Here is a 60,948-nt window from a genome sequence, read left to right as displayed (position 1 = left end):
TCTAACTTTTGCATCATCATGCCTCCAAACGAAGAGTACAGAGTTTGGACCTGGTGCACAAGGCTGATGACAGCCACTATCCACACCCTTTACCATTTTCCTTTTAATGATTTACTATTTAGAAGATCATTAGCTGGAAAGAAAAAATGTTTCCATAAGCATACAAGACATCCAGGCTCATATCCCTAATTACTATTCTTTGGAAAGATGACAGCACATTTCACTGTAATTATTGCTCAGCTGGATGTGTGCTTATGAAAAAGAACTCATTTCAGATTATTGTATAGGATGTTAGAACGTGTGGTGTTCAAAACCAGCGAAGAATAGACCTGATATTCTTATTGATTTCTATTCTTATTGATTTCTATTCTATTATTGATTTCTATTCTATTATTGATACTCTTATTGATTTCTAAGCATAGCAAAATTATTTGCAATAGACCTTGTGAATATTCAGTTTCTTTGCACAGAAGCTCTGTAAAGATGTTGAAAACAGCTTTTAAAACATAATTGAAGGCCAGATTAGGAAAAGACATTACAGAAGACAGGTGTCTTCTGCATAAAATGCAGCAAACTCAGGTTATGGCTACTGTGACTCCAGCATGTAGAGAATCCATGCTGATATGTTATAAACTAGCCCAAAGCATTTTAGTATGTCCTTAAAATATAGTCCTATTTAAAAGTTGACTAGAAAAACTGGAAGGTGCTGCTTGAAATATGTGATACCTGGGTGTGTAGATGTCTCCATACTTATTTTCGTGATGCAATGAAGTTGTCATTCCACTTTACTGGGTTAATGAAGTTTTTTTTTTGATGTTCTGATAGTGAAGCGTCAAGCAGAAAGGTGTGAGCTGAATTTTCTTTCTGTGTATCAGCTGAAATTTGGAAGGTTTGTGAACTTAGAAATGTATTAAAGCAACTAAAAAAGTAACTGAAAACAGAACTTTGCTCTGGATTTTCTACTGAAAATAATTCAGTACCTGAAAAATTTAGCAAGTGAAATTTTGTTCAAATGTGTTAGATGAAGAAGTTGCCTGTGTATAAAGGGGAACAGTACTTAGCCAGTCATATCTGAATTACTGGTCATCTTGGTATAAAAGGATGCGTAATCAGTCCTATTCTGTTTTGTTGGTTGTTTATTTCTATAATGTGTGAAGTAATTTCATTGAGAGTTGGGAAAACAAGTTGTCCATGCCAATTTTCAGGACAAAACAAAGCATACCTAGATGAAACTAGCCCCTTACACTTAACTTAGATCATTAACTAACTCAAAATTCGGTCCAGTGAGCATAAGGACAGCATATACTGCATCCGCCTAAAATAAAAAATCTCAACCAACCAAACTAGCTATCTTCTTTTGAACTCTCAAATAACTTTTAATAGTATAAATGGATGCTGATTCAAGAACTGCACAATGTTTTGCCAAACATTTGCACTGTTGTACTACAGCTTTTCTATGTCTGATATTTATGGAATAAAAGCTGTATTGAATCTAAGTTAAGCTAAATTAGTTCCTTTCATTATGGTATCTTTTCATTTTGAAGATGGGAGCACCTATATAGCCTGTATAGAATATGCTAATGGGTAAGATCAGTAAGGCTTAATAAGTATAAATTGAAGTGTGTATCAGAAACTGTTGTAGAAAACATAAAATATTATGGAATGGTCTTGTTAAAAATCTGATCATGGCCACTATATATTAAGTTGCTAAATGACACATCAAGGATCATCTTGCCAAAAGGCAGAGATCTGAAAGCAAGACAAGTATATTCACTGAAGTAAAAAAAGCCTACTGACTCAGGAACTTCTAGTAAAGGGAGACAAGGGCCTTCAAATAAAGGTGTTGGCACTTATACCTGTGTTTGTACAGCTACATTTGTAAAAGACTTGGAACAATTTGCTGCATCATTCTAAGATTATGTTTGTATGCCATGCTTGTGCAGGAGCTGGAAGTATTTACTCCTTCATACTGAAAGACATCCGTCTTCATGCTTATGTTTTGACATTTTGTACAATGCCATATATATTTGAGTTCAGCTGCCTATGTCTTATGACAGTAATGCATTAGAGGTAAAAATCTGTTGAAGGAGCAGAGTTTGAGTTGAATGAGAATTCAGGAGTAGAATGGAGTCTATTGCACATCTAAAACTAATCTACAAAGATACTTCCAACTTGAGAGAACAGTAGCTATCCCTTTGACTTGTGCTGCTGCCTGCCTCCATCTAAACCAGCACTTCCAGCTCCCCATCTCTCTTTGAGACTATGCCTTGTGCTGTATTTACACTACTGAAAACAGAGATTCATTTTTCACTAAAATCAATTGCTAATCCCCTATTTTTGGGAAGGCTGTAAAAGCTGAGGCAAGTAGCATCAGAGGAATGTCATTGCCCAGCAAATGTGTTAGTTTGTCTGCCCAAACCTGCTGTGTAATGGTTCCTTAATAAACAAATAAACCATCAGCTGACACTGGACATAGTCCTTTAAAAAACATAAATTTAAAGTTTGCAAAGGAGTTGAAATGTATTACCCTCCCCCCCCCCCCCAATGTAATATTAGAGCCTAGAAGTGAGTTACTATACTATTTCTCATTGAAGAAAGTATGTGTCTGTGCATATGTTTAAAAAAGGATAAAAATTGGCATTTGCTTTTCTGAGATATGTGGTCTTCCTTACTCTTTATACACAATACTATATTCTTGATATACCATGCTTGTGTATGTATAAGATATTCACTACAGAGATCTGAAATGGCCAAGAATTTTAAGAGTTTGTCCCTGTTAATTTTAGCTTCTGAGTCTTATACTCCCAACTGCTTAAAATAAAACCAGAACTGCATATTTTTAACTCTAAAATAAGCAATACATGAGAAATTTTAGAAATCTTGAAAAAGTTACATCAGGCAGGTATTGAGCGTACTTTGCCAGAAAATATTTACAAAAATAAATATTCACAAAATATTTCCTCATCACCTTTTTTAATGTTAGATAGTTCCCAGGTAAAAGTAAGGGCTCTTTACAGTGTAAATGTCAGTCCTCAAGACTCTTACTTTTTTGCTGGGTTGGAGATCTGTACCTTAGACGAAGATGTTTTAAATGAATATCTGTGAACAGGCATTAGAAGAAAACATGGATTTTTTTTTCCCCTTTAAACAACTGGCAGGCTTCATTAAAAGTTTAACCTTTAAATTAAAGAACAGTATAGGAGCCAACTTGCTAGACTCTTCTCCCAGAGATCCCCAAACCTCCTGTGATCCAGCCCAGGAAATGTCCCTCCTTGTTTTATTCTTTCAAGTCGTACTACTCAGACTGAATCTCTTGCAATTAGCATTGCCTGTCCAGATAAGAATCTGTGGTATCTACCCCATTGCTTGTGCAGTTAGACTGGTGGGTTACGCTCACAGGCCTGCTTGGTGATTTATAGGTTTCTCTGCGGGGGAAAGTTACTGCTCAGTGAGCTGAGGTTTGAATGTACAGTACTGCTAGTTTATTCCACTTCCGTTTTTAAATAAAGTTGTGAACAAGCTCATTTGAAAGTGAACTTACTGTACTTGAAGTAGGCTACCTGGCAAATTACTCAGCTCTAACTTCTAGCTTCATTTTGTGAAAAAGGGTGGTTGGTTGGGGTTTTTTGATAGACAATTTTTCTTTTTATTGAACCTTATTAATTGTTATTTATGGAATGTTTATACTTTTATTCTATTAAGTTAACCCGGTCACCATTGCTACTGTTATTAAGTTACATTAAAAAAGAGACAATTAAAAAAAAATTACTATGGAAGTGCTACAGGGCAAAGGTGAAGTACAGAAGTAAGGCCTACAGTATGACCCAGGCTAGCATTTTACCTAGGTTCTGTTTTAAATGTGATGACTATCTGCCTTAAGCATAAATGGTATTGCTTGCTCTTATGGGGTACACATCCTTTAATTGTCTGACTTTTCAGCATTCTGCATGTACTGCAACATTTATAGATGTGTGTCTTTCTCATCAGCACTGTGGATGTTGGGGTAAAAATCATCTGAGTAAATGAAACAAGAAAATGGCTTACATAGTTGATGGAAACCCCGGAAAAGGCTGGGAGACAAGTAACTCAGCCAGAATGCAAAACAAGTCTTATGGACCAGGCTGGATAGGAGCTGCCTTGAAGGAGTTTTTGGTTTCTTTTATGAAAGCTGGTGGTTTTGTAGTGTCAGAAACCACCTATAGTTATTTAATGCTACTAATTTCCTTCAGCTTCTAGAAAGACAGAGCTTCTCATTTAAGATTTCATTTGAAGCATTTCTTTGTCCTAATTCATCTGTAAATAGGGTGTTGTAATAGTTGCTTATGCTGAACAGAGTAGCTGCCAGTGCTTTCAGGTTCTTTAATGAAAGGCACACTCATTGCAAATTGATTTATGAATTTTAAGAAACTTCTGGGTGTGCTCTGAAACAGCATTGATGTTAGTCTGCCAGCCTATTGCCCTTGTAATATGAAGTTTCTAAATGTCAGATGTGTATTCCCAACAAATGTGCTTATTTTAGAGTTAACCTATGACATCCATTTTTTTCTTCACTGTCTCCTTGTTAGACATGAATATTCCTTGTGAGGAATGGGAGTCTGCTCACTCTCTTGTGAGGAGATAGCAATGTCATTTAATGACTTCAAATATCCCAGCTTGACAGGTAACTTTTTACTCCATCACTCATTACTATTGCTACAAAATTTTAGGCTTTTTTAATAAGGTGAATTTCAGGTCCAGCAATCAAGGGAATACAATTATATGACCAAGTGCAAAAAGTGAACTTGGGCTGCCTATTGGCACATGCTTGAGTAGTCATTTTAAGCACTGTAGTTACACCAGCTTTTCGGTAGATGGCACTTTCACCAAGACACTTGGATTCACATATTTTGTGATTTGTACCTTTACCCCTTGTTGAGCTTCATTTTATGCTTTTTCTTGAAGGGATTCCCTGGATCCTTGATTACTGCATTTTCTCTATTGCTCCCAGAGATATTAGTGATACTGCAGAACGGCATCAGTGCTGTTCACAGGTATTCTGTGATTGCAATGACCTGTTCTTCAATCCTTGCCATTTCCTACTGGCATAAGGTTAATTGAAAGCTATGAAAATTTCAGAGCCTTAGCAAGCTCGTCTTATGTCAGTCTATTGTAATACAAGTAATATTTAAAAAACAAACTGAAACAAAACAAAAAACAACAAACAAAACTGTTGTAATAACTAAATGTAGTCTGTAATATTATAAGTACCAATTACTCCAGGAATTAAAAAGTCCTCTCTAAACTATTATCAAGCAGATACTTCTGCAATAAGGGCCAAAGTCAAAGTCTTTAAAGAAGCTTAATAACCTAAATGGCTTAAATTCTGGAAGTGTCTAAACCCTCATAAACGTGCTATCCTGCAGAAATTTGAGGCCTGCATCAGGGGTATCAGCTTCTTTTTACATTTAGGGAATACTGGATGTATAAGATACTGTAGTAATGTGGAAAGGACAGCTTGGGTGAATGATGAGTGAAGTGTTAGGGGAAAAGGTTGAGGCAGAAGCACCTCCAGCAGGGACCAAGGGACTATTAACCTTAGCTTGGCATACCTTGCTGTCAGGCAGGGTGGGGAACTGTTTCAGCCTAGGAGGAGACTACAGGGAAGCAACCTCTGTTGGAGGTCAGCAATCTGGATGCATCAGTTGTTCAGTCATGCTGTAAGCTCAGAGGTAGAACCTTTCTTTGAACCATATCTCTGTTTCCTGTTTGCACTCAGTCTCCCGTGCCTCCTTCTTTAGGGTGGGGGCCCTGCTGCATGGACTACCAGTGTCCGTCTCATACAATGCAGGGCATGGAAGGCAAGAGAGGTAAGAATAGAGTGAGTGCACCTAAAGAGTGTGCTATGATTTTTCTACCTTGTTCAAGAGTCTTACTTCAGGCACTTGGGACTTGGGCTTGAATGAGGACCAACCAGTCTGATAGCTGTGAGCTGGCAGCAACAACTGTATGGCTTTGCAAACACTGAAAGGCAGGAACTTGGGTATATGGCAGGCTTTGCTTTGGGGCTGGGTATCTGTATAGTGATCCTGCAGAGACAGATAGGCACCAAAGCAGCTTCAAGGACCTAAGCAAGCATGCTTACTAAAGTTAGTGATTCATATCCATACAGAAAGTGTTCCATTCCTGAATCAGGCCTTTATTATTTTAAACTCTTAATTAAGTCTCTTTGAACCCAGAGGTGCAGCTACTCACTGATGCTTATTTGTTTTCTTTTATTTGTCACAGGCTTTCATTTACCAAAATATTTCAGTCAGATTGAACTAGAAGTATTTCAGGGGATTTTAATCTATCCTTGGAAACTGTGACCAATTTGGATACTTTCCTGTGCTATTCTCTGGCTATTAATATGGGCATACATTTGTAGGCGGGTCTTCAATGGGTTACTGGACCACTACCATTCTTATTTTACAGGTTGATTTAAGGTTCATTATGTGTTTATTGCTTCTAAGTTATTTCTTATGGAATAGTACTGGTTTTCTTTTTTTAATGAGTTGATGTTTAATAGTCAAATGACAAATATTAAGAAAAAGAAAGTTTTCAGATATATGAGAAATTAATTAAATATTTAAAATTCACGTATTTTTCATGTCTGCCTACTGACTAGACATCAAATATTTACAAATTTCAGAATTGAACACATTTAATATTGTGTTCACTTTCATATGCATCAGTCATATAAATATTTTAGCTACTCTCTTCCAAACCCACTGCTGATGTGCTGATTTTTTTCTTTGCTCTAATTTCCATGAAGTTATTTCACAATACCTGAGCTGTTAAGTTATGCCTACTAAGTTATTTCACTGTTAGTTAAGCTCTTTCATTTTATGATTTCTTAAAGCACTGTCTAGAATCCAGGTAGTTATGCAAATTGCTGAACGTCATTCACTGTGTTCTTCCTGTATCAATGAATGTTGGGTTTTGTTTTTTTTTGTGGGGGGGAGGTTGTTATTAGTTGTTTTATTTTTGTTTGTTGTTGATTTTTTCATATTATTTTTGGGGAAGGAAAGCGGTGGGTTTTAATCCAAAGTAGAATAACTTCAAGGGATTCAAAGGATATCTCATGGAGTAAAACTTGATATAGAGGCATAAGAAAGATAAGAGATAGCATAGAAAATGTTCATTCTGGCTTTGTGAGAGGAAATTTCAGTCTCTCTTTGCTGGCTAATGCGCTTATCTGAGTGTGCAGAGAGAACATTTTTGTAGTTCTTTTATTAAATATGCTTGGAACCTAATTAATATAATACATTTTTGTGTATACTTAAATGTTTTCTGTTCACACAAATTATTGGAAAAATCTTGTGGTTTTCATGATTTCAGGGGAAGGGAGATGGAGTGAGCTAAGAAGGTACAAAACTGATTTTGTGCTAGAATACAAATACACACAAAGTATAAATAAATTCTGGCATGTTTAGATTAAATTTTACTGTCAACTTCAAAACCATTTCATGCATGTCTTCTGTTTATTTTACAGTATAGCTAGAAAAATTTCTAGCTGTTTCATTTTACTCTGACCTCCCCTTGGAGGGAGTGCTATGCAGACTTTCTGAAAGCTGGGATTTCTGCTTATATTTTAATACAAATGTCCACTGGTGATCATATTCAATGAGTCTAAATCCAGCTTAAGTCTGGTGTTCTTTATTGTTTTCAGATAGGTGACTGAAGATGTCTAGCCAGAAGGGAACAGTAGGTGCTGGGATTTATGGGAAATTTAAATGGTAAAAAACGGCTTGCACTGAAATGTGTTTTGATTCATCCTGGTCTGAAAATATTTTTGAGACATAGTAAGTTGTGGGACATTGGAAGTACTATGTTATACATGAGGTACCAAGATCTCTCCCTCCCTTCAGCCTCAGGACTCTCCCTAATAATGCTGGAAGTTAAAATGAATCATTTATGAGCATCAGTAGACATATGGGTGGTGCCTCTTTGTAAACTGGTATTTTGTTGATGCAATATGTGTGACAGCCTTTTAGTTCTGAATATAAATGTTACTGAGAGGAAATCAGGTTGGTTCACAGAAGAGATCAGCCAGACCTTGCAGTACATCTTGTTGAGGAGCAGATATCTCCACCAGTACTGTTCTTGAGAAACTAGTACATGTAGAAGAAAAAATGGAAGGTGAGTGTTTTGAAACTTTACTATCACTTGACTCAGTGCTGAAAGTGGAAATACATAGGTCAGGTGTAAGGACAAAAAAAAGAAACTGTTTTGCTGTGTGGAATCAAGTCTAGAAATTCCTTCTATGGTTTAGATTTTGTTTGTGGACCTAGTGAGAAAGAAAAAAACAACTTTGGAAGAAAAGCTTTCCTTTTGTAATGGAAAACGAGAGCTGTTTTAAAAGAATTGGTGAAACAACAAATTCTGAGAATTATAGCATGGAAAAGAATACATTTCATTTCCAGCATAAATGATAAAGTACTAGTTTTCAGTATTCTCATGCTAGAAGCTTGTATTTCACAATGGATACCTGAAGTATTCTCTCTGGAATGAAGGTAAAATGTGAGTTAATAGAGAAAACCCAGTGACTGGTACTGAGCATAGGGTTTCTACCAGAGAGAGAAAGCCAATAAAAGATATGAAATTGATTATCCTTTAGTATTTTCTCCAAGATGTCTTTGCTTAAGAAGGCAATTGTTAGCACCTTTGTGATCCAATTGTGATAATTAGCTCTGATAAGCAAACTGTGGGCTGACTTTAAAGAAATTCCCTGGGAAACATGTAATATATCAACTCCCTGATGTTCTGGTTTAGCTGGATTAATGAGTGGATGAGGTGTAGTTGTCTTGGTTTGTAAACGCCTCCAGAGAATGGGTGAGGACTTGCCAGGTTCTTTCAGTGTTCTTGACCACAGGAATTTATCATGTGTGCTATAACCACTTCTAATACTTTTTGTTGAACCAGAACATTTTGTGTTATGGTTGAAAAAATCTCATTAAGGTATGAGATTTTCAGTTCAGTTCTGTTACTCTTTCTTGTCAGCAGGTATGATGCATTCATGAGTAATAATGATGTAATGCATTGCTATATTTTTTGGTTGTTGTTGATGGCGTGCATGTTTTTAACATGGGTAATGCCCAGAACTGCATTTATCTGCTGATCTTTGCTGAAGAGCTGAATGATCAATTCGTTTAAATGGTGAGATGAAAACTGAGATTATTTTTGTTCAAGGAAAGAAACCAGAAAACGCTGGGGGGTGGGGGAGTTTGTGGTTGTTTTTTGCTGGGTTTTATTTGTTTTCTTGGTTGGTTTTGTTGTTGGTTGGTTTCTTTTCTCCTATCCATCCTCCCCTCCCAATTCATTTCAATTATGTTTTACTTCAGGAAGTGATCCTGGGAAACTCTACTAGATTGTCTTGGAAGTGTCCTGGTCCCATGGGCTTAGCTATGACTTTCCTTTTATGTGGATACACCCTTGTTTCTTGTTAGGAAAAATTAGTTTCCACTAAATACCAACTGTATATTCAACATAGTGCCAGTATAGTTAGAGAGGTTGCATTGCTTGATTTTTCTGTAGTCTTAGCAAGACCAAACTTAACCCTTTAGAATTAAAATAGTATACAAGACTTTGTAGTCCAGTAAAGCAAACTTCCAGAACTCCTGAGAATCTGTGGCTCCCATTATCTTCAATTAGAGTGAAACACTTTTGAAAGTAAAACGTTGTATTTAAATAGGTAAAAATGAGTGTTGCCACCCATCCTTCTGGCACCAGGATCATAATTACCCTGATGAAATGACTGATACCCAGGCAGGATGCCTAAGGGCAATCAGCTAAAATTTTTGTTAAACTAATCATAGCACTTGGGATAGATTTGTCAACATTTTTTTTTTATTTTTTAGTATTTCTGTCTCCATAAAGTTCTTCAAAGATGTTTGCAAACCTTTATGACTTAAGGACATGCAGATTGAGACATTTCATGCATATCTAACAGTACTTACAATTTTGGGGGAGATATTTATTTGTTCCTATTTTTTAATAACTCATTTAAGCTTTCAAACACCTATTTTTAAATAAAATCTTTTATTAAATTTACTTTATTATCTTATTGCTTGTATAAAAAACTCTCAACTGAAAGTATGTGCAAAACATCTGCTGTCTAGCTGTGGTTGAAAAGTAACTGTAGACAGTGTGCTTTAATGTGGAAAGAATATTACAGTGCAAAATCAATTTTTCATGTAGAGATACTAATATCATCCCTCAGCATCAGGTATTTATTAAGCAAGAAGGTACTATATAAAAGATGTGAAACTTGTGCCACAGCTTTATAAGGCATTATAACGAGTTTCCACCTGCAAGCTAGGGAAGTGGTGAGCTCGTAAGGATAATTTTATGGATGTATATGTCAACCTCAGCGTTGCTGAATTTTGAGCAAACTCCTGAATTAATTTTTTAAACAGTTATCGCTGTCTTTCATCTTTATCTTCTCTTTCATGTAATCTTGACCTCAGCCAGTTATGGGAACTCAACTATCTGGTTTTAACTTTGTGTTCCTTTCTCCATCCTGCAGTCATCGAGCTGGGAGAAGTTGACCTGAACTGCCCTTCAAACTGCCAAATTCATAATACACAATTCTTTGGAACTGACAGACAGATAATAAGGAGAGGACAAGCCTTCAACTTTTATGCTCGCTTTCAAAACCGGGAATGGGATGACTCTGTGGACAAGGCCATTTTCACCGTGGAGACAGGTAGTTACTCCCAAACTCAGTGTAGTCTTTCCCAGTCCTTTTCTGTTATGTAATATTCTCTGTAGTCTTCTGTGACAAATAGTATCTGCTCACACATCTTCTGTGCAAAGAGACTACCTTCCCCTAGCTCAAGCAATTCTGCTAACTTTTAAAGTTTTCTCACTCTGCTGCAGAGGTGACAAGTGAGAAAGAAATCCACCCTTTGCTTTGCATTGCAAATGATGCCTAAACAAATTACTCACTTTTTACATGTGCTTTGTTTAGTCTGATGAAAGTTGTATTTATTTTCCTGAAAAGGCCTCAGACCCTGTGAATCAAATGAGACAAAATGTAGCTTCCCAATGGGCAGATGTCTAGATCAAACCTGCTGGAGTTCTTCCTACAAATTTTATCAGCCAAAATGCATCAATATCAGCATGTTTCCTCCTTCCAATGCCTGCATCGGCCGTTACATTCTCAACATGCAAATCACATCTTGTGGTCATACTTATCAGCGATGTCTTGGAGATTTTTATGTCCTTTTTAACCCTTGGTGTGCAGGTAAGAACTCTAGTGATGAGATTATTTTAAGAAAAATTCTAGTGATGAGAAAAAATGTTGGACATATGTATTACTTAGCTCATAAGTAAGGGATGGAGTCACAGAAACAGGGATGGATTTTTTTTTTTGTTTTCTTGTTTGGTTTTTGGTTTGTTTTTTTTTTTCTCTCCAAGTTCAAGACTGTCTCCAGCCAGTGTTTTGATTTGGTTTCTTCATGGTAGTAGGGATGTAATATATTCCCTCCCCCCAATCCCTTTTATAATGACTTGACAGGGCAAGAAGCAATTAGCACACACTGAATACAGGAGGTTTCCTCTGAACAACAGGAAACACTTTTTTTAAGGTGAGGGTGACTGAGCACTGGCACAGGTTGCCCAGAGAGGTTGTGGAGTCTCCATCCTTGGAGATGTTCTACATCCACATGAACATGATCTTGGGTAACCAGCACAGCGTGAATCTGCTTGAGCAGGGAGCTGGACCAGATGACCTCCAGAAGTCTCTTCACACCTCAAACATACTGTAGTTCTGTGAATTCTGTGGTATCATTATAGAATCATCAAATCATAGAATAGTAAGGGTTGGAAAGGACCTTAAGATCATCTAGTTCCAATATAGTATACAAATACAAAATAAATTCCGTAGATCTGTTTCTGATAACAAGTAGATCTGGATTTTGTAGGACCTTGCCAAATCATTACATATTTACATTGTGCTTTTGATTTGATAAAAATCAGATACTGAATTCTAAGAGCCCAGTGATTGACTTCTAGAGCAGCTTAGTGTGAAGATAAATTGCAATTTCTATAATTCAGTGTAATATAGCAAGGAGAGACCTAATAAAGATAATACATAGCTGTAAGTAGAAATGAATTGTCTCTGAATGTTTAAAGAGCCTGAATCCTTGAACATGTTTAAAAATATAAATCGAAAATAGGTAGGAAAAGAAAGAGGGATCCAGTCAAGTAGAAGATACAGAAGTGCTAGAAATGTACATTTGGCTGACTGATAGTTCTATATCTTTTCCAGATGACCCTGTATATATGGACAATCAGGCCCATAGAGAAGAGTATGTTCTGAATGAACATGGTATACTGTATGAAGGAGTTCACAAGCATATTACCTCTCGACCATGGCACTTTGGACAGGTATGTTTTAAAGGCTTCTTAGAAATCATAAGTGAAGTGTTATCCATACATTTTAAGAAATGCATGGTTATATTATGGGACTTGAAAAGTTCTAAGTACCAGTCCAGATTATACATGCACAATACAAATTGTCTGAGAATTTCACTGTAGACCAAATAATTGAAAGGATTTTTTCTATAGTAAAATTAAGGAAACTGCAGAACCATTGATGCCTGTTTTAACTTCTCTTTCATCAGTTTGAAGATGGAATTCTGGATATCTGCTTGAAGATCCTAGACATTGGTGCAAGTTATCATCATGGCTCTGATCGTGACCGTTGTTGGCGCAATGATCCTGTGCATGTCAGCATGGTGGTAAATCACATGGTAAGACCTCTAGATGTGTGTGACCTCTGAACAGGTCAGAACACACTGAATTATATTACAGAAGGACATGTTGAACTGTAACATAGTATGAGTAACAGCGGAAATCCTTTCTGTGCTCAGATTCACAGAAAAAGCTAACTTGTGACACTAATATCTAATGATTTTATTATATACTTAGGATTAAAGATATGGTCAGCTATTTGAGAAGGTGATTTTTATTTTCTCTTTCTAGATAAGCAGCCATATCACTAGCAGTATAATGAAGATTCCAGAAAACAATGATTACCTGAAGGGAACAAAACCATTTTCCTGGAATGGAAGTGTCCCCATTCTTCAGCAGTGGTACAATGGCAGATGCAGACCAGTCAGATATGGGTACTGTGGGTCTCTTGCTTCAGTAATGTGCACAGGTATGATATTTCAGTCTACCCTTACTCAGCTATCTGAAAAGAAAGAGAGAAAACCAGGATCAAAAATCTCTCACCCTAAAAACTAGTGGAAGGATATTGAGCATTTAATTAAAAAAAAAAAAAACAAAGAAAGTATTTTTCTCTTGCTATAATATGGTATGGCTCCTAACATAGTGTTTGTTATCAACCTGTTGCTTTCCTATATATCATGAAGAGCAAGAAGAAAAGCAGTACTGTCTTTTCTGTGACCTTTATATCATTCAGCTATCAAATCTATGACTTTATTATAAACACAGAGCAGTTGCAGCATTGTGGAGCCAAAATATCCTTTGGGTGAAGTTTAAAGGCTGAGAAAAAACACTGAGATATGAACAGGAAAACTTGTAGCAGTGTACCCTCCAAAACATGAAAGCAGCAGGCTTCTATGTTATTATACTGCAAAGAATAAGATAATAGTGAACTATACAGACAAAAAAAAAGTTTGAACTTTTTACCATTTATTTACTGAACCTGCTTCTACACATTAAATTTAATTGAATAGATATTGAATTGCAATTGAATTGATATTGCAAAGGTGAATCTATGTGTACTACACTGTTTACAACAAAATGACTGTGCTTTATTAATCCCAGATCAGGTTCATTATTCTGGTCTGGGGATTTTGGGGTTTTTCTAGTATAAGCTGGAAGAATACCAAGCCATTTCTTTCTGCTAGGCTCTTTTCAGACTGCTTTCAACCACATAAAAGAAGTTTTGAAGACAGAATCAGGGCATCCCAAATATTGCTTTCTATCCATTGTATTTATATGATTGCAAGGTAGAATATAGGAGACTGATTTATAAAACAAGTGAAGGATTTGCTTGATTAATTACCATTTGTAATGACTCATTAATATTTATTTTTTTTCCCTACAGTGATGCGCTGTTTGGGAATTCCAAGCTGTGTTGTCACAAGCTTCTGTTTTCCAAGCTCAAATGAGAATCCACTTGGTATCAATGAGATTTTTGACTGTACTGGAAAAAACCTATGTGGCAAAGACAAGCTCTGGTAAATAAGAAATACACAAGTTCTTTTGTTTTTGATTTTGGTTTTGTTTTGTTTTTTGATTAAATGATAGAAAGACTAGTGTAAATCTAGCACATCAGTGTGTATCTTTCTTTGTTGTGACAAAGCATTTTAGTTTCCTAAAAATACATTTCCAAACATGTAGTTACTGACACAGGCAGTCTGCTCAATCTACATTTTCAGAAAAGAAAAAAAAAAACACTTGTGAGAAGTTATGCTACCTACTTACCCTTCTCAGTTAAAAGAATAAGGCCATCTTGTTTGATAATTTTGTTGTCTTCCTGAGATTTTTTATCATAGATTGCTTTATTCTTGTAAACTTTTCAATTCATTTTCATATAACTATGACATTATCACTTATCCCAGCAGAATTTCATGTTGTCACCCTTGGTCTGTGTGTTCATAGTTTCACTGCACCAGAATTTTGTTTTTGTCTCATCTGTGAGAGCTCTTAATGAATTTTCTGCCCTTTCATGTGTCAAAAAAATAAGGTCAAACTGAAAAACAGGGGAAGGAGTATCTTATTTTAGCACAGATTATTAAAAAATTTATTCTTTGTTAAGCCATTTAAAATGAAGACTAAGACAGTATGTGATTTTCCTGTAAAGAACCAGGAAGAAGATAGTAGGAAAATAAACTACTTAAAGGAAAGAACTGTGCTGACACATTATCAAGTGAAAAAAAAAAGGGCTGTAATAAGTGTTTTGCAGTCAAGTCTGCAGGACAAATTTCCAGTCTGAGTGATATGAAGTAAACCTAAAAAATCCTGTCCCCAAACATCATTAAAAGTTTTAAGACACAGAGAGTCTTCAGTTGATTAAAATGTTATCTCTGACATGATTTTCCTCCATTGTATGGCATTGAACTTGGTGATCCAAGAGATGTCTTTAATCCATATATCTGCATTCTACAGGCGATATCACTGCTGGAATGAATCTTGGATGGCTCGCAGAGACCTAAAACAGTGCTGTGGTGATTGGCAGTGTTTGGATCCAACACCTTTGGAAACAGGCAGAGGTAAATGTTTACTATAACTACAATTGTTTTCTTCTTATGTTGTTGAGTTTTCCTACTATTCAGGTTACAACCTACTATAACATTGCTATCTGGCTTAGGTACAGCTTGTAGCGGTCCTACCTGGGTTCGAAGCATCAGAGAAGGGGAACTGGACTTGGACTATGATGGTCATCATCTGTTTTGTCGAGTAAATTCAAACTATGCTGGCTGGCTTTCCCAAAACAATGCCAAAAGAACCAAATTTTTCTGCGATCCTTGGCCATGTGGACAACGTCTAATCACCAAGCGTGTTGGCAGTGAGCAATTTGAAGACATCACTGGGGCTTACAAGTATGAACTAGGTATGATGAAAAGCCATTAAATAAGTTAGAGGAAATTTTCAGTGCTAATTATATAAAATTATTAGTGTAATCTGTCCTTTGTTAAAACTAATAGAACAATCTGAAGTTGTATTTTTTGAGAAAGAGGAAGATGCATTTCTGTTCAAAGATCTTGATTCTTAAACTTCTAAACACATTTAGATGATTAAAATGAAAGAGATAGCAATTCCATTAATATAGGATAGGATATTTCAGTCAGAAGGGACCTACCATTTTCCTCTAGCGTAACTGCCTGTAGCACCCTTCTGCTTCAAAGATGTGTTTAACTGAAAGTTACAGCATATTATTAAGAGCATTGTTCAAATACCTCATTCTAAGGCATTGACAGGCTTGGGATATCAAACACCTCTCTTGGAAGTCTGTTCCAGTGGTTGACCACCCTCCTGGTAAAGAAATGCTTCTTCATGTCAAGTCTGAATATCTTCTGAGGCAGCACTGATCCATTCCCCCACATCCTGTCAGTAGGTCCCAGGGAGAAGAGCTCAGCGCCTCTCTCCACTTCTTCTCCTTGGGAAGCTGTAGGGAGAAATGAGGTTGCTCCTCAGGCTCCTTTTCCCCCAGTTGGAGAAGCCCAGAGTCCTTAGCCACTCTTCACAGGACATGCCTTTGAGCCGTTTTAATACCACTATTTCTATGTACAGGTTTTGGTGTCACCTGTACAGTGGTTTAAAATATTAGCAAACTTTGGATAATCTGAAAAAAAAAAAAAAGCAATCCTAAATTCTTTTAAGCCCAAGATTAACTTCTTTCTTGTTACTTTATGTACCAGATCTGTCAGAAAGTATGCCTGCTTACTGAATTCATGTATTAGGATATTCTGCTGTTCTTACTTTGGACTACTGTTTTTTTACTGATTACTGCCTTTCATCTTCCAGTAGCAGGGCGGAGTTCAACAAGAAAAATTGCATACAAGAATAATGAGTGGTTCACAGCTGATTGTAAAATTAAATTTTTTTTTGTAAATAGTTTACATGTAAATTTTTACAAAATACTATTATATTTTTCCTTTCTTTTTCTTTTTTTTTTCCTTCTTTTTTTTTTCAACAGAAACAAAAGAGAAAACAATAGCTTCTTTGTTTGAATGGTTTATTTTGGCTCTGAGAGTCCTGGTAGCATTTCATATTCACCCTAACCCCCTTATAATGAGTTGTATTTTGATTTTTGCACTAACTATACACTTTGAGATTTACATGACTATTTTTAGATTTCACTAATAAAATATTTTTTCTTAATATTGTTGATGTATTTATTTTCTTCTATGCATTCAGACAACCATACCTTGTGTTTCATCATCTGGTGGATTTGTTCTACAGCAAACCACTACACTAGGTTTCAGGAAGAAGGAAGAAGACATTTAATTTCCTATCTTTATTATGTGGGTAGATGTGTCTTCTTGTGCCTCCAGTGGATTACTTATCATGTATCTTCTTCAACAGGTTCTGTGAAAAACAAAGAAGCCTATTACCGGGCTTACAGAAGAATTTATCCAGGGTACTGCAATGCTTCCAACTGTCATATTGATAGAGAGTTATCGTCTCTGAAAAACCCATTTTTGAGTGACTCTGGTATTAACATGAGGTTAAAGATGGCTAATTGCCCAATGTATGGTGAAGATGTCCAACTGCACTGGCTGCTTGAAAATTTGCGCAATGAAAACAAAACCCTGAAGTTTAATTTGTGTGCACAAATAATAACCTATAGTGGCTGCCCATTGGATCAGTTTTGGAAAGACAGTGTGACTATCCCATTGGGTCCAAGGGAAGGTAAGAAGCTGAATTTGTCTTAACACCTCTTTGTCTACTGTTCTTTTCAAGTGATAGTTGATTTTTAGGACTAGTGGAGACTTCCTAATAGAGGTGGGAACTGAAATGAATACAGTGTTAAATATTGACAGCTGAATTCACTGTAGGGTGATGATGCAAAAATCAACACAGTGTGAATACTACATATATAGTGACAGGTAAATTGTAGTCTTTAATTTCCCCAAGACTTAGAGGTTCTTAGAATAATTTAAAAACTGATTTTAAAATAAGATAAAGCTGAAGCTGTTTTTCTCTTTGTCCAGAAGATACTAGCCTGTGTAAAACACTTGTGTTGAGCACTAAAGTAATAATTTCTAGATATACCATATACTGGGAAGTGCAAAGGCATATCAGAACATGAACACTTGTTTACAGGGTTAATATCTTTTTCTGGAAGAAAAATGTTGCCTTTAATTAAAACACATCATTATAAGATTAAATTTAATACCTGATATTAACATTCTGTTTTATCACACTTTAATTTTCCTGCTTTTTAAATTATTGCTTTAAGAATTACACTGGAATGAAATTTTCCAAACTTTGTGTAATAATAATGATAATAATAATAATAATGATGGTGATGATAATGTTTATTATAAACCAACTTGTAAATGCCCTGATAGTTACATTAACTGAAAAATATGAATCTGTTTGTTGCAAGTAACAGTGTATCTAACTAGGTAAGCTAAGAAAAATCATGTCTGTTTTTAAAAATGCTGTGATAAATTAATATTGTAGCCATTGTAAATGCCAGTTAAACTTCAGGAGAAAGAGGAAATATTAGCCAAAAATCAGAAAAAATAATTAAAATATTTTTATTTACAGTGAAAACAATTCCAGTGTGTGTATCATATAATCAGTATGGACCTTATCTCTGTGATCACAACATTATTAAAGTAGTTGCTGTCTCAGACCCAGAGTGTGGAGAAGTTCTGATGGTGAGCAGGGATATCGTGATCAACAGACCACCTGTTATTGTAAAGGTAAAGAATTTTAATTATGGGATTGGTGATATAAGAAACAGGAGGACTCTTACTGGCCACTTTCTAGGTACTATGCCAATAAACTTGAAATACTTATTTATTTTTTTTTCTTTCTTATCTTGGCAAGATCAGTGTGAATTTAAGTGTATAACATTTGACTCTAGAGTGATGTGTTTGTTTATTTTCTGACTAGTTACTGAACCAGCCAAGGCTGAAAGTACCATGTACTGCAGAGATCTCCTTCTGCAATCCTCTCCAGGAAGATATGAAGAACTGTGTAATGACGTTAGAAGGCTGTGGTTTGTTCAAAGAGCCAATGACCATTGAGTAAGATCATCAATTATTTAAATGGGGAAAATATTATTGACTAAGGTGTGCTAGATCAGAGCATGTTTCGAGGAAGACTAATATTTTTGGTGTTTAGGACCTGAACAGGACTTTTTGGCTCTTACTGCTTTGAGACTCCATTAAAAGCCTTAGTCCTCTTGAAACTGATGATCATTTACAGCTGGCAAGATATGATGCTGCTTCATTTTTTCTCAAGTTTTACATTAACTGTGTGTTTGAAATTTCTCTGTGAAAGGAAACACACAGTTTTCTTCACAAACAAAAATCTAGCTATGTTCTCCATCCCTTATAATCTTATTGAGTTTGTAATACAATTTCTCTAATTATTAATGAACTGACATCACACACGTGATCAATTAGAAAACTACAGTGAGAAACAGAAATATGCATTATGTTCTCATAACATGTTAATCACAGAAAGTGGAGATATCAAGGATGCTATAACATCCTAGGAAAAATAGTTGTTCATTAATATGCATTGATGTTCTTCATGACAAGGAGAACTGACAAAAGTATGACTAGTTTTGAGGGGAAGCAATTAGGAATTGTTCTTGCTGAATAGTAATGAACTCTATTCCACAAAACTGTGTGATACAAAGTAGGCTACTGGAAATGGAAAGCAGGGAGTACAGTTTTGAAGCAGAAGGGTGCTACATTTTTGAAGCATTCAAGGCAGTATCATGAATAAGCTTTTGGTTCCAATTGCAGAACCAACTATGGGAGTTTTCCAAATCTTGGGACAGAAGTTGTTCCTATCCTTTTCATATGGTGGGTTTATTATTTTTGGAGGAAGGCAAGAAAGACAAAGTTGTTATAACAGCATTTTTCTGAAAACATGTTGTAACAAATCAAGCCTAATTACACACTCTCACATTGTAGCTCTTCATGTCTCTGAGCAGGTCCGGATCATAACTCTTTTCCTTATCTCAATACAGTTTGGGAACACTGGCATCCAACCAGCAGGCACGGACCATTGTGGAGTTCACTCCTTATAGGCTTGGCAACCACCGGCTCCTGGCTAATCTTGGATGCCACAAGTTTGCCTACTGCAAGGGATGCGCCAAGGCTGAAGTGTGTTGCCTCACAGGCCAGAACAGTACCCTGCCTGTTGCTCAGAACGGTGCCCTGCCTGTCAGCCAGAATGGATCGCACCCGGTGTGTGAGAATGGCTCCGTCCACATGAATGGCTCTGGGCCTGTCCCAGTGGCAGACCCTGCTTTCAACTCCATGTGTGAATATGTATGTATCCCAATGTGCAACCCAAATTGCAGTGCAGGGGGCCAGCCTGTGTATGACTTTGTGTACCTCCCTGCGGGCCATCCGTTATGCAACTCCATCTGCAACCAAGGCTTCAATCCAAACATCAGTTCTGGTTTTGATGTGGGAGGTGATCCTGGCTTCCGTGTCGTATGTGAGACTGTGCCTTCTGCTGCATGTGCCCCGATGCCTCCATCCATGTATGGCTCTATGCCTGCCCCAGCTTCCAACCCTGTGTGCCCCCCTATGCCTCAAGTGGTGTTTGAGACAGGTACTGCTCCTGTGCACCAGCCTGGAGGTGGTGGGGGGCCGGTGTCCTACTCAGTTGCTGTCCCCACAGATAATGCGGTGAGTGCCCTGCTAACTCACTTCATGGCTGGCTCTGGCCCCACAGTGGCAACCCAGGCAGTTCCTACCCATGTATCTGCTCCACCATCCCACCCGATGTACTCTCCAGTAGCCCACACTGTCACCATGCCACCAACAGCTGGTGCCTCTGTCTCGCATGTTGTCTGCGGCTCTGCACCCTCTCCCACAGCCCAGCCTCCATGTGGCCCAATGCCCACCTTGACCTCCCAACCCATGAGCACCCCAGTAGGCCATGGTGTGTGCTCCCCAGCCTCCTGCTCAGTGGCTTCCCCTGCACCCCACTCTGCTGCCCGTAGTGCCACCCCAGCAGGGCTGCAGATGGGGAGTGCTCCCACAGCACGCACGCTGTGCTCCCCAGCCCCACGCCCTGTGGGACCCCCGGCAGCCCACTCACTGTACTCTCCATCCCCACGCCCAGTGGGGGCCCCTCCAGCCCACTCGCTGTGCTCAGCCACTTCTGTGTCTCTGGGGGCTGCAGGTGCCCGCACCACTGGCTCACCCCCCACTCACCCTGAGGACTCATCCAGAGCCTGCTCCCCAGCCCCAGACCCCCTGGCATCTGCCTCGGCCCGCTCCGTCTATGCACCCACCTCTTACTCGGTCTCCCGGGCTGTGGGCACCCTAGGGTCTCGCTCAGTATGCAGCCCTCAGTGGGGCCCCTCCTGTGACACCACCACTCGCCTGGGCTCCAACCTCACATGGGCTCCCGCCTCCCGCTCAGCATGGGGACGCTCAGGCTACTCCCCCTTGTCCCGCACTGCCTACAGCACGCTCACACGCCCTTTGTACAGCTCCTTGTCACGCTCCTACAACACCTTGACCCGCTCTGCCTACAACACTCTTCCCCACTCCACCTCTCCCTCTGCCTATGCTACACTGCCTCGCTCTGGCTCCTGCCCCCCTAGCAGCACCTTACCTCAGGTAGGGTCCCGCACACCCTGGAGCCCCAGGAGGAGCACTTATAACTACTTCAAACGCAAATACCTGTAATGGAGTGTAGCCTGGAGAAAAGCCAAAGCCAGTGAATTAAAGGCAGGGTGCAGACACATTGAAAGAGTTTAAAACATAAGGTGATGGAGCACGGCATGTGTAGTCCTGGGTATTTATTCACACGTTTGAGATGTGCCAAGAAAGCAAGCTTCTAGCTGACTTCTGAGGAATGCATTTGGTGTAATACTTGTATGTCTTGAGATACAGTATGGTGGAAGTGACAAACTGAACATGCTCTCCATAGAGCTGTTGTGACAATAGTTGCACAGTGCAGGTAATGGATTTACTTGCTTGGTTAAGCTGTTTTATAAAGGATGTGCTTTGACTCTCTCTTCTCTTGATTTTTTGCAGTGATTACTTCTCAGATCTCCTTGGGCTACAGCACTTGTAGCAAATCTCTCCCCTTGAATGAAATGTGCTGTCCTTGGGATATTGCAAAGAGGTGGCAGCAGACTTGCCTTACATGTTACCTAATATATTGGGTCCCTGAGCCCCAGTGTCGTGGCTTGGGTCAGTTCTGCACACACTCAAATTTTCTTAAGGGGCAGTGAAAACTGAGGAGGTCATGGAGTAATTAATTTGCTACAAATCAACCGAAGAGTTAAAAAAAAAAAGGGTAGTTGTAATAAATGTAGTATTAGTACTCTTGATGTATTACAGTTCCATTATCAGGAACCCAAAGGTTGGATTAGAAAGGCTGCAAAACTCAGCGAACATTTAATACCAACTTACTGGCTTACACATTTGAATACTTCTCAAATCACATATTCCAAAAAATTCTTCATGTGTATTGCATGCATTTAGGTTCATAGGAGAAGGTCTAATTCCAAGGCTGTGCTTTTTTGATTCAATATAGCTAGTAAACTTCTATCACCAGACCTGAACTAGGGAATGAAGTATGATGTTATCCTTTCTTTCCAACACTCAGCCCTCCCAACTAAAAGGTTAAGAAGGTGAATGAAAGTGTATTGTGTCTTTTTCAGTTAATTGGTACCATTTCAGTGCTAACCCTCTGCCAGTGTTTTAAGAATTGAAATCACATATAGTCACAATGGAACTGTCCCCTAATTTTGGATTTGCTCAGAATAATTTTAGATTTACTGACAACACTTCCCATCCCTCCATTATTTTCCTTTAGTGCTCTTTTATTTTTGGTAACAAGTGTTAGTGGGGTTTTGTGTTAAGATAATTTTGCTGGTGCTGCAGAATTTTCAATTGTGTAGTGATAGTATTTCAGTAGTATCACTTTAGTTCACATCCCTACGCTCTGTGATGAGATTGAGTAACCTTCAGGGGATTTGGGAAAGATGTGGTGTCAGATGGTAACTATGAATATGCCAGCACTATTAACTACATAGTAATTCTGAGTATGGTAGAAGAAATATTTGCCTGGATATTGTAGTGAAGTGGTCATAACTAATGACTTGTTTTTTTTTATGCAGTTTCAATAGTCTCTGCTAAGTATTTGCTGAGAATTTCTTTTCCTGACTGACAATAAAAATAGAAATTTAAAATCACCTGTAATTCTGTTGCTTTTGGGGTTTGGAGGTGGGAGGGCAGTATCTTTTCAAAAGTGGGGAAGGAATCTCTCCAGATGGACTGAAATGTCAAATCTTCTTTCCACTCCATTTATAGAATCATATTTCAATTTCTCTTATATTTCCTCTTCCTTTCCCTAAAATATGAAACCAAGGCTTCAAAATAAGATCTGAAGTTAGGGGAAATGTATAGATTTCCTACTATAACTGAAATAGTTTGGTATTAGAGGAAAAAATTAACCATCCTTTTTGCATGCAGTAAAGCTTTCCACTTGCAGATGCTTCATGAGGTTTTCTTTTTACTTCACGGTCTGCAAAACTCACAATCCACAGAAAAGCCAAAATGAACAGATCTTTCAGTGGCAGAAAAGTACCAACACTACTTAAGAAAAAATGTGATTTTTCTGAGAAAATGTTAATAGTACATGGTACCTGCTAGATTTTACCAAATAACATTTCAGATTTATTTTCCCAATAGTGGTTTGACTTCTCTGATTTTCTTCATTTCTGAGAATGAACCTGGTTCCATATTTCAGAAACTCCAAAGATTTAGTCCCAACCTGTTCATGTCACTGGAGCTGTCCAAAGTGTGTGCAAAATTTATTTACCACTCTTCTTGTCAAATATGTTGAATACATATTGCTTTTGAAAACTGAAGCAAGTTCATTATAATTGGAGCCATGGAGAATAGCAGAAATTGTTTAAAGTTCAAAATTATTGTAATGCTAAAAAAATTATCCTGAGTGTGTTGTTGTCACATATGTCCCAATACTAACAAAAGGTAGGTTGTTGTAGTCTATTTTATAGTGTCATATTAATTTGGGTTGGGGGGAGGAGCAGTGGGAGGGGAGAGTATTAAAACAAAACAAAGAAACCCACAAAAAACTAAAATCACTACCACCAAACCCAACAGGACTGATTTAAATTATTGCCTTCTTAAATATTTACGTGAAAGACTAGAACTTCTGTTTTATAAGGTAGGACCTATTACAGAAGGCATGGCCTGAATTTCTACTGGATTTCTGTTCTGTTGTGGGTTAATTTGTTTGTTGGTTTGGTTTAGTTTTGTCTGTTTGTTTTCCCTAAACGGATATGCTTGGCTGTCACAAATGCAATTTCCTGAAGTGGAACCCACAAGAAATTCCTTTATTTCTCTTTTTTGCCTGGTGTAGTTAACATATTGAAGATTAACCATATTCTGTAATGTGGTGTGATACATAAAGAACTCTGTTTTAGAGAATGGGAGGGCAACTCAAGTGTGACAGTCATAGTCATCAGACGTTGAATACAGTACTATTTTATTTATGTGTTCAGGTATGCATTTCAAATTTTGATCTCAGTTCAGACATGTATTTTATTTAAGTGAGGGAAATGCATTAATTTGTTTCTAGACCAGTGAAGGTGAAAAAATGTTATTTCTCATTCATTATAGTTACCCTTTCTACGATTTAGCACAATAAATAGGAGTACTGAAATTTATTTTTGTTGTGACTAAAATAAGGTTGTATTTATTTTAAAGAGGAGGAAGAATCTAGTATGTGATAATTTTCAGTTTTGTTCCTTAACAGTTCATTAGACTTATACAAATCTTTTTTTTTTTTTTTTAGATGAGAAATTATGAAGATTTAGCCACAATTTAACCATTTCAAACTTTAAATGTTTAAGGTTTTGCTGCTTTGGACATTTACTGGTGACATAATATACAGTGCCTGAGTTAAATGTGATTTATTTTTATATATTCCATTGCCTACAAGAAAAACACTGAAATGTGTAACTCAGTGAACCAATCTCCTACCATGCATTAGTTACAGATGTAAATTAAATTTGATATAATGTAACAGACAAGAAGATTAAATTAGGAAAACACTATATTCATTTTACTTAGTGTTAAAACCAAACAAAATATTTTGGAACATACACTATGAAGTGTATAAAAAATAAAGAAGTTAAATATGCTGAGCAGGAAAACATGAAAATATTCAAAATGCAAAAGACAACAGGGATTCCTTTTTCTGTTTTTCAGCAATTTATGTCATCTTCCATTATATCCAAATTTTCCCAAGTAATTTTTTTATGCTGCATTTGCAGACATGTTTTCATAAGGGGAGAACTTTATTTGTATAAGGAAATCCTATTCAAATATTTTACAGACATCTCAGCTCGCTCTTTCTTTTGGTGTCTTAGATGGGAGAAATTCTTCCACACCTTTGTATATTCTTCCTGGATAATCTTGTTGAAGCTTTTAAATTCTTTGTCTTTGAAGTGCAAGGCATGTTATGTAATGTGCATGTACACTCATTTCTATTGGGTAATTTTCTGACTCTCTGACTGACAGTGGAATAAAGGTTTTGTGTAGGAGACCAATGTAGGATTGAATACAGATCCTAGCCTAAGAATCAGCTAGAGTGTACATGCACAGCTGAGCCCTCGTTACTATTCTGCTGCTTGTTTATAATAATAATTAAATCTGATACCACATTAATTCAAATTTTAAATCTGTTTGGTTTAGATATACTAATTGGCCACACCTGTCTAACTTTTCTACTAACCTTATTTTTTTTTCATGCTGTTCTCTCCTGAGAAAAATTGCCACAGATGGTGCTCAGTAGACTGCATTCGCTACTTGAACAACATATACTTTTTCGTATGTTTACTTCCAGCCATCGTACGTGTCTGTTTTTTCCATAATTCTCAAATAGGATGTTTAGGAATCCTATTTATCGGTGCTACAGGGTTTGAATAAAGAGTATTCAGTGATACAAACAAATTGGTTACAAAAGTTAATAAAATGAAACAATGTCTAGAAAACCAGGAGTTATGTGTAAAGAAGGGAAAATCTTTACAGTATAAAGAAATGTCACTAGTTTACAGTTTCCTTTTAGAAATGTCTTCTGTGATTCTGGTTTTCTCTAATTCCTCTTTTTGAATATAAAACCTCACATTTTATTAAAGCTATGACAGTATATCAAATTAGGTTTCAATTAATTAGAATTAGAGAACTGTTGATGCTTGAGATAGATACCACCAGGAATCCTTGCCTTTCCAACATATTAAAATATACCAGAAAACCTAATTCATCAGCTGCAGCAGTTTCTGTGTATAGCACTCAGACAATGGATGTTAACCCTGACCTAAAAATGCTTTATAATTCTAGCTAGGCTAAATGTAGCATCTTAATTTTTTAAGTTTTGCTTATCTTTTAATTTAATTCTGACCTTTTTTTGGCCTTCATCTCTTTTCTTCACAGGTGGAAAAATTGGAATAGCTAGAGGCTGCTCAAATGCAAATATCACTAAATTGCTACATCAGCCTTTATTAGACATTTGAGAGTCTCTAATAGGGAATTCTGTCTTCAGTGCACAAACCATATAAAATGGAGAGATTACTGAGTTTTTTGCAATGATCTTTTTCTTTTCTTTAGGTGGTCTCAGTCAATTATATAATAGCATGTGTTATTAGGGGTCCCAACTGCACATTAGCTGAATACTAACGTGTGCTTTTCTGCATCACTAAGACCATTTGCCAAGGACAATATCAATGCCAGAGGAATGATAAACAGGATTAACTAAAATCTGGTCTGTAACTTCACAATGAAACTTCATATGCTTCTATAAAGGTATGAAGTTTATCCAAGGGCTACAGGTCAAATACAAACAAGATCTAAAAGGATTATTTAAGATATAGGGCAAATGTTAGGCACTAAAAGCCCAAACTTAAAATTCTGAAAATTTTGTGGTGAATGCTATTTAATCCTGGCAACACCCAAATCCTGCAGGAGCCTTACTGTTTCTTTTTAAAATCTTGATGTGTCTACGTTTGTGTCCCAGTATGTAGAGACTTTTGTCGCAGACAGAGTTGAATTGATCCTGGTGTCCTCCTCCTTACTCTTAAGTCACATCAAGGTCTAGAAGCTAGATATTCCCAGCCTAAATTCCCTTAGGGTAGTCAGAATGCATGTAACGTAAGCATATCTACAAAGTTTAGAAATAGCCTTCATCCAACAGTGAAGTAACATTTTAATTCTAAATTACATGCCTCAGATATTAAAAGAAAGAAAATTAGTTAGTGGTTCATGATATTGGATTGGCAGAAAAGAATTATTTGGTTTTGTTTAAAAACAATTTTATTGTACAGTATACAGCATGGCCTGTATTGAGAACTTTTACTGCAAAAAGTCTGAAATAATTGCTAAAGAGAAAAACGGTAACGTGCACTTGTGCATTTTTATTGTGTTCTAACTAGAAGGCATACTTTGTGTTGATTCAGAGGTGTAAGGGACTTTGGAGGCAGGATGAAAAAGTATATTTTTGTCTAAAAAGTTTTTTGAAGGATACCACTACAATATTAAAGTATTTAGAGTTTGAATATAAAAGACCTGAAAATTAAACCTCATCAAAACATTGAATTAAGCTCTAAGGCATGAAATAATTGACATCCTGTCATGGAGATTCTTAATTTCCAAGAATAGAATGTAATGATGCTCTAATAACCTCTTTTAATGGGGAAATTTTGACATCTACTTTTGAATAGCTTTTAGATTGTACGTGCTCTCAAAAGAGTAAAGATTTGGGTTGGAAATACTCAATTTACCATCATGAAAATCTTCTTGAGCTTTTTTGGAAATGCAGAACTTGTACTCCAATTTTTGACATCAGTTAATATCTGTCGATGTTAAAATCCACAGGTTTAAGTTTGCTGGATTAAGGATTTTACATTAAAAATTAGTTTTACTTCATTTTCTGTTTTATTTCCAAGATTACAGAACTGAGCATCAAGCTTTTCCTTTGACAGATGCTCACAGAGAATATTTCTCCTTTTTAAGATTCTAATAAATTTTAATTTGTGTAACGTATAAGTAATTATGTTAGTTGTCTGTCCTTTTGTACTTGGTCTGGTATCTGGTCTTTCTCTCTGGAAATGTGATTTTATAGTTTATGACTATATGACTAAAACCCCAAGAAGTAATATCATAAATTTCAAAACATTCTCACATGTAAATCTCCCCACACACACCCACTTGTAGGAGCTTGGCCTGTGCTGGGGTCCAGCCTGGTACAGTTGTGTAGCTATGAAGCAAACCTTTTATTTCAGACCTAGCATCATGTAAAATCACATTGGTGTCCTTCTTCCTTGGTATTCACAGCTAGATACTGGCGTCCAAAGACCCTCTGGATTTAGTGGAGCAAGAAGAATTGTAGGAGTTGCCCTCAGTGTGTATGAAGGCAATATGAAATCTAACAATAATGTTTGAGCACCTGAAACGTTGTATTCTAAGTGTAATCTTCATTACCTATATTTCAGGAAGGCTTTCACAATACATTTTTTTTAAATTATTCATTAGCAATACATAATCTTCTTCATTAGCAATATATCATGGACATAAATAGGTATTTATTGCAGTCTTTCTCTGGGCTAAAATTGTCTTCCAGAATGAAAATACAAATGATTTATTGACACAGAAATATACCAATTACTGACAAAAATCCCTGGAAAATTGGGATAACATAGAATGTTGGCAATGAGATGTTAGCATCTCTACCTCAAACAAGTTTTCAGCCTTAGTTTGTGCCTATGAAGAATAAATATCAGTCACAGCCTTACTGAAAATAAATATTGAGAGAGTAAGTGTGCCTCAAAAAATGTATGTAGAACTTTTGAAAGAATGTATGCAAGATAAAATAAGACAGCTTTATACTTGAAGAAATCTATACTAGCATTTTCTGTTGAAAAATGCAGTTATTTTCTTGAAAGGCAGAGCTTTTTAAAGAAGTCTTTCTTCCTCCCCCTACGTAACTTTATAATAATGATTAAACTTTTAAATGGAAAATCAGTTACTGCCTTTATTGACTATAATAATAGTAATTGTCATCATTATTTAGTAACTATTATTATTAATTACTATGATCTGACAGCTTAGGCTCCCCAATGTATAGATAATTTACAGAAACCAATAAGAATAAGGACAGACCCTTCCCAGGTAGGCAAACTACTTCAGTGCTGACTTTTTAGTGACCTAATTTGCCAAATGGAATCAAACATCCAAAACAATAATACAAATTCCCACACAATGAACAATGGAAATAATTTTTCTTAAAATTATCCCATCAAACTCAGCATATCCAAGGACTTCAGAATTATCAAGTAGGAAACACTTGTAGATCAAGTTATAGTGTACTACAGATGACTTACCCTGAGATACACTGCGATTTTACAGTGTAGAAATTAAAGTGGAAGGGACATCTGGTCCTCCTCATCACCACCTCTAAATTTTACCCAGTAGCTGTTAAAGTATATATGAAAGACAAAACAAGAAGATTATTTTGGAGTGGGAATGGGAAAAAAGGGTTTCTTTCTTCCCATGTTAACACCATAAGCATTTGCTTACTGAGACATGCTCATTGCCACTTTATAGCTCAGAAATTTCATAGCTCTTGCAGTTTTTTCAGTTCAGTAGCTGAGTTTCAAAGTGAGAAGTGAAAAGTACGTCACATGAGCAGCCTATGATGAAGTGCTATATCAGTCTGCTGATTGAGGATATTTCCATCTCCTGTCAGACTGAGCTAATCAATAGTCTATGGAATAAAAGAGCCAACATCATCTCTTTCCTCTTAAAGGAAAACAGTAGCTTCACTTTATAGGAAGACCAACCCTATCAGCACCAAGTGTGCTAAAGAATGCTTAGCTTGCAGATCTTGATCTGGCTTTGGCACAGGCCAGCTGCTTACGCTGCTCAGCTAGCGAGACTGGAATGTGCAAACTGCAAGGTTTGGCGAATGTAAAGGAATAAACTATGCACATATAGAATTACAGTGCCTCCAGGATAAAATCCTTGGAACTTTGCATGCCAGTACCCGCATTTGTCAGTACCTCACTTTAAGAATTTAAACCCATTGTGAAATTCCCCTTTATTTCAGGAAAAAAAACCTTAATGCAAAGGATAATTTCTATGATGGAAGACACCTGACTCTATTTCCTTACTTCTGCAGGAAACAGAAACTGGATTGCAAAATCACACAGCTAATTTGGCTTTTCATATATGAAATCTTTACTGATTTCCTGCTGCTTCTTTAAACCATAGCCCTATGCCGGCCCTGGATTTTACCATTTTATATTGCAAGCAATCTATGTGATGATACATTTTTGTTTAAAAAAAAAGCTTCAGATATTATTGGCTTACTTTAAGCCAGGTTGTTTTCTCTTTGTTCTGAGTAGCATTATATTCAGTTTAGTTAATAATTCTTTGGAGTACACAGAATAGGTTGAATTATGATGTCATAATTTTATGCTAGTATAAATCTCCATAAGGTGGCACCCCTACCTGAAATTTTTGACAATTTTTTCTTGTCCGAAACTTCTTACCTTGTAGGTTCAAAAATAAAATATAATAATAAAACCCCACCAAAATCAGACAGCTGAAGAAGGTTCTTGGAAGAAAACACCCAGGTGGCACAGGAAACTTTAAATATATTTTTTTTGTTGGGCTTTGAGATTTTTTTTTCCAGGTTAATTATCTCAGATTACTTCCCTAAGGTATTTCATTGCATAGCTGTATGACTGCATGTGCCTGCAGTAATGGGTGGAGAAATAAGTAGCCGGGAATGAGGGGGTGGTGGATGTCTTTGATGGTTGAGCTGACTTATGTCATATTAAAGTGACTATGAAATTGCAGTGTAAAGCTATTCCATTTAAAGATAATAGTCACAGTCTATTTCTATAGTTTATAGAATTCTATAGATGCTATAATTCATGCAACGCCAATGAGTAAAAACAGGAACAATAGAGGAATGTAGTTAAATAAGTGTAGTTGCCCCTAGAATGATCCCACTATCACTTCTGAATGGATTTTGGTAGACACAAATGCATGAGAAGAGGAACAAAATGAAGCTTGTCAGGCAAATTATTGTACTCTTCTGTCATCTTGGAGTATCTGTGACTTTAATGAAATGTCTAATTAAAACAGAACTTTAGGGTTGTTTTTCTTAAAAAGAGTGCTTATAGAGTTAGTAACTGTCCCTCTTCATGAAAATCATTTTGTGGGTAGTGCCTGTCTGTGCTTTGAAGAGTTTCACATGTGTATTTACTACTGTAACATCTATTTGAACATTCCTCTGAGTGTGACTCATTTTCTTAGCTTTTACCTGAACAGTATAAGAGATTAGTTAAAAAAAAAAAAAAAAAAGAAACACAAAGCCATACTGTCCCTCAAGGATTTACAAGCTAGAGACTTTATACTCCTGCTTTACCATGTAGAATATATAAAAACATCAAAGAATGTTCCTCAGAAATGCTTAATTTTTCTGTGTGCATACAAGTAGTCAGAATAATCCAAATGCTTTTCCTAATAAAATGTGTAGTGCAAGTGAGGGCAGGAAGTATTTGCAAATGTTTGTTTGAATAAGTGGGTCTGAGTTACTTGGATAACATTTGCAAATATTTTTCTTAAACAAATATAGAAAAAAATCACCGAATAGTGCATGCCATTTTTAATCCTCAGAATATTTAAGAAAGGATTTGTTTGTGAATATCTATGCCATTAAGAACTTCGTCTAGATGTCTGTGTGCCCATCTTTGAACCTTTCCAGAGTACTTCTTCTGCTTATAAAAATTGTAGTCATTTGGTACAGGAAAAATGTTATCTAATTAAGACTAATGGAGAGTACATATAATAGTAAGTTTAAAATTACTCAAGTTAGCTCTTCTACTGAAACATGTCCATGTAATTCTGAATAAATAAATAAATAAATAAAGCAGCAAGTGATGCTTTGCATTCTTATTCCAGGTAGACCTGCACTGGAGTATCAGGAAATAGCTGCTTTCTAAGAAGTACACTAACCTCCCTTGGTACTGAAGAAGATTCACTGACTAGTCTTCATATAGATCAATGACTGTACCCACAGATGTTCCCCTTGGCTGAAAAAGTATGCCTATGTAGCAGTGCAAGTGAATAGAAGTGAATCTGTAAAGCAGAACAGCTGATCCTCAGGATTCAATATCCCAAGAAAGTGTGCCTCGTGAGAGCACATAAGTAGGTGAAGCTGAGCTTGCAGGTCAGCTTTCCCAAAAGAAATGTTATTCATGTGTTATGACTATGAAATATCAACCTAAACTCATAATTGAGATATGAAAAAAACATGTCTATGGAGCACCCCCTGTATGAAGACAGGCTGAGAAAGTTGGGGCTGTTCAGCCTGGAGAAGAGAAGGCTGCGTGGAGACCTCATAGCAGCCTTCCAGTATTTGAAGGAGGCCTACAGGGTTGCTGAGAAGGGACTATTCATTAGGGACTGTAGTGATAGGACAAGGGGTAACGGGTTGAAACTTAAACCGCAGAAGTTTAGACAGGATATAAGGAAGAAATTCTTTACTGTTCGGGTGGTGAGGTACTGGAATGGGTTGTCCAGGGAAGTTGTGAATGCTCCATCCCTGGCAGTGTTCAAGACCAGGTTGGATGAAGCCTTGGGTGATATGCTTTAATGTGAGGTGTCCCTGCCCATGGCAGGGGGGTTGGAACTAGATGATCTTAAAGTCCTTTCCAACCCTAAGTATTCTATCATTCTATGATTCTATAAATGCCCCCAAAATACTGTAAATGTGTATGTATCATCTTGTACTACTAGGCAATGTATTCACTCCTGTGTGGTGCATTCTCTAAGGCCTCTGCCTGTAGTCATCTGGGCAGTTTTTTGTCTGTTCTGTTTCGCTATCACCTTCACATCATGTTAAAATATTAGGTGAATGAATTATATCTTTCTATGAATGCTCTCTAGGTTCTTTCTCTGACTGTGAATGCAGAAGCAAGTTGTGGCTGCTTGAATAGGCATGATTCTTCCTTATCAATTTTTCACATAGCAGACTGTGTCATGCTGTGTCCATTGAGAAATGCTACAAACTTATTAATTCCCCAGCTGGAAACACTGCATATGCTGTACATTGAACTCACGCTCCAGTAAGAGAAGATTATTTCAGTCACCTTAAGGGCCTATCAGTCACAATAATGAGTCACACAAACGTGTATGGTTTTAGTCAGGATTAATCCCTTGGTTTGCCTTTTAAGAGAAAGAACCTGAAATAAACTAAGTATTATATATGTACACTAATTTGCTTCAAACCTGAATTAAAAAAAAAAAAGCCTTACATGTAAACCATGTAAACCTAGCCAATTAGGTCAAGAAACTGTGAAGTGTCTGATCGGATATCTAAGTCACTGGAAACTCCATGCAAACATATAAAAAGGCCATACCAGAATTCCCTCCCTGCTCCACCAGTGAGGCACAACTGGTTAACATTACTTTCCCAGGCAAGTTTATAAGCATCAGGAAGTACAGGGTGTAACATCACCCTATTTCCATTTTATGGACATGACATCAAAAGAGATCTATTTTGGAATGTAAATACCACTGAGAAGAGTCTGGTAGCTGAGTTGAGTCATCAAATAGAAGATCAGCAGCAGCTGCAGAGAATATGAACCTGCTGCATGTCCTGTTTTCAATGTGATGTACTGCCAAGAAAAGGTGAAGGTGGAAACATGGTGGAAAGAAAAAGTGGTAAACAAATTATTGCCTCATTTTTTGCTTCTCCATTTACATAGGCAAAATCTATGTTCTATACTTTCAAATGGGCTCCACATTAATAATGTTCAACCCTCATTTTCAATATATTCCAGCCTAAGACCAATGTAGATTTTAAGGTACATTTACAGAGATCATTTTGCACAGATATAAAGTTATATGAGAATGTATTTTGAAGTTAATGGAGTAAAATGGATTTGATATACCTCAAAGATTAAGTAATTTGCTGTGTGGGGGCTTTGTCTTACAGTAAAAAATTATTACTTCTCCATGAAACAAGAGATAGAGTAAAAAAGGTGTGGGGACAACAAATGGTTATTAATTCTAGTGCACCCAGTGAAACTGAACAGGGACTGGCATAATGGTTGTTAAGCTACAAAAGAGGGGAGTGCATCTCCTTAAGCTAGTCACAGCCAAGGTGTTTAGCAGAGCATGGAGAGAAGGTGAAAGGAGAGCAATGAAACATAAAGCGCCAGGGAAGAATGGAGACAAGATGACATGACAGCAGGTAGTAACTGGAAAGGAGAAGGCAAAGCACAAAACAAGCAATGTATCAAAGCATAAAATAAAAACAAGCAGTGTTTCACATTCCCTGTTTCACATTCAGTGTTTTGTCTGGATACCTGGTATTTATCAGAGAGAGAGGGACTGAGGAGTGTGGGATGAGGGACTGAGTCAGCAAGGAGGCTGCTAACAAGGTCACCTGAGGGACTCAGCTGGCAGATCTGGGAGCTCTGGAATTGGCTTCTCTCTTGCAGTACATGAGAAATGGGGTTTATATATCACACAGTGCAAGAGCCCCCATGCAACTTGTACCTTTCCATTTTCACACCATAAGCTGCTTTCATTTTAAGCATATACACAAATATTGAAAAGCAACTCCACACAATAAACACATGTACCTTAATCTTTCAGTTTATCCAATAATGAAAAAGCATAAATCTGATTTTAACATAAGGTTATCTGAAAGATTTACTGAGTTCTTCAACTGACAGATGCCTCTAAATGCCACTGTATAAACATACAGCTTCAAACTATGGAAACTTGAAGCTTTCTCTCCTATAATTTCACTCCTTAAAATTTACTTCTTCTCTAAGGAAATAATAGATCAAAATTGCTTCTGCAGTCCTTGTCTTCTGTATGCTTTGTCTCGGCATGCTGATAAATGCTATGGGCACAGAAAGGAAAAACGTGGGACAAGGAGTAGATAAAGTATCAGGACAGATGTTTACTAAACAGCTGTACCATCTGTATACATCTTATTGTTCAACAAGGTGGGAGGAAACCTCTTTACATTAGATAGGAACTTTTTGCTGCATATTGTCTTGAATTAAATTAGACACCTAATTTGGGTTAGGTGATATCATCCCTTCCTCTATAATGTCAATATATTTGCTATCTTGCAGGGTTAGTAGTGGAGTTTTTTTTCAGTTTTTTAGGCACAGCTGCCACACCACTCTTGGCCAAAATTTTCACAATCGGAAAAATGTACAAACAAATTTTTGCAGATGGGGATAATAAAAAGGATTTCAAGGAATACTAAGCTTTGGATTTGTAATCTGAAAACATTTGATTAGGACCAAAAAAAACCAAATCCTCCTGCAGAAAGTCTTCAGGCAATTTGTTGTTGTTCCCTAATTGTAACAGCAGATCTACAATGTTTAGGACAGTTCAGGCTCTGATTCCTAGAGCTTATGCCAACTGACAGGAAGGGATCCTTCACCAGCTAGAGACAGCCTGAATTCCATGCTTTCATTCTTTGATACACTTGCAGTATCACCCATGAGTCCCTTGTAATGAAGAGATCAGGTGTGTTATTCTGCATCTGTTAAGATTCCCATCTTGCTGGGGGCACTCACAGCTGCCTTAACCATCTGATTTCTAGCCCTGCACAGCTTCAGAATGGTGAAACACTGCAGAATAAACAACATCTGCACAGCTGTTTATTCAATATTTAGTTACATTTTACAAAGAAAGATAGTCCCATTGTTCACTGTGTTGGGATTTCTGCACATTTTATGTGAGTGGGATGTTTTGGTGGAACATTATAGCTACAAATGGAGTTGAAATGGCTGGTTTAGCACATATGACACATGGTGAGTTTATGATGCAGTAGTCTGTGGGAGTCTTAATAGAGCCTGCAAGTTAGAATTTCTGCCTCTGTTGACTATGTAATGCAGTACAATAACCAAGAGTTTTTGTTTTGTACTGAAATACTGAATATTATCATTTAAGCTACTGTTTGATATGGAATCCTGAAGTTGGATCCTTTGCTATTCTGTCTTTTCTGAGTAGTTTAATAATCAGCTTAAGTGGGGTGGGGAAGCTAAGTCACTGCTAAGAGAATAACTGAAGGTCAAGGTTAACTGGATTTTCAAACTTCGTAAGATGGTCAGACTTCTTTTTAAAGAGTCACAGCATTCAAAAGTATGTCCCTTTAATAGCGATATATTAAAGGTGAAGATGGACATCACCTCAAACACATTTTAAGATGCTCTAAAATCTTCTGTTCATACAACATAGTTTCTGAATTTAAAAAAATAAATATATCACACTGCATATGACTTATGGGATACTGCTATTTGGGATACTCTGCTTTCTCACTTAAAGATGAATTATAATATTCAGTTATAACAGATGGCCATGTCTGTAGTGTCACTGCTGGTGCCAGTGTGTCCCTGTGAGTTAAAGGAGTGAGAACAGAGGTAAACCTTTTCCTCAGTAAGACCTGGATACTGCTCTTGAAGGCTGTGATTGCCACACAGTATAACCTGCAAATGAGGAACCACAGATATAGTGCCTGACTTTTGCAGTTGGCAGCACTTGAACACCTAAGACTGCAGAAAGTAACCTTGTTTATCTTTTATTTCAGTGACAGTTTCTGAGCACCAGATTGATGAAGAACTACAGAAATATCCTTAAGGAATAGACATAATCAAAATAAGATTTTATGAATTCATATGCTGTATTTCAAATTTCAAATGAGAGCTTTTAAACAACAGGGAGACACAGTTATGTGTGGGGTTTTATGTTTTGATTTCTCAGGAAGAAGAGAATACGATTAGTTTATCTTATTTCTTATACCTCTGTGTAATTAACCATTCTGATATGCCTATTATGCCACTGTGAGTTTTTCAGTAGAATTTCATTCCAGAAAATGCTTTTGTACCCAAAAATACAACATTCTAAATATTCTAATGATGTCCACTGTAGAGGTGGTGTCACCTGGCACCTGACTACAGAAATCTACTTGTGTCACCAAAGTTCTCTCAGCAATCAGTTCATCCCACCTTGTCTGTGCTGCATACATATTGTGACTTTCATCTCCCTCCCCACACTTTCTTGTAAATCTCTAAGGTACTACCCAAACTGCCAGGATTCTGGAGGCAACAACAGGCTCTATGCCATGATTGGTCTGCAATGCCTTTATCTGTAAATACACCCCCCCTGCCCCCCCAGCTTCCTAGGGGGTTTTCAACCTGTGCACAAGCTCTGCTCAGAGATGCTGCAGCTGTACCACATTAGATTGCTGTAAAAACACCCACTCTGGGACAAAGAGCTATGGGTAACCTCATCTGGTGCCTCTGTAAGAGAGGTCCCTGCCCTGCCAGCCCTGTTGTTACACTTGGCTCTCTTTTCACCATCTTCTGCAGAGCCAACCATGCTTGCTGCTGCTCCCTGGCACTGTCACTCAACAGAATGACCTTTCTTCTCTAGATTCATGTTTGTCAGGTTGGGGAGCTGGAAACCTACAGTACCTTTAAGGAGGAACAAATGGTATTTATGCCTCAGAAGCATTCCTATGCCCTATCTGGTTTTGTGAGTCAGTGTCCTAGACAGTTGTCTTGGATCCCAGCCTGCAATACATCAGCCAAACCTTGTCTACGCTGAGATGAAGTGATTGCTATTATGCACTTGTGCTGTTTTCCCACTCATCAAAAAGTTTCCATTGTGGTGGGTTGACCATAGCTGCATATGGGTGCCTACCAAAGCTGCTCTGTCACTCCCCTCCTCAGCTGGACATGGGAAAAAAATATAACAGAAGGGTCCTTGGATAGGGATAAAGACAGGGGGAGATCCCTCACCAGTTACCATCACGGGCAAAACAGACTTGACTGGGGGAAATTAATTTAGTACCAATCAAATCAGAGTAGGATAATGAGAAAAAAATCAAATCTGAAAAACACCTTTCCCCCACCCCTGCCTTCGTCCCAGGTTTAACTTCATTCTTTATTTCCTTACCTCCTCTCCTCTAGTGGTGCAGAGGGATAGGGAATGGAGGTTGTAGTCAGTTCAACATGTCCCTGCTGCTCCTTCCTCCTCAGGGGGAGTACTCCACACACTCTTTGCCTGCTTCAGAGTGTCTCCCATGGGAGACAGTTCTTCATAAACTTGTCCAACATGTATCCTTCCCACAGGCTGCAGTTCTTCATGAACTGCTCCAGTGTGGGTCCCTTCCATGGGACCACAGACACTGACAGAAGCCTGCTTCTACATGGACTTCCCATGGGGTCACAGCCCACTTTGTGTGTGCCCCTGCTCTAGTGTGGGATCCTCCAGGAACTGCAGGTGGAGATCTGCTCCACCATGGACCTCCATGGGCTGCAGAGGCGCAGCCTGCCCTAACATGGTCTGCACCATGGACTCAGGGGAATCTGGCACCTGGATCACCACCTACCCTCCTTCTGCACTGACATGGGTGTCTGTAGAGTTGTTCCTCTCACATATTCTCACTCCTTTCTGTCTGCAATTGCAGTTGTGCGGCAAACTTTACTCTTTCTTAGATCTGTTGTCCCAAAGATGGTGCCCCTGTCACTGACGGGATCAGCCTTGGCTAGCAGTGGATATGTCCTTGAACCAGCTGGCATTGGCTTCCAGCAGCTTCTCATAGAAGCCACCCCTGTAGTCCACCCACTACCAGAATCTTGCCGCAGAAGCCTGGCACATCCATGGAGATGGATCAGCTCTGGCCTTGCTCCAGGGTGCTTCTCCTGTGAGTATGAGGGCTCCATTTCAGGACCCCACTGACTAGTTTGCCTCCAGAGGATGCCCTTACAGTGCCTGGCTGATGGTCCTTGCTAAGCACTGCTGCTGTCCTGGGACACAGAAGCTGTTACTGTTCTGTACATTAATTTATGACAATAAAAGCTCACAGCTCTAACTATGTCACTGGCATTCACTGTCAGCATGTTCCAGGCTTTCTTTCTCTTCCTTATCAGGGTTTTCTCAAACAAAATTTTAGCTTGCACAAAAAAAAACTGTGCATGAAAACATGGTATTATGTGAAAATCTGTCAAACAGCAGTTGCTAGGAGTCCAGCCTTTTACATCAGCATTACAAGTGCATTGGGAAGTAAACTACAGCCAACATTATTACAATATGTTGAATAATACAGAAATATTATCTTAAATGTAACTCACGTCTAATGACATAAAGACTGTGGAGTCTCATAGACGCATAGAAATGTATGAAGATATGTTTTCAGGTCCTATTATGGTTTTTCTGTTATGTTTCCTTTCTTCTTTAGTGCAGTTGTTGAATTCATTCCCCACTGGAAAGAGAAAACACTGTAAAAAAAAAGGGATTGTGCAGAAACAACCTTTTTATTTGCTGTGGTTGTTGCTGTTCTTTATTTGTTGGTAATCTTGCTGTGTTTTGAAATTACACATTTTTTTGTCAGCTATTTGCAAGACAGGTATTAGCAGAAACCTTAGTGTAGTAGTAATCATGTTTGTACAGTGATGGCAAAACTCTCAAAGATATTTAACTTTCCAGGACCCAGACCTCATCTATGTACAGAAAAGTTAAAATTCTGAAGGTAATAAAAAGTTTATGCTGAAAACATATTGAACAAACATAATGTGCTGGCACTGGCCTTTGCAAATGACCATTTTGTATTTGCATATCTGACCACTTAATTCAGACTGCATGTTGCAAGTGCTTAAGCTCATTTCAATGACTCTTCTGTAAAAAATTCCAATATTCTCTTACGAAAAAAAAACTTAACTTGCTTGAGCTGTTGAGTGGTCATTCTCCTATGGCTGGAAGAATATTCATTTTGTTTTGTTCTTGTGAGAGTGGTGAAACACTGGAACACGCTGCCCAGAATTGTGGCTGCCCCATCCCTGGAAGTACTCAAGGCCAGGTTGGACAGGGTTTGGAGCAATCAGGTCTAGGTGTTCCTGCCCATGCGAGAGGTCCTTAAGGTCCTTTCTAACCCAAACTGTTCTGTGATAGTGTGACTTAATGAGTCAAAGTGAATCAGGGTGTATTTGACAAATTTTGTAGTGAATCCAAGCCGTATCATTATCATGGCAATAATTCCTCTCAGCTCTGGAGGGCTTCATTACTTGTTTTCCCTGCTTGTGTGCCAAATTGTCTCCTGATTTTTACTTTATTGTCTCACATTGCTTCCTCCTCAGTGTTGCTCTTGATATAATAATTGACTATGTTCTTCCAAGCTTTCTGTTTTTAAGAAAGAATAGGAACTGCCTACTTCTTTCACCTGATTCATTTTTTGCTGCAGAGGTTTTTTAGTTTTTTAAATTTTATATTCCTATTTAAGATCACCTTTCACTCAGATGTATAAGTACATTGATTCTATAATTCTGTGATTCTATGAATAAGTAATTCACCTTTTCTTTGTATGCTGCTATGGTTTTGCTGAAAGACAGAAGCAGATGAGATGTGTCATTGAAGGCTTATGATAAGTCAGGGCAGAAAATTTTACCTTTGTGCAACAATGCAATCAGATTAAGGTCCTCTCTGTCAGGCAGGAAGCAGAAGAACTGCCTTTTTGCACAGTTTTGGAAGATCTCTGGCTCTTCATTTATTGCTAAATTCATTGGTTTTATAAGTTTGTTTTTTTTTTTAAGAGAATAGGCATGAAATTTAAATTAAAAGTTTGGAAATGCATCTGTAAATCACATACTCTACAGCTTTTCAAGGGCGGAAAAACTTTCCCAATGCTAGCACAAGTAGGTGGCAGTAGAGATACATACATATAGTGATAGAGATGGCAGAGCATTTAGCAATGCTGTTTAAGCAGTAAGGTTGCATATTTAGTCATCACGAAATGACTGTTAATAAGTCAGTGTAGATCAGCAAATGCCACACTACTTTTCAGATGAAAACACTTTTAGTTTTTGGTTAGCATTAAAAATGCTTACAAATCTCTGTTTTTAGCCACTTAGTTTGGATATTGAGGTAGACTCATTTAAACTATATATAGACTTATTCCAGCACTGGGATCTGTCTTAGCCATTCCTTCCTTGGAAAAGGTAGAATTTGGTTCTGAAGCTTTGGATTTGAAATCTAGACCCACTATTTTTCTCTTTTCGTGGTAGCAAGGCCTGAGTTTTGCTGAGGAACATCAATAACAGAATTTCACTCTAAAATGCTGGACAGAAGCAAACTCATTATTTTAGAGTTGCTAATTGTAGCTATAAACGAGCTCATTCTTAAAAATTAAAATAAAAGCGTGTGCATGGGGTTATTTCTTACAAGTGTATGAAAACTTAGAAGTTTATAAACTTTCCCCATTTTGGAACTTGCCTTGTGCTTCTGAGATGCAAAATTATTGTGAACTAGAATATGAACTGCTTAAAAAACCAACAGGATATTTGAATTCATAATTAATATCTACGCATAAGTAAATACATGCTACATGGAGGAGTTCACTGTTATTGTAATACAGCTGCAGAAACAGTATTTATTTTATTATTTTATTTTTAGTATTTATTTCAAAACAATGAAGTACTTGTATAGAACAGAGCAGTTACATGAACAGTGGCTAGTTTTCTAGAATGAAGTTCTAGCAAGAAAACAAAGAAAAAATGGAAATATGACAGAGAAAAGAATAGTAAGAGAAGCAAATGTAAAACTAGCTGCCAGCTGCATTTGCCAAAGTGCCAGATGCTGCCTCTAGTAGACTATGTTCCATTGCTTTGGCATCTGGATGGTCCTTTCTAATGAGGCAAAACTTTGACAGTTACTGAATTTTGTGACTATGTGCTTGGTTTAACTCTGATGTTTTCTGCAGAAATCAAGCTTCAGCAGAAGCTACCACATGCAAAAAAAAAAGAAAAATACCTTTTTCAGAGGAAAAAGTCTTTGAAAAAATAAAATACCAACAGATAACAAAAATGTTTTGCACACATTATTTATAATTCACTTGAGAAAGAGGATTATGTAATTTCTGTTTCTTCATAGTAAGACCCTGTGTCAACTACTTTTGTTCCTTAAACAACTGTATTAAGATAAATAAAATACAGCATACTTTTAAGCAGGCTTGCAGATGACAAAAATTAGATTTTTTTTAATTATATTTATGTTTTTATAGTTAGTTTGGGAAACAACTAAAATATTCTGCCTGGGCTGAAGAAGAGAAGCCTTAGAAAAATAAAACACATAACAATGCAGAGTTTCACCCAGACTCATTTTAAAAGCTAATCTTCAAAAAGTATGCTAAGCAGAATTTTTTTTTTTACTTTAAAATTGGTGAAAGCTCTATGTTCCATGACTTCCTTTCAGAACTCCATTATTTCTGCCCATACACAGACACAGGGGATATTCATACCATGATAACAGTATTTCACCATTTTGGAAAATAAAGGTATATTATAGGAGGGAAAATAGAGCTGAAATGCAATACCATGTCTAATAATATAAGAATTTTTGGAGCTTAAATTTTAGCAAACACACCTACAGTTCCAAATAGCTGACTAACTACTTTCAAACAACTTTTGGGAACTTTGAGTTTTTAAGAAGTGAGACACTGGAGTGGGTTGCCCAGGGAGGTTGTGAATGCTCCATCCCTGGCAGTGTTCAAGGCCATGTTGGATGAAGCCTTGGGTGACATGGTTTAGTGTGAGGTGTCCCTGCCCATGGCAGGGGGGTTGGAACTAAATGATCTTAAGGTACTTTCCAACCCTAACTATTCTACGATTCTGTAAGAAGTGTAAAAGTATGCTTCCTGTTTCTCAAGCTGATAATCTTAAATCAGAGTCCTTAGTTCCTTGGAGGTCTAGATTTCAGGGTTTATCACAAGTGTGAATGCACCAATTCTTTCTATCATTAAATGTGCTTTTGCTGAAAATCTGAGCTAAAACAAAACCCTTATATTTAAAAAGTCCTCCAATACTCTTTGAGAGTAATATAATAACTTTATCAGAATTGGGCATAGTGGACTGTAGGCACCTCAGTGAGCAGATGCAGAACACAATATTCCTTTGTGTAATTTTTTTAACTGTTGAAATTTAAATATATATCACACTTTGTGAAAGCCAGACGTGTAAGTGCTCAGCAAGCCTGAGAAGAGTTTTCCTACTGCCGTAAGGATGAGGAATCAGAGCCTAGATTGTTGTTGTCTCTGAAAACACAAAGTTTCTCTTAGAATAGCATGCAGCTTATGAGAGCCTTTCAAATGTTCTTTCCACCTTCATTTTGCAAGACCTTGTATGCCAAATAAAAAGAAGCTGCTCTGTTATTTCTCCTTCAGAATGACTTAAGATGGACAGTCAGTGTTGTGCTTTGAAAAAAGCCAGGGGCAATGGGTGGGAACAGGAAGCAGCTGTTATTAAAACTGGGTGTGATTCTGTCTGTGTTTTGTATCTGTTTTCAGTTTTGTTGTTCATCGGTTTTTGGATAATAAATAGCTGGTACAGAATGTATCCTCATAAAAAAAAATAAAAATCAAGAGAAACTCTTCTCATTTGTCTCTTTTTTGTCCTGCTTATTGACACTGTAGACTGTGCTTTCAGCTTTGTTATTCACACTCTAAGTAGAAAGGCTGTAACTCATGCAGAAGCAGACATATTATTATAAATAAGTTGTTACACATGAATATGCAGAACTTGGATTCATTTTAAGGTAGTCAAAGTGACTGTTAATCAAGAACTGGAGGACTGGAGCAAACTGTAAGAATGAGGAAATCAGTGGGGGCTGTGAGGACTTTCGCTACTGGGTGGCTGCAGATTTTCAAGCAAGGTGATGTTAATTTGTATATCTCTCAGGAGGTGGAGCACACTTTTGTGGAATGAATCTGTAGTATAGGGCAGCCAAGCAGAAGGACAGCTGTAAGAAATCTGTAATTAAAACATCTGCAATTTGTGTGAAGTCAATTAAAGGGCAACAATGGCATGCTAGGTTAAAAAAAAAAAAAATAACTGATTTCATCATGATCATTCAACAAATGACCTGGCCATTTAGGAGGTAAGGATGATTTGTATTGTTTGTCAGTGGGACATCATGAACCTTTTAAAATAATTTCTTTTTAAAGTCTATGTTCTGTCTGTGAGAAAATGTACCTTTAAAAACAGTGCATAAAGGAGTAACTCTGGTACTGAAAAGACTACTAATATTAGAAGCTATGTACCAAAAGATGATAGTAATATGGTTTTATTACCAAAATTAAGTTTTATGTTGGTTATATACAGAGCTTGTCTGGCTGCACTCTTGATGGCATAGGTACATGTCAGTTCTTTCATGTTGAGTGTATGATGCTGTGAACAAACTGGTTAAATGTCAACAATTTGTGAAACAGGAGTTCAAGTGCATTTATACTTGATGGTAACTTAAAAGCACACCTTGTCCCTCTAAAGGCTCAAGTGTTAGTGCAATAATGTTTCTCTCCTAAATAGCTCAAAGTAAATTCAGGAAGGAGTAACTTGCTTCAGACAGCTAAAGGATGACACAGCCCTGAAGTTATGCTCATTTCCAATATTGCTTCTCCTTCACCTCCTTTGCTCTGGCTTTTATATAATTCCTTCCCTCTCAGATCAGATGACTGTTTCCATGGAAGATCATCAACATTTTTTGCAGAGAAATCTATTTCTTCAAAAACCTAGCAATGCCCCATGGCAGCAGGGTGTAGGTTTGTTTGTTTTTCTACTTTTGTGTTACTATTCAGAGATCTTTTATTTTCCTGGATAAGAAAACAAGCATGTACATTACACCAAACTGCACTGCACAGCACAAATTATTAGATTTTTTAATGTTTCCTCAGAAATTACTTTTGCAGAGCATGCTCTTCCCTTCGATCCCTGCCCCTCCTTTTATATGTGAACCCTTATTGAAATAAATTCAGAAAGTAAAGAGAGAGAAATCAAACCAATTATGTGAAATGCAGCATTTTATGTGAAATCTGGAGAGCACAGCACCTGAACCTCTGTTCCCATTAGCTGTCCTGTGGTAGAGTCTGGTTTGAAGCCAGTGTGTCACTTGCTTGGGCAACACTTTGTCCCCTTAAAGGCTTTCATTCTCCTGTACGCTATAAAAACCAAATCTGTTTTGTCTCAGGGAAAATGCTCTCGTGGGCATTGTATTAGCTTTTCCTTTTCAATTATTTAGTAAGTGTATAAATTAAAGTCAGTAGTTTGGACATTTGTTTCTTAAGTGTATCTTAGATAAACGTCTAATTTCCCATTACTTCAGTAATTGGTCCAAAACCTCTGAGAAATAAATGCTGACATGAGAGATCTAAACTGTCTTTGAGGCTGTTTGTGCCAAGTAGAGTTTAATGATGGTGTCTTAATCCCCTAAAACAACACCTCCAGTATTGACATATATGGACAAAAGTACAATGTTACATTTTAAAAGATGGAACAGGAAATCCCTTTCACTGTCAAGACTGATACAGGTAAGCAAACAGGAAAATATTTTCAAGCATACTAGGAAGGTTATTCACTAAGGAGCATAGAGTAGGAGGATTAATTATAGTTACAGAGAAAAGGTAGGTGCTGAAAACAATCATAATTACTGTAGTTAACTGCCAGGTTAAACATCGGACAGAGGTGGATTGAGACTGCAACAATACATATTTGCTGTTTATACAGCAAAACCTGCAATTTAGTCTTTATTGTGGAAATGAATGACTCTTTCATTGATAACAATTTTTAGGCCTGTAATTAAGAGCAGATTGTGTATAGGAATATAAAAGATTTCTTGATTTCAAACAAGACTGTGAAAAATATGTATTTTTTTGTAATTACTGCTGTTTTTGAGGGGCCCAGTTAATCATTCTTTGATTTTCTTCCTTGAGAATATGGATTTGTGTCTTCGGAAATCAGTTGAATTACGTGTGAATGTCTCTGAACGTTAGAAAGGTCTGTCCCTGACTGAGTATCCTTGCTGTTCTGTGGAGGGATTGAGAGCGAAACAAGCGGCAAAAACAAGGGGAGATGAGAACAAGGAATGGGGGAGGAGAGGTATTGGACTGAATTTAGCCTTGGGAAGGTAGACAGAGGGTGTTTCCCTAAGTGCTCATGTAACTGTTTATGTCGGCAGCAGGGCTGTTTCTCAGGACCCAAATCAGTCATCAACATCAAAAGTTGGTTTTAACTGTCACTAAATTAAATTAAGTAAAATATCCTGAGTTGGTGCTGTTTTGTCCATGACACCAACCTCCTAATAAAGTACCAGAAGACAGGGCACAAAGAAAGGAGGCCGCAAAAGATGCCAGTAATGTCTCCATAAAAATAGCACAATTAATTTTTCTACTCAGTTTTATCTGCCCCATGCAACAAAGGAGGATCCAGTGTGCTTTCTGGAAGTACTTTGACCCTCGCTAGCCTCTTTTGTGTCACCACAGACCCATGAATGCAGACCAGCACCTCTGAAGGAGCAGGATGTTCACAGCCAGCAACTGCTCTGATTAACTCAACAGATGTTTCCCTCTCAACCAAAGGCATGTTGTGCCATAATCCTTCCATTTTGCTACTCCTTTCTCATCTTCCACCAGTTAGCTTATTTTGTCTGGTACATCTTACTTTCTGTGGGCTTTATCCTCAATTCCGTATCTGCAGATTTCTTCCCTTTGATCTGGATCAGCTACAACCCTTCTGTTCCCTTCTTTCTCAGTTCTACCACCAGTTCCTCTCTCTTACCTGCAGAAATAATGTTAACTTTTTTTTTCTAAATTACCTTCAACCATTTCTCAACCCCCATCTTCTCAGACACCTCAAACTCTTTAGATGAAAACAGGATAGGTGTACCTCATCACAGCAATTTCTGAACCTGCTCTTAATAATTCGTCCTGCTTCGTAGTCCCTGTTATTTCTCCTTCATTTTCTTTGTCCAGAGGAACCTCTGCTATTTCTAATGAAACAAATGCAGAAATCACATTTTTTCACGTTTGTTACCTATCTGGGGTTTGACTAGAAGGGTCTTACTATGTAAAATACCAGTCTACCGGTGACATCAGATGGGAAAAAATGGCATGCAATAGAGATCTAGAGGAGATTCCCCTGTCTGCCCAGAGAAAATAATCATTTTGCCCTTCATTAGTTACTTGGCATCAATATTTTTCTTCTTGGCTGAACTTGTGTTGTTGTGATCAGTTCCTAGGACTCACTAAGTTGCCTCAGGCAGGGGCAGTGTATGAAGCCTAACACTCTCCAACCAGCAGAACCTGGTTCCTGTGTGCTTCTAATTACCTAGCTGCACCTACAGAATTTCATTTTGTATTTCCCCAATGGTCAGATTTCAACTTCCTGGTCTTTGCTTCTTCTGAGAAGGAATAATAGCCCTGTAAATAGTTTTAAAATGCAATTACATATTTTTTATCTGTCCTGATTGGCTGATTGGTTGGCTGAGATTTTTCTCCTGATTAGACAAGTTCAACAATAAGATTTTGATATTCACAACCTGAATTACCTATACATCCTAGGGGGAAGAAAAACCTACAAAAATACGGCACTGCTGCAAAAGCCTCAGTACGCTTGTGTCCTAATCAAGCAAATTAAGCTAGAGGAGCATGCTTCTACACACGTAACTGTGTCAGGGCAAGAGAAACAGGTGAACACAGGAATCTTATGTGAGGCTGCTCTCATAAATCAGCTGCTAAGAAAAGCCTGATTATGCACTTACTTTCCACCAAGTTAGAGGTTTTTGGTGTGAAGGTTCTGAGCTGTCACCTGATGTTGATTTAAAGAGACAGGTGATTACCCACAAAGTGGAAAATAATGTGGCATTAGTCCCTGAGGTATAAACTCTGAGAGCAATCAGAAAAGAGACAAAATAGGAGGCTACTGTGAAATGGAGGGAGTGCAGTACTGACAGTGGTGGAGATGAAGTGAAGTTGACAGGAGTTTCATTTTGGAATTGGCTGCATTGATGTGGCTTGAGTAGCTCTGGGTCCTCATCTCAACTGTCAGTACCATCAGTCGATCCTTAGCCTGTCATTCTTCTTTCCTCTGCTCCAAGTCCCAGTTTACAGTTTATATTTAAATTAGCTCACTAATGTTTACTATGTCTTACTTTAAAATGTCAACAAATGGGCTACAAGAATAACCATTATTTCATGGCCAGCTTTTTTTTTGATTAGCTTAAGAAGATTGATTGCTTTTTTTTGCAAGCTACCATTGACTTTTCTGTGTTCCTGTTCTCTTGCTCTCTTCTCTTCCTCTTCTCGTTCTCCCTTCTCTTCCTCTTCTCTTTCTCCCTCTGTCTTTCTGTGTCAATTCTTTATAAATTATGAACAACAATCCTGTTGCAAGAAAGCTAGTTACTGTTAGTTTTCTGAACTGGCATTGAAAAAACATATGGAAGGAAATGCATATGAAGGAAAGAAAACCTGATGAAGTACTGTTAGAAAAACAGGAAGATGGAAAAACAGGCACCTTAAAAATATTTCTGACCCTGCTCTTCTTCTTACCTCCACTTTGTTGCAAATATGTTCTCAGGTACTTCACTAATGAAGTAAACTTTTCTGTGGCGTACACTGGACAGAACAGGAATTTTTGGAATGGATGTTTATTACAGTTATATTCAACTACAGACCTTCATGTGCATATTTTAATTGAAAAATTACTCAAGAATTCCGTGAGATTCTATCAGCTGTAGTAACTTCATATCTTGTCATTATCCCAACCATCACCATACAGACCTATCAGTCTTTCCTTTTTCCATCAAAAAGGCCATTCTTTTACACATAAAAAAAAATTAAATAGAGGAAGATTATTTTTCTAACTTTTAATTCAGGATCTTTGTGTACCACCATGATTGCAGCATTATGTACAGATCCATATGAGGCAGAGACCTCTTTTAGATTAATTCCATAGATTTATGCTTTCCAGTATATGAGAAAGAAGAAATAATATTGCACTTATTTAATATGTCACTCCTATAGACATGCACTGCAGTTCTAAAAAGAAGCAGTTTTCTTATCATCCTGCTGGCAAAAGCCCATTTTATTGTAATTGTATTACATGAAATGCAGATTATTGTTATTTGACCAGGTCAAGAGAGTTATGAAGTAAACTCTGGCTTAAAAAGTGGGGGGTGGCATAAACACATGGGATTTGATGAGGCTGGAGCTACTGCCTGCCTCAAAATTTCATGTGGACAATTTATGTGTTTTCTCTTTTTATTTTGGAGTTGTTTATCCTGAAAGTTTCACCCAATTGTACAGGTGGGTTAACGGTCTTACACATTCTCTGCTGCCAGTCATAAAGGAGTGTTACACGAAGGCTAATAATAATAAAACAATAATAATAATTTTGGCTTTCTGTAGTTCTTCTACACTCTTGAAAGAGTTCAGGTTTCCCCTGGCATTCATAGTGCTTGAGTTATGTTGAGACTGTGCAACAAAGGGTCATTATTATTAGCAGCTATAACTTTTGTTACCTTTGTTTTGTGCATTTGCTAAGAAAACCTTTATGTCCAGTGCTGCCGATAAGTGAATTTAACCTGTTTCATAGTTTTTTCACCCATTATAGGCAGAATTGTGAGTAAGTGCCTGATATTTTTATTCCTGGAGCACCTCAGTGTTGCTGGAAGTATTTCAATTAATAAGAGAACACCTTTAAAATAAATTAAGTATTAAATAAACACCTGTTCATTAAATCTGTAGCTCTCTCTATGCAGTTTGGTAGCAGATGTTGCTGATGATAATGATACAGACTGACAGGAAAGATAGGTACTAATGGACTGTACTACCAATGAATCTGAATGCTCTAGAAGAGTACATGTCAAAATAATCTGTATTTCTCTCTGAAGTAAAACAAACCGCCTCTTCATAGAGGACTGAAAAACCATTTTTGGTTTAAACCAATGTTAAGAGCCAAGCCATTATCTGATATTTGAACCAGGCTGGATTCTCCAAGGAATAAAATGGAAAGTCCTTACACAGAGAAGTAAAAGCAGAAAAGCCTGTAAAATAGGTATAACAGTAAATATTCATATTTCCAACAGAGATTTGTACTGAACCTTTTCAGCATATTCCTTTATAATTTGGGAAATTATATGAAGGGTGAAAAAGTGTTCTAGCAATGTAAAATGTTCAAAGTAAGAAAATCTCTGTGAGAAACTGCAAAAGGATTAACTGCGTCAGCTGCAGACAAAATGGCAGAAGAAAGTCAATGTACATGACTGTGCAATGATGTACACAGGACTCCCGCCCCCAAACCCTAACTTTACATATACAGCAATGTAGCTTTAACAGTGATTCATCAGAGATCTTGGAGCTGTAATAGTGTCTGAAAAAAATTATATTAACTCCGTGCACTGTAGCAGTCAGAAACAGACAGGATATTAGAAATCATTAGGATGAGACACATGATAAAAATACCCCTATATGTATATCTAAATTCATGGCACACTAACTTTGTTTTTTTCTCCTCAAAAATACTACACCTTCAAAGTGTCTGGGGAAGGACAGTAAGAATGATCAAAGGTATGAAGTAGCTTCTAGTGGCTGAAGAGCTAATATTCTTCAGTCCTATAATTATACTCTTCTGCTATGGGCTTCTATTTGGGACAGGATGTTGGGCGATGTGGACCTTTGATGTGGCCCAGTAAGGCAGTGCTTTGGCTTTGCTGTGTCTGTCATGGAAGGAGGAGTATGGCACCAGAACAAACTGTCAGAATTAAATTCCACTGAGTTCCTTTGAATAAGAGTTGCTTTCCTTCTATAAGCAAAGTGTAAGAGTGCATGATACTGTAAAGGTATTCAGATTAAGCACTGCCTCATCCTGAGGAGCTCAAACACACACCTTCCATTTCTAAGGGAATTCCCTCCCTAACATGCTGGAATTAAACCAATACCCCAAATAAATATTTAATCTGACTTTTGAGCTGCATTTTGATATGTCTTCATTCGCAAGCTGCACAGCAGAACAGGAGCAGATATGTAGAGTGATGAAAAGGAACACAGTTTATGTTCTAGAAATGGCTCCAGGAAGTGAACCACAGCATGGTAAGGGAGACAGTGGAGGGTTTCACTTCACAGCCATAACTCTGCATACAAGAATAGATGTACTCTACCGGAATCCAGTTCTGAGCCCTGTGAATGAGCAGAGTAGACAGTAGTAGGAGATTGACAACCCTCAGACTCCTTTGGTTTGTTTTATTTTGTTTGTTTGTTTGGGTTTTTTGTTTGGTTTTTTTTTTTGCAGTACAACAAAATTTAAACAAAGGAGGAGTGGTCTGCAACCAAGTGTCTAGGACAGTCACCAGAGGATGATTGTAGATGTTTAAATGACTTTGTACAGAGAACAGTACTGATCAGGAGAATACTTGTGAGATATTGTACTACTGCCATCAACCTCTCATGTCAACTTCTTCAGAATGAACGTATAATCCCATCTCTACTGCCAAAAATGGACATTTTAGAAAGCAAAACTAAGGTGTTTACAAATCTTAAAAGGGTGCATGAAGCCCTCTCACCTTCTTCCTAAAAGAGGGCAGAATTATAGGGTACTTTAGTTTTTTTTCAGTGGTTTTTGATGTGTAGTTCTGCTACCTATTAAATCCTTCTCTGAGGAGCATAACTTTTCCTAAAATTACATATGGAGTTAATACTTATATTTAGTTTAAGAAACAAAATTGTGATTTTCACCTTACAGTTGTAGAATAAAGCCCTTTTTGTCTGTAATAAATGGGAATTAATAATAATTTAAAAAGTAACATCAAGTCCTGTTGAGTTTTCCTCTCATACTTGACAGCTTCAGGTCTTCTAAACCCTTACATTATGCTTTACATTTCTTTTTCGGTTCTATTAAAAGCTTAAATTATTTGCAAGAAAGAGCTTTTCCTAAATTATGTGTAAGCAGTAACCTGCTGTCTTCACTTATATCTGACCTAGCTCATTTTGGAGATCAATGATGATGGAAGCCACACATGTGGGACCAAGAGCTATTTCAGATTGCTGCAGCTAGAACTATATTTTTCTACTTTCTTCACTGATTTAAATTTTGTAACAAGATGTTAAACCCAGTGAAAAGTAATTCCTCCTTCTGTTATTACTGTTGCAGTGCTTCTACTGCAGTTTGAAGGCTTATTTGGGGTTAAGCACCTATAGACCTTATTGCCTTTAAATACTAAATAAGTACTTCTGAATGGTAAACCCTGACATATTTATAGACATTAAGAAATATAGGTCTTGTCTAAATTGGTAGCCATTTCCTGACAGGGACAGTGAAAGAGCTTTAGCCAAAAACATAAGGAATTTCTCAGATTCTCAGGTTTTCTGTGTTTTGGGTTTTTTTTTTGTTTGTTTGGGGAGGATTGTTTTGTTTTTGTTATTGGTTCAGTTTGGGGTTTTTATAACTGACAGTAAATTTCAGACTATTTTTCACGACTTGTTTCATTAATAAGCTCCTTTAAAAATATCATTTGAGATCAGTATAAAATATCTTCTAGAGTAGTTGCTGTCAAAACATGCCTCAAGTTTCTAACCTATCCACAAGAGTAATGATGGTTTGGTGCACAGCACAGTGCCCATTGCATTATGAAAGGAATGACTCTAAACTTTTCTGAAGGTTTCCCATGGTAAGCAGCCATCTATCCTGTATTATTACTTCTTCTTCTTTTTTTTTTTTTTACCTGCTAGTAATTTTTCCTTTGGGAGAGGAAGCTGTCTGGCTGACAAAACTATAGAAGGAAGTCCTCTCGGTTTTGATTTTAGTGGAGAAATGAGCTGGCTAATATATTTTCCCATTAGTCTGTGCTTGAAATAACTCAAAGAATTTTCTTTTAATTGCTCCTAATAATAATTTTGCATGAACTGTAGATGAAAACATATTTTTCTCAGGTTTCTTCTTAATTGCAGCATTAGCTTTTTCCTCACAATATAACCACATAAAACAAGGACAAATGATGGATTCTGCACCTCAGACAGTGTAATCCTGATGCCTGGATGTATGTGGACAACAGGGTGGAGTTCAGCACTGCAGAAAGGGATCTGGGGATTTTAGTTGATGGTAAATTCAACACAAGCCACCAATGTGCCCTGGTGGCCAAAAGGGCCAAAGGTATCCTGGGTTGCACTAAGCATAGTATAGCTAAACAGTCAAAAGAAGTGACTGTCTCATTTTACCTCAGCATCAGTGTGGCCTCAGCTGGAGATTTGGGCTCCACAATATAAGCAGGATATAAAAATAGAATGTGTCCAAAGATGGACAATAAAAATGGGGAAAGGAGTAGAGGGCATGACTTACAAGAAGCAGGTGGGGATACTGGTTTTGTTCAGCTTAAGGGTGATCTCATCGCTGTCTACAGCTTCCTCATGATGAGGAACAGAGATGGAGGTGCTGATCTCTCTAGTGACTGGTGATAGAACACAAAAGAATGGTTAAAAGCTACATTGGGGAAGTCGAAATTGGCTATTACAAAAAGATTTTTTACTGTGTGAACTCAGGAGTTGGGCTTGATAATCCTCATGGGTCCCTTCAAGCTCAGGATATTCCATAGTTCTGTGGATCTAATACTTGTAAACCTATCCTTTAACCCCTTCAGAAGGGCCTATTATGAGTATTTTTCTTACACTTTTGCTTCATTACATAGTTAAAATTGAAATTAGGATTTAAGTAAACCTGAATCAGCTAAAATTTTTTAGTCTTCCTAAAAATGACAACAGTTCACAGGAAAATGTTTAATCAAAAGACATAAACTCACAGCAAAATGCAACACTAGTCTGAAGGTAACTAATATTTACAGTCTCCTGAGTACATACGTATTTGTTTGTCTCTACATAGTATATTTACTGTTTTCTACAAACTATTCTGTACAGTCCCAGGGAATATAAAAGTATGCTCAGGAGTGTTGCATCCCAACTAGAAGGAAGTGCAGGAGGAGGGCCAGGAGACCTCCTTGGATGGATAAGGAGCTGCTGAGAAGAATTCACAGGAAAAAAGAGGCTTATAAAAGCTGGAAGCAAGGACAGGTGGCCTGGGATGAATACAGAGATGTTGTCCGGGTAGTTAGGGACCAAGTTAGGAAAGCTAAGGCCCAATTTGAGCTAAACTTGGTTAGGGATGTTAAAGATAATAGGAAGGGATTTTATAGGTATGTAGCTGCTAAAAACAGACTAAGGACAATGTAGGCCCCCTCCAGAAGCTTTCGGGAGAACTGGCTACACAGGATTTGGAGAAGGCCGAGGTTCTGAATGGCTTATTTGCCTTGGTCTTCACTGGCAAAGCCTCTGACCACAGCATCCGAGTCTTGGAAGGCGGACGCAGGGACTGTGAAAACCTAGACCGTGGGCCCACTGTAGGAGAGGATCTGGTTCGAGACCATCTTAAGAACCTGAACATAGGCAAGTCTATGGGACCTGATGAAATCCATCCGCGGGTACTGAAGGAGCTGGCGAATGAAGTAGCAAAGCCACTGGCCAACATATTTGAAGAGTTATGGCAGTCAGGTGAAGTTCCTGACAAGTGGAAAAAGGGAAATATAGCCCCCATTTTCAAGAAGGGGAAAATGGATGACCTGGGGAATTACAGACCAGTCAGTCTCATCTCTGTGCCTGACAAAATCCTGGAGCAGACTCTCTTGGAAGGCATGCTAGGGCACACGAAACACAACAAGGTGCTTGGTGACAGCCAGCATGGCTTCACTAGGGGGAAATCCTGCCTGACCAATTTGGTGGCCTTCTATGATGGGGTTACAAAAGTGATGGACAGGGGTGAAGCAGTTGGCGTCATCTACCTGGACTTCTGCAAAGCGTTCAACACTGCCCCACATGACATCCTTGTCTCTAAATTGGAGTGTCATCAATTCGATAGGTGGACCACTTGGTGGATAAAGAACTGTCTGGATGGTCGCACTCAAAGAGTTGTGGACAATGGTTCAATGTCCGGCTGGAGACCAGTAATGGGTGGTGTCCCTCAGGGATCGGTGTTGGGACCGGTCTTGTTTAATATCTTTGTCAGTGACATGGACAGTGAGATTGAGCGCACCCTCAGCAAGTCTGCTGATGACACCAAGCTGTGTGGTTCAGTTGATACGTTGGAGGGAAGGAATGCTATTCAGATGGACCTTGACACGCTTGTGAGGTGGGCTGATGCCAGCCTCATGAAGTTTAACCATGCCAAGTGCAAGGTCCTACAGCTGGGTCGGAGCAATCCCAGGCACAGCTCCTGGTTGTGCAAAAAGGAAATTCATGTTAGTCCTGCGGAGGAGGACTTGGGGGTGCTGGTCGATGAGAAAATGAACATGAGCCAGCAGTGTGCACTCGCAGTCCAGAAAGCCAACTGTATCCTGGGCTGCATCAAGAGGAGCGTGACCAGCAGGTTCAAGGAGGTGATCTTGCCCCTCTACTCTGCTCTTATGAGACCTCACTTGGAGTATTGTGTGCAGTTCTGGTGTCCTCAACATAGAAAGGACATGTTACTGTTGGAACAAGTCCAGAGGAGGGACATGGGGATGATCAGGGGACTGGAGCACCTCCCATATGAAGACAGGCTGAGAAAGTTGGGGCTGTTGAGCCTGGAGAAGAGAAGGCTGCGTGGAGAATGGGTGTTTAAACTGGTCTTGGAATCACACTGCACCAGCCACAGCTGATATAAATCAGCAGATCCTCTATAACTGATAGCGGATCTCTGTCAGCCCCTTCTGCAATTTCTACCAATTTTCATGGTGTTACTTAGCACATGCCCTGGTTGCTCTTGTGAAGATGGACCTGTACTTCTTCTTTGGCTCTATATTCCCAGGGAAACTGGGAGGGTTCTGGTTATAGGGAAAGGGAATTTATTGTTCCAAATTTCTCCTTTGGATCTGCCACGTGATATGTCTCTTTGTAGGTCTCCTGCACATAAAATAGGCAGATAGATTGATAGATTGATAAATAGATGATAAAACATCTGAATTACACAGTTCTACTCATCCTGATACAAAGAACCAATGCACATAAATGGACATGATTTTATACCTCATGAGTTTAATAAATTTCCTTGTTGTTTCCATCAAAATGTGGTGAAAGAAATAGTTTTTTTTCCAGACAATATGAATTATAAATATATACATAAAAATTCCGTGACTGATTGCCTCAGGAAGTCAGGAAGGTGAGGTACTGGAATGGGTTGTCCAGGGAGGTTGTGAATGCTCCATCCCTGGCAGTGTTCAAGGCCAGGTTGGACAGAGCCTTGGGTGAGATGGTTAACGTGAGGTGTCCGTGCCCATGGCAGGGGGGTTGGAAGTAGATGATCTTGAGGTCCTTTCCAATCCTAACTATTCTATGATTCTATGATTCTAAGAATATAATATCTTATGAAAAAGATATAGCAATCCTATAGCAAACTTAGGGATATGTAGAAACAAGTCAATTAAAGAGTTACCTCCTGATTTACAGAATTCTGCAAAGTTTTAAGTAAATGTATACATCAAAGCCTTTAAAAATTAAAATAAAGCAATACAAAATGTATTTTCCCAACTTTAATTGATGCTTACTTACAAGAAATACTGTTGTGTTTAATACTGCTTATAGCATTTTACATAAGTTTAATTTACAATGAAGATTTTTTCTAGTAATTAACATAAACTTTAAACATACTGAAGAACAAAGTAATTGAATTCAAGGTTGGAATATAAAAATATAGAAATGTTGAGATTAATATCTTATAATTTATAACATTTTGCAAATTCAATTTTTTCCTTACTCATTTTACTAAGAACTTTTAACTCTGTCCTATTATAAAACAGACTTTTGTGACATGTAAATGTTATTATACATATAGTTATAGCCGCAGATCTTTAAAGTTTGAACAGTTCCACTGGATTTCTGTAACAGTAAGAAGCTGAGACACTGGTCCCTTTAAGTCTCTTAAAATTATTCTGAAACTGATGAAAATGTCACCAATTAGACTAATCTAAATCAGCTCCTGTTCCATTTCAAAACCAGCTGTTTGTATAACAAAAAAGTACAAATCCTAAAGGTTCAGTGGAAGGCAAATGATGAGTTTATTTATTAGTTTATGTATAAAAAGTGCGATTTATATTACAAGTCAGCATGTAAAGTTCTTTGAAGTCCACAAACTAAGTACTTACAGTGTTGAAGTCAATCTACATTCACTAAGAAATATTTATGTGAAATGTTTTAAATTAGAGAAAAGACAGAGAAAAAGAGAGAAAAGTGACAAATCAATTATTTTGTCAAATTTGTTTTAATTCACATGTTTAGTTATGTACCTATGGCTGTGTCCAGATTCTTTCGAGTCTCCAAAGGCAAGAGGAAAAATTTGCTTTTTTGTATGTAATTCATGTTTGCTTGGATAAAGCTGGATACAGTTTGTCTGCTAACACCTAGTTTCTCCTATGCTGGGACAATGGTGCAGACAGTCATGAACTAGAAGGTAGGAAAGCAAAGCAGCTGGGATCATTTGCTAGGGAAGGGGGAATTGACAAAGCAATTGCAAACGAGAAACAGTCCCTCAGCCTTTGGAGGCAGCTCTTGGCAGCTGTGAAAGAAAGGTTTCCATACAAGGACAATGTTATGAGTCATTCAGTCAACTGTACCATGCTAGAGAAAGGCATCCAGTCTCTGAGGGAATCAGCCGTGGTAGAGATGATCAATTTCAGGCTGGATGCAGGGAATGCATCTGTAAATCCAGATGAAATCAAATGTACACGACCCATGTGGCAGAAATTTACATGGAGTGCACCATTATCATATGCCCACTCACTGGCAGCAATAACCTGGAATGACATAGTACCACCAACAGTGGATGAAATGATTCATAAACTCTGAGAGTTTGAAGACAATCTCACCCCTTCCATCATTTCAGCTGTGGAAAAACTGTTCCAGGATCTCAAACAATTGAGGAATGGTCCATCCGATCTATCCAGTTCTTCACACATACCCCCTGCCCACATCTCAACTATTAACAAAAGGCGTCCTGCTGCTCAAGAGAGAAGATATAGGAGGTATACGCCACAGGCTACCCTATAGTTTTACCTGCAGGATCACAGAGAAGACATGAGGAAGTTGGATGGAAAACCTACCTCAGCTCTGGAGGAACAGGTGTGTGAATTGAAGAGGAGAACAAAAGGCAAGGATGTTCATCCCATGAAAGCTGCTGCTTCAGTCTCTGGGGAGCAGGTTCCCAGATGAAGTGGGAGAGCTGATTTTACTCCAGCTCCTGTGATAAAGACTAACCCCTGTCAAAAAGAGATAAGTGACTAATGTTGTGATGACTGTTAGAGGGGCCCTGCCTCTAGCCAGGTGGAGGTAGGGGACAGTCGTATTTACTGAACTGTGTGGATCAGATGGTCTGGCACATCAGTCCCACAGAAGTATGAGGCTCTACTAGATACCGGTGCACAGTGTACCCTGATGCCATTGAGCTGTCAAGGGGTGGAACCCATTTATACTTCTGGAGTGAGAGAAGGATCCCAAAAGTTGACTGTACTGGAGGCTGAAATCAGCTTGACTGATAGAAAGTGGCAAAAGCACCCCATTGTGACTGGTCCAGATGCTCCATGCATCCTTGGCATAGACTGTCTGAGGAGAGGGTACTTCAAAGACCCAAAAGGATGCAGATGGGCTTTTGGTATTGCTGCTTTGGAGACATATTAAAATGAGCAGCTGTCTACCTTGCCTGATCTCTCAGAGGATCTTTCTGTTGGGGGGTTGCTGAAGCTCGAAGAACAACAAGTGCCAATCGTGACCACCAGTGCACCGGCGGCAATATCGCACCAACCAAGCCTCCCTGATTCCCATCCATAAGCTGATCCATAAACTGGAGAGTCAGGGAGTGATCAGCAGGACCTGCTCACCCTTTAATAGCCCCATATGGCCAGTGCAAAATTTTAACGGAGAGTGTAGACTAGCAGTAGATTATCATGGCCTGAACGAGGTCACATCACCATTGAGTGCTGCTGTACTGGCCATGCTAGAACTTCAGTATGAACTGGAGTCAAAGGCAGCCAAGTGGTATGCCACGATTGATACCGCCGATGCATTTTTCTCAATTCCTTTGTCAGCAGAGTGCAGGCCACAGTTCACTTTTACTTGGAGGGGCGTCCAGCACCCTTGGAACCTACTGCCCCAGGGGTGGAAACACAGCCCTACCATCTGCCATAGACCGATCCAGACTGCACTGGAACAGGGGCAAGCTCCAGAACACCTGCAATACATTGATGACATTATCATGTAGGGAGATACAGCGGAAGAAGTCTTTGAGAAAGGGAGGAAAATAATCCAAATCCTGCTAAAAGCTGATTTTGCCATAAAACGGAGTAAGGTCAAGAGACTTGCACAGAAGATTCGAGTTTTGTGAATAAAATGGCAAGATGGATGTCACCAGATCCCCACAGATGCGATCAACAAGATAACAGCAATGTCTCCACCAACTAATAAGAAAGAAACACAAGCTTTCTTGGGTATTGTGGGGTTCTGGAGAATGCACATCCCAAATTACCGTTTGATTGTAAGTCCTCTCTATTATGTGACCAGGAAGAAGAATTATTTTAAATGGGGCCCTGAGCAACAACAAGCCTTTGAACAAATTAAATGCGAGATAGTTCATGCAGGTGCCTTTGGACCAGTCCAGACCAGGCCACATGTAGAAAATGTGCTCTACACTGCAGCTGGAGAGAACGGTTCTACCTGGAGCCTTTGGCAGAAAGCTCCAGGGGAGACTTGAAGTCGACCCCTCGGCTTTTGGAGTCAGGGATACAAAGGATCTGAGGCCAGCTATACCCCACATGAGAAAAAGATACTGACAGCCTATGAAGGGGTTTGAGCTGCTTCAATAGTGACTGGCACTGAAGCACAGCTCCTCCTGGCACCCTGGCTGCCCATGCTGGGCTGGATGTTCAAAGGCAGGGTCTCCTCTACACATTATGCAACTGATGCTACATGGAGTAAGTGGGCTTCACTAATTACACAACGAGCTCAAACAGGAAATCTGAGTCATCCAGGCATTCTAGAAATTATCATGGACTGGCCAGAGGGCAAAGATTTTGGAATGTCACCAGAGGAGGTGATGCGTGCTGAAGAAGCCCCACCATATAATAAATTGTCAGAAAGTGAAAAACAACATAACTTGTATACTGATGGGTCCTGCCATACTGTGGGAAAGCATTGGAGATGGAAGGCAGCTGTATGGAGTCCTTGATGATAAGTTGCAAAAACTGCTGAAAGAGAGGGTGAATCAAGTCAATTTGCCAAGGTGAAAGCCATCCAGCTGGCCCTGGGCATTGCTGAGTGAGAAAGGTGGCCAGTACTTTATCTCTATACTGACTCATGGATGGTGGCAAATGGCCTGTGGGGGTGGTTGTAGCAATGGAAGCAGAGCAACTGGCAACACAGAGGTAAATCTATCTGGGCTGCTGCACTGTAGCAAGATATCGCTGCCTGGGTGCAGAACCTGGTGGTGAAGGTACGCCATGTAGATGCCCATATACCCAAGAGTCGGGCCACTGAGGAACACCAGAACAACCAACAAGTGGTAAAGCTGCTAAGATTGATGTGGCTCAGATGGACTGAGATTGGCAACATAAAGGTGAATTATTTTTGGCCCGGTGGGCCCATGACACTTCAGGCCATCAGGGCAGAGATGCAACATACAGATGGGCTCGTGATCGAGGGGTGGACATAGCAATTGACACTATTGCCCTGGTTATTCACGACTGTGAAACATGTGCTGCATTTAAACAAGCCAAACAGTTAAAGCCTCTTTGGTATCGAAGACGATGGCTGAAATACAAATATGGGGAGGTCTGGCGGATTGATTGTATCTCACTCCCACCAACCAGCTAAGGCAAGCACCATGTGCTTACTATCATGGAAGCAACCACCGGACGGCTAGAAACATACTCTGTGCCCCATGCCACTGCCCAGAACACTAAGGAGTGATATCTCTCTGTGTATATATATATATGCATATATATATATATATGAGACAAGAATGAAGGTATATTGGAAAATGTGGGATCTGAGCATGACATGAATGGTGGATACTGTCTTGGGTTCAGCAGTAGCAGGCATTTTTCTCCCTCTTAGTAGCTGTTGCAGTGCTGGTTTTGACTTTCAGCCTGGGAACAGTGCTGATAGCACCGATGGTTTTAGTTGTTGCTCAGTAATGTTTAGTCTGACCAAGGACTTTCTGAGTCTCAAAGACGGGACACCTGACCCAAACTAGCCAAAGAAGTATTCCATATCACAGCACGTCATGCTCACTATATAAACTGGGGGCAGTTACCTGGAAGGGCTAGACTGCTGCTCAGGTAG

The 60,948-nt window shown here is 38.2% G+C and overlaps 1 protein-coding gene across 2 annotated transcripts; it reads left to right on the top strand.

The window, feature by feature from the left end:
* Positions 1-5,779: 5,779 nt before the first annotated feature.
* Positions 5,780-22,912, top strand: LOC115947215 (protein-glutamine gamma-glutamyltransferase 5-like). Of its 2 annotated transcripts, none has more exons than XM_031052805.2 (13): positions 5,780-5,846; positions 10,544-10,723; positions 11,021-11,263; positions 12,290-12,408; positions 12,645-12,773; positions 13,006-13,183; positions 14,099-14,231; positions 15,163-15,266; positions 15,365-15,607; positions 17,083-17,409; positions 18,274-18,431; positions 18,625-18,758; positions 19,715-22,912. In XM_031052805.2, exons 1-13 carry the CDS (start codon positions 5,795-5,797, stop codon positions 21,393-21,395), a joined length of 3,681 nt encoding a protein of 1,226 aa, XP_030908665.2. In that variant the 5' UTR covers positions 5,780-5,794; the 3' UTR covers positions 21,396-22,912. The 2 variants fall into 2 exon arrangements, with proteins under 2 accessions (XP_030908665.2, XP_030908666.2); XM_031052806.2 differs by lacking the exon at positions 5,780-5,846 and adding an exon at positions 8,008-8,157.
* The last annotated feature ends 38,036 nt before the right edge of the window (positions 22,913-60,948 follow it).

This window comes from Melopsittacus undulatus, chromosome 1 (genome assembly GCF_012275295.1).
Source record: "Melopsittacus undulatus isolate bMelUnd1 chromosome 1, bMelUnd1.mat.Z, whole genome shotgun sequence".
Taxonomy (NCBI): domain Eukaryota; kingdom Metazoa; phylum Chordata; class Aves; order Psittaciformes; family Psittaculidae; genus Melopsittacus; species Melopsittacus undulatus.
The sequence above is the reverse complement of the archived record's forward strand: the minus strand, read 5'-3'. Positions and strand labels throughout refer to the sequence as shown.

Excerpts from the sequence above, each read along its gene's own strand:
- LOC115947215 (XM_031052805.2), top strand. The coding sequence starts at position 5,795 with ATGGACTACCAGTGTCCGTCTCATACAATGCAGGGCATGGAAGGCAAG. Across the intron at positions 14,232-15,162 it reads TGTGGCAAAGACAAGCTCTG|GCGATATCACTGCTGGAATG; the intron begins GTAAATAAGAAA and ends TGCATTCTACAG. Across the intron at positions 17,410-18,273 it reads CCCATTGGGTCCAAGGGAAG|TGAAAACAATTCCAGTGTGT; the intron begins GTAAGAAGCTGA and ends TTTTATTTACAG.